General features: G+C 48.3%; 1 protein-coding gene across 3 annotated transcripts; it reads right to left on the reverse strand.

The window, feature by feature from the left end:
- LOC8067996 (mediator of RNA polymerase II transcription subunit 14) lies at positions 21,120 to 54,704 on the reverse strand. 3 transcript variants are annotated; one of them, XM_021465029.1, is made up of 9 exons: positions 54,056 to 54,704; positions 51,661 to 52,734; positions 50,668 to 50,762; positions 46,577 to 46,751; positions 36,736 to 37,069; positions 36,277 to 36,633; positions 35,186 to 36,147; positions 26,539 to 27,593; positions 21,120 to 22,522 (listed from the first exon to the last, which is right to left on the reverse strand). In XM_021465029.1, the coding sequence occupies exons 1-9, from the start codon at positions 54,302 to 54,304 to the stop codon at positions 21,742 to 21,744; spliced, it is 5,082 nt and encodes a 1,693-aa protein (XP_021320704.1). In that variant the 5' UTR covers positions 54,305 to 54,704; the 3' UTR covers positions 21,120 to 21,741. The 3 variants fall into 3 exon arrangements, with proteins under 3 accessions (XP_021320704.1, XP_002445363.2, XP_021320705.1); XM_002445318.2 differs by having other exon boundaries at positions 36,277 to 37,069; XM_021465030.1 differs by lacking the exons at positions 36,736 to 37,069; positions 46,577 to 46,751 and having other exon boundaries at positions 36,277 to 36,416.

A 72,089-nucleotide genomic window follows, 5' to 3' on the forward strand; every position in this document is an offset into this window, starting at 1 on the left:
TTCAAAGTGAATGAGTATATATATGTTATATATGTATTGTTGCATTAAGAATAGGAGTTGGATGAAACCCTTGCTGCATATATATACCCTTCCTTGTCCAGTATATATATAACCTGAATCCTAATTAGTTAGGATCACGTCTATGCTTAGCCTTGCTTAGCTCGGTAGAAGCCAGATGATTTCCTGCCACCTGCAGGATATAGGTGGATTCCAGATCACGGCTGGCTATATTTGCTATCGTGGAAAAGAACCATGTGTTAATAATATGAAAGGAGACCGGGCGGGATGATGATAGTGAAGCAACAAGGCATGGAGGTCTTGGGTGTGGATCTATCCCCGTCTGTGTCGATTAAGGACCGACCGTTGTACGTCCTCTTGTCATGTTGAACGCATGCCTATCACTTAGTTAGCCGGATAACTCGTTCCGACCGCGAAGCCTAGTAATATGACTCAGGACGGAAGGCCGGTAAGTATAAAGTGCGCACTACCGGAGGAAGTGCGGTGTGCGGGGGACCATTGGCGTAAGTCCAAAGGCAGGTGAGTTAAAATTCCTGACCTCCCTGGCAGAGTGGTAGCCCTGGGAGTGCGGCGCTGATCGGAACCGCGATTCCTGAGTCGTACCAAAGGTGACCCGTTGGCTCTCCGACGGGGGATGCTTGGGTGAGTGCTAGGAATACCCCTCTAGCTGGATAGGAATCGATTCGAATCGCCGTCTCTCCCGGATAGTGAGAACTTCACAGAGCAGCAGCAAACGTAGCATTCACTAAATAACTTAATGGTTCTATGATGATGATGATGATCACGGCCTTGATAAACCTGATATGGTTATTATTGATTGATATTAATCAAGTGATTGCTTAGTACAGGTGCTAATCTAGTTAATAGGCTAATGAGAATTAAATGGATGCTAAATAAGAAAGGTTTAACTATTTATACTTAAGCTTTTTATGCAAAATGTTGTCCAACAAGCTCACTTATATATCAGCCTTGCATACTCCTTGGTGTCATTTATTTCTGGTTTATGACGGGTAAATCTAGCTGAGTACATTCTTGTACTCAGGGTTTATTCCCACGTGTGACTTGTTATGTTGAATCACTACGATCTTGGCTTGTATGTTAGTTGGTTTGAAATCCCTTGTGATTTTATTGGACTACCGGAGTTATATGGGCTCAAGTATGATAAATTGATCGCTTTGGTGATTGTTTTTGTACTTGTGCTCTTATAATTTGGACGGTTCTGTGACAGCTGGTATCGGAGCAAGGTTCAACAGTAAACATGTCACATGTGTATTTGAAACAAAGCTTTTCTTTATAAAAATCAGTTTTGGCAACTTATAGCTATATATAGGTGTGTTCAAATCTAAACTTTTAATCTAAGTATGCCAGTGGTCATCCCTCTATGCCCAACTAAGGACCTTTAGGTGGCTTAGTTAAATACTAACTATGGGGGGATTTTCTTACTGCAATTTTTATTTCTTCGTCCATACGGCGTGCTATTGTATGGATGCCATTCACTTGAGTGGTAATGTATGGATCAATTTACATCTACGCCCAGGTGAAGGTATGTATGTATAATGACCGCACTATGCTACCCTGTGGTCAAATGGTAGAGGTAGCCCTCATATATGAATTAGCCATATATGTTGATAGATTCAAATTTTGCAACATTGCACCTACGCTCAGGTAAGTGTGAGTTGTGAGAGCATGATCGTCCAACCGTCGGTCTAGGGGAGAGCTAGTTTTGGTTACTGGAATATTTACATGTTACACACATGTATATATGAAGGTACTTAATTGTGGGTTAGTGGTACGGCCATATATACATGTCGCTATGTATGTATAGGCGTATCTCATTTCGGGTAGTTTGATGCTGAAATATATATATTGGAATATATATATGGGAGAATTTAGCTTTCAACCTAGAGTCTAGTATTTCATTTCATGCACTTATATCATTGTTGGGTTGGGCTGAAATGAAATTTTCTGCAGGTACGCTAACCATGAATGCGTAGATTGTTTGTAGCTAACGACTAGCTATATGTCGAGTGTGTGCGTATTACACCACCGATATAGAACGTGATTACCACCTTAGGCTGGTAATTTTGTGAGGACGAATAGGACGAAGCATGCATCATCATGATTGATTGCCCTATGCATAACTTTGCTCTTGTCACCCTTGTTCTAACGATGATAACTTGTGAATTAATATGATGTCACTTTGCTTGTGTAAAGTTAGATAAAATGCCTTGCTCTATGTTGCTTGAGTAGCTATGCTTGGTGTTAGATTCTTCCTTTTTAGTTACCTACACAGTAGTTCTTTTTATGTGTGGTTGCCTTGCTTTCTAGGTGTGGTTGTAGCACAAGTTGTCTAACCTCTTGTCCGCAGTGAGTCCATGAGTTGTCATCAAGCCTTATCATTGTGCTTATCTCATAAGTTGCCTCAAGAACACCTTCTCGCTTAGAACACATGAGCTTTTGCGTGTGTACCTAACCAAACCTCGTTGGGTTCTCTTGAATATCAACTTTTGCCCATGATATGTCCTGGTTTGAGCTTTGCCCAAATTCTTTTGAACCCTTTGCTACTAAAAAAAATCATCCTGTTCCTAAAGACATGATCATATCTACCTACTTTATGGTACAATGTCATATCATGATCCTTGTCCTAAGAACCAGATGTTGGGTTGCATAATGCTTATCTGTCAAATCATGAATCTCATATCATGATGCAAATCATTCTTAATCATGCAACGTACTACATTGGTTATGCATCAATGTCATTATTCCCTAAAGCCTTGAACCACATGCACACGTGCATGTAGAAGGAGGTATGCTCACAGTTAGTGGGGTACACCATATTCATCTTGTATCCTAACTGCAATTATCTTAGTGAGTATCTTTCTAAAGATCATTCTTTAGCTCTTGTACTTGATACCAATTTAACTAGGTTACCCTTTGATCTATCTCAATGGCTTGCTTATGTATTGGTCAATCTGTGCCATCCGTCAACATGATGCACATGTTTGAGATGGCTAGCCTTTTTGGACATAAGTGAGATTTATCTTCTCGACTGAAGAAGAGTATGCACCTACTCAATAAAGGATAACAACACATTCCCATCATGTTCTGTTTACTATCTACCACCTTTGCTTATAGTAATGGTTGCTGGAGATAATTTCATCTTTGTTCTCACATGCTTGCTTATGTCTTGGGTGTCTTCCTTCAATGCGCAAAAAACATACCCCAAGAATCCTCTCAGACCACTTGGTTCATTGTCCTATAGTGGATCTAGTGCAATGCTTATCTGTTGTTGCATGAGCCTCATAATCTTTTCATGACAGATCATGTTGCTGCTGTGTTGATGAAGCCCTAATCTAAGTATCAGCTTGGTCTCTTGAATCTCGTTTATTGAACCTCCAATTCTCCCTAATCTTAAATGTTATCAGTCATGATCTCATGTTAATCATTTATCTGGTAACTATCTTGGTTAACACAGTGATTTTGTGGAAATTAAAGCAAGATCCATGATCAGTTGTCTTCGACAAGTAAGATATGTTCTCCTGTGTTGTGTTTTGGATCTTCAAGTCACTTCAATGTTGACTCCAAACCTTGTGACTACCTTTGCTTTGCTATCCCTCCTTTGCACAATGCTTGTTCATCCAACCAACTTTTGTGTCACATGAAATTTTTCATTGAGTGTATGAACAATAATGGTGTCATGAGCAGTAGCTAACGGTGCCACGACGAAACCGAGGGCCTCTTGTGGGCGGCCGACACAAGGATGTGCTGCTTGGCACGCGCTGGTATCGAGGTTTCTAGTCATGATCCATTATGGAATTATACCAATGAAATGTTTTCTTGTGATCTTTCCCTTGATAATCTTTCCATATCATATCGAAATTTCCCTATGTCCAACCAGATGTCATAGGACATTCTTCTAAAGTCAACTAGAGGTTAACCTTTGAAGAACAAGTCACTGACATAAAAACTAACAGACTGCAAGAGATGGTAGACAAGTGAAAGTATTTCGCTATCCTTGCAATGATAATGATCATTTAGGGAACAACATAGGTCATCCTCATCGAACCAAAAGGACACCCAACACTTAATGTTGGATAAGTTATCTATTAAACAAGCATCGATCATCACCATTGTGCTTATGACCAAGTTTTCGTAAGTCTTTATCTTTATGTGCATCATGGTGACAACTAAAGTCAACCATCTTTGGCATGAATCCTTATCTCCTAGCTTTGGAGGTTACCAATTGTTGAGCATCAGCCGTAATTGTTGTGGTTAAGTGTGAAGCTTTGGAAAATATTGGGCGGAGAGGCAATTGTATGGTTGCTAGTAGCAAGGCTAATCTCAAGGAAAGTAATGATGGAGTGACAGCCACGAGAGATATGTTTTATCAATTAGTGAATTAAACATGGAGTTGAGAGATGTCTTGACAGTCCAGAACACTGCCATTGCAGCATCGAACAAGTTTAGTATGTACACGTTCTGCTTATGCAAATGTTGCCTGTTTGAGCTGAATTTTGGTCAGAGGTTACAAGACTCATGGATCAGAATTTTTATCAAGTTTCATGCAGAATTGAGTGGTAATTGGTTGAATACTTGCAACTGTTGGAGACCTCTGGGTCACACAATCATCCTTCTTCAGTAGTGGTTATCCAATTCCTACATGCCTTGGATACCTTCTATGTGTTACCCAAGAAGTTGCACCTATTTCAACACAAATAACTTTTGTTGTTTGCATACGAGGATTCCCTTGAAGTAAATGATCATGGAAGGTGTTGAACCAACAAAGTCAGTTATCACATTCACTGTTCTCTTAACCAGGTTGGTAAGTACAATTTTGTTATCAGAGAAAGAGAACTGCATGCTTGGAAAGTTGTACTCCAACCATTTTGGTAGAAGACTACTTTTCAAATGTTGTGAATGAGCCTGGAACCCCTATAATGAGCAACCCTTAGAAGCTTGTGACTGGTGCAAGGTTCTTATGGCTTGCATTAGTTTCACTAAAGATACTGATGATACAGGTAGCTCCTTATGCTCTGAACCACCCTTCATACTTTGAAAACAAAGTGCATAGGACAAGTACTTTCTTGGATTCCTCCGAAAGTAACAATGCTTCCTCTTCAGACCAAAGTTTACTATGAAAAGTAAGTATCAGAAAAAATTTTGGTCCAACTTAGCTTCTCTGATGTTCAAATGCTATCGTTGAAGTTGGGAAATGCATGACATTGTTTCTCTTCCCTTGAAAGTCTTTCGCACCGAATCTCGGGACGAGATTCTTTTTAAAGGGGGAGGGCTGTAACACCCTAGGTGTTTGTCTTGCGTTTTGGCACTTACATTTCATGAGCATAAGCATCATTTGTTCATATTTGATAGTATGAAACATACTTTGATGTTGTGACAAGTGAATGCTTGATGATCCTGCATAATAGAGCTTGTGGGTGTTGATGGTGCTTCTTTCACGTGTATCACCTCCATCTCTACCTAGGTTGATCACTCAAAAAGTTTCATGAAGTTTGGATTCAAAAGGTCAAATGAAAGGATAAGTTACATGCTTGTTGGAATGACCTTATTCAGTGAATGGAACCTTGGATTACTAACCTAATCTTGCAATCTTGACCAAGTGACTCTATATGAACTCTACAACAAAGGTCATGAAGGGTTCATGTTGAGCTTGTGCCTAGAAAATGCTTCAATTGGCCTAAAACCTTAATTCAAGCTTTATCAAGTTGCTACTTTGACCAAAGTGAAAGTTTGACTTTGGTACCAGTTATGAGGTTGGACCTTAAATAAAAGTTGTAGTTTTGCTTCTGTAGAACAAACTTTATTAAAAGGTCAAGAGCTACTTTGGTACCTATCCTAGTCAAATTAAGCTCACAAGATTCAATGCAGTGCTGTTTTGGAACCCCAGAAATTTGGCAAAGTCCTCAAGGTGCTCAGTTTCGGGTACCCTAGTTGGGAGCCTTGTATCTTACTAACCAGGTAGAAACAGTATAAGGTCCTTTAATAAAAGTTGTAACATAGTTTGTATGCTACAAACTTCATTAAAGTTCCCAAGTCTGAATCATCTTCTAAGCCTGTCAAATAATAGTCACAACATCGAATCTGCTGTAAATTCCAGCATTTCGAATTTCTAAGTCTGGAATTTTAGTTCGTCATGTTGGCATCCCGTGTTCTCCTAATTCTTATGAACAACTTGCTTGGGTCCCAAAATAAAAGTTGGAGTACATATTGTGGGCTAGAGCATGCCAAAAGATGACACCAGTTTGAGTTTGTTTTGGTCATCAATTTCGAGTTTTGCTAATCACTATCAATTCATTGACACTCATAGGTTGGCATCAAATTATCTACTAATCTGCAACTCTAATGACCATGGAACCTTAATCAAATTTGGAGAGTGTCAAGAGTAGAGCAAACTCGTTTTTGGCCGAAGGTCTAATTCGGCCTGCAAGGAGCCCAAAATCGCGTTCCACTCTATCCAAACCGTCACTCGACACGTGTTCGACAGAATGCCCCAACGGAAGACACCTGGTCTGTGCGTGGCGACCATGCAGCAGGGCGCTCCCACCACGGCTGCCAGCTCCACCTTGCCTTGTCCTCTCTCTGTACCATTGTGGACGAGCACCAGAGAGCCCTCCGTGTCCCCCTCCACTCCCGAGCAGTTGCCCACGGTCTCCTCCACCTCTCTTCCTCTTTCACTCTCTATCTCTCTGTCCACTCTCTGTTTCCATCGCCATGGCAGAGCTGAGCTCAAGCTGCTGCACTGCTGCTGCTCATGGCCGTACGGATGCAGCGGCCTAGCATGGCCAAGGCTGGGTGTGGCCAAACCCTAGGGCGTTCTTGGCTCCAGTGTGGACCGGCCGACCTCCATTGCTTCCGTCCCTAGGGATCTCGGGTTAGAATAAGAAACAACTCAGGGTTCCAGATGCGAAGCCAAGACTCGGTGTTTGTGGGCTGTGGAGTGATTCTTGGAAAAGCTAGGGTTCCCGGTGCAAGATCTGTTTTCTTTTCTTTTGTTTTTGCAGATTTCATGGATAAACTTTGGAAGTGCATAGTAATTCGTAGAAAAGTCGTAAAATAGCAAATGTAGACTTTTTGGAATCCTTATGAAATTCTCTATGCAGTAGATCTATATTATTGCATGTTTTAGTTTGAAGTTTTAACGGTAAAAATAGATTTGTGCAGTTCGATTTTAATTCCTTCCTATATTTGTCTTTTCCATAACCACTGTATTATTGCTCACATAAATTTGAAAATATTGTGACAAGCTTTTAATATGATATTTGATATCTGGTAAAAGTTTCATGAATTTAGGAATGATAGATTAAGACTTATAAAAATAACAAATGCCCTGTGTTGCTTTGCTCATATTCTGAGTAGTTCTGCATGTTTATATTGTTTGGCTTAGTTAGGTTGTGAATCATGCCTGGATGAAAATATATGAGTTGTAGTACTTTTTATAAGCTTTCCAAAAAGATAAATAGCACAATTTTTGGTTAAGAACATGTTTAGTTATAGTGGTTTAAACTACTGTTCCAGTTTCTGTCTAAACCCAGACTGGATTGCATTGTTTGTAATGTAAGACCTTGTTAGTTGTAGATTTAGCTCTAGATGTTTATAACAAAGTTGTTAACAATTTAGTAAGCTTTCTAGAAAGTATATAACCATAATTTATGGACATATGAAACTCAAGTTATGGCTGTTTAATGTGGCATGATAGATTCCATCCATGTTTTGGACAGAGATGTCTTTATGGGGCTTGATAAATGTTTTATAATTATAAATAAAATCTAAAAATGGAAAATGTTGTTCCAGTACAATTCTGTGATATTGTTGTATCATGTTGATATATATTACGGTCATGTGTTTGAAGAAAATGTGAGTTTTAGATTTATCTTGCTCTCACATGGTTAATTGCAATAGCAATTTGTCTTTTTCATAGAGACTGCTATGTTTGTTAAAATATAATGAAATTTATATAATAGTCTATTTATAGTATGTAGAGGCTACTGTAATTTTGGTGCAATTTACTGTGTAATTTTGGTATATGTTCTTTAATTCACCTTATTATCCAAATAAATTAAGAAATGCATTAAATAAATAAATTTATTTGGTAGTGACCACTATGTTTTCTGGTGTTCTTTAACTATGTGTAAACTGTTGCTAACAATGGTTTTGCTCAAATGCATGTTTGAAACATAAGTTAAATAATTAATTGTTGCAATTGTTATTTCTGGACAGTTTCTGGAACTGTTTGATTTACAATATGTAAATGATGTTTTCTAGGAATCTTGTTTGTAGAAAAGTTGTAGATAATTCATTTATCTAGCTTCTGTTAAAATTTGGTAGTATTTGGCCTGGTGGTTTGTGAGTTATGTCTGTTCAAAGTTGGATTCCAGAAATGGCTGCTCTCTGTTTGTCAGGGACAGATTCTGGAACTTTATAATTTCGACCAACTTAAGTTGAGAATCATGCTTTGATATCTAAATGTCAAATGTATATAATTTCTTAAGCTTTCTAGAATGTCTTCTTTCATGTCTTTTGGAGTTGTGAAACTCCATTTATGATTTATTTTCTCAGCTGCTGTTAACAGTCCTAAAAATGGCAGATTCCTTGTATAGCTGTTGCTTGGTATATTACTATGTATGACTCATGTCTTTGGTAATGGCTAAGTTAATATACCTGAGACCTAGTGAAACATGTATACCATGTCTGATATGTTTAGTGTTACATTCCTTGTTGGCTTAGCATGTTGGTTGTGTAATCATTAAGTTGAGCAGCAAGATGTGCTTAAGTGTGTTTAGTGTAACCATGCTCTTGCCATGCTTCTTGTGTGTAATGCTTTGTCTATTGCACTTCCATGTGTTCATGCACTTGCATCTTGCATGTCATATAGGTACGCTAGATGAACCACGTGAAGGACGTGATGGTGGATCATCCCGGAGATGGAATGATTAAGCAAGTGTTATGATCTTAGATGTCACCAAGACGGAGCAAGCTAACTAATCTGACTCGGTGTCACATTCCAGGCAAGCCTCGGAGCATTATAAGCCTCCTACTTTCTAAAAGTGAATGAGTATATATATGTTATATATGTATTGTTGCATTAAGTATAGGAGTTGGATGAAACCCTTGCTGCATATATATACCCTTCCTTGTCCAGTATATATATAACCTGAATCCTAATTAGTTAGGATCACGTCTATGCTTAGCCAAGCTTAGCTCGGTAGAAGCCAGGTGAGTTCCTGTCACCTGCAGGATATAGGTGGATTCCAGATCATGGTTGGCTATATTTGCTATCGTGGAAAAGAACCATGTGTTAATAATATGAAAGGAGACCGGGCGGGATGATGATAGTGAAGCAACAAGGCATGGAGGTCTTGGGTGTGGATCTATCCCCGTCTGTGTCGATTAAGGACCGACCGTTGTACGTCCTCTTGTCATGTTGAATGTATGCCTAACACTTAGTTGGCCGGATAACTCGTTCCGACCGTGAAGCCTAGTAATATGACTCAGGCCGGAAGGCCGGTAAGTATAAAGTGCGCACTACCAGAGGAAGTGCGGTGTGCGGGGGACCATTGGCGTAAGTCCAAAGGCAGGTGAGTTAAAATTCCTGACCTCCCTGGCAGAGTGGTAGCCCTGGGAGTGCGGCGCTGATCGGAACCGCGATTCCTGAGTCGTACCAAAGGTGACCCGTTGGCTCTCCAACGGGGGATGCTTGGGTGAGTGCTAGGAATACCCCTCCAGCTGGATAGGAATCGATTCGAATCGCCGTCTCTCCCGGATAGTGAGAACTTGACAGAGCAGCGGCAAACGTAGCATTCACTAAATAACTTAATGGTTCTATGATGATGATGATGATCACGACCTTGATAAACCTGATATGGTTATTATTGATTGATATTAATCAAGTGGTTGCTTAGTACAGGTGCTAATCTAGTTAATAGGTTAATGAGAATTAAATGGATGCTAAATAAGAAAGGTTTAACTATTTATACTTAAGCTTTTTATGCAAAATGTTGTCCAACAAGCTCCACTTATATATCAGCCTTGCATACTCCTTGGTGTCATTTATTTCTGGTTTATGACGGGTAAGTCTAGCTGAGTACATTCTCGTACTCAGGGTTTATTCCCACTTGTTGCAGGTTGTGATGTATCATAGCTACGGCAAGATTTGGATGACTCCTGCTATAGGGAAGGAGTAAGATCATGGGCATGAACCTTCCTACTTACCTCATCTATGATGCTTTTGTTGGAATGGACCATGGTACTGGCATGTATTTGAAATAAAAGTGATATTGGTTTCAAATTACTTTGCTTCCGCTATTTGTAAACTTGAGTTGTAATAACCTTATCGAACTCCAATGTATTTGAACTACTTGTGAAATGTATGTAACGTGTGACTTGTTATGTTGAATCACTACGATCTTGGCTTGTATGTTAGTTGGTTTGAAATCCCTTGTGATTTTATTGGACTACCGGAGTTATATGGGCTCAAGTATGATAAATTGATCGCTTTGGTGATTGTTTTTGTACTTGTGCTCTTATAATTTGGACGGTTCCGTGACAAATGCTACATCTACAAGAAGCGCCAACACTTGGGAAAGTTCCAAAGAAGATGTGACATTGGCTACTTGGTTGGCTATTCATCAAAGTCCAAGGCATATAGGGTCTTTAACCATGCCACAAACATGGTTGAAGAAACATTGGATGTTGAATTTGATGAAAATAATGGCTCCCAAGGAGCAAGTGATAATCTTGATGATGTAGGTGGTGAACCATTGAGGGATGCTATGAAGAACATGCCGGTGGGAGACATCAAGCCAAAAGAAGATGATGATGATGTGCAAATAATTGAGCCACCATCCACCTCACATGTTCCACAAGATGAAGACAAGGATGTGAGAGATGCTCATGAAGACACTCAAGTCACTCATGAACAAGCGGTGGCACAAGCACAAGATGTTGATGCTCCCCAACCAATCCCTCAAGTGGCGCCAAGAAGAACATCACATCTCCTCCAAGATCACTCTCAAGATCTCATCATCGGGAGTCCATCACGTGGTGTAACTACTCGTTCTAGACATGCTCTATTTATTGAACATCACGCTTTTGTGTCTCTTGAAGATGAACCAAAAGACCATAGCGGAAGCTCTTCGTGATGCGGATTGGATCATGGCCATGCAAGAGGAGTTGAACAACTTCTCTCGCAACCAAGTGTGGACACTTGAAGAGCGACCCAAAGATGCAAGAGTGATTGGAACAAAGTGGGTCTTCCGGAACAAGAAGGATGATCAAGGCAAAGTGGTGCGCAACAAGGCAAGGCTCGTGGCAAAAGGCTTTTCACAAGTGGAAGGTCTTGACTTCGGTGAAACTTTTGCACCGGTGGCAAGACTTGAAGCAATCCGTATCCTACTTGCATATGCATCTAGTCATGATATCAAGTTATTTCAAATGGATGTGAAAAGTGCCTTTTTGAATGGATATATTAATGAGCTTGTCTATGTTGAGCAACCCCCGGTTTTGAAGACCCTAGGTACCCCAAGCATGTCTACCGGTTGTCCAAGGCTCTCTATGGTCTCAAGCAAGCTCCTAGAGCTTGGTATGAGAGGCTTAGGGACTTCCTCATTGAGAAGGGCTTCAAGATTGGGAAAGTTGACACAACACTCTTCACCAAGAAAATGAATGGGGAAATCTTCATTTGCCAAGTTTATGTTGATGATATTATTTTTGGCTCTACTAATGAAGATTTTTGCAAGGAATTTGGTGATTTGATGTCCAAGGAGTTTGAGATGTCCATGATTGGCGAGCTGTCCTTCTTCCTAGGATTTCAAGTCAAGCAAATGAAGGAAGCAGTCTTCATCTCTCAAGAGAAGTACACTCAAGATCTTCTCAAGAGGTTCAAGATGATGGATTGCAAGCCAATCAAAACTCTCATGGCATCAAATGGGCATCTCGACTTGGATGAGGGAGGTAACCCTATTGACAAGACTCTATCGCTCCATGATAGGAAGTCTACTCTACCTCACCGCATCTAGGCCCGATATCATGTTTAGTGTGTGTATGTGCACTAGATATCAAGCAATGCCTATGGAATCTCACTTGATTGCGGTCAAGAGAATTCTTAGGTATCTAAAATACACACCTTGCCTAGGTTTGTGGTATCCCAAAGGTGCAAGATTCCAACTTGTAGGCTATTCCGATTCGGATTATGCCGGGTGCCGGATTGATAGAAAAAGCACATCCGGAGGGTGCCACTTCCGAGGTAGATCACTTGTCTCTTGGATGTCAAAGAAACAAAATAGTGTTGCCTTGTCAACGGCCGGGGCAGAATACAGTGCCGCCGGTGCTTGTTGTGCACAAATACTCTATATGAAACAAACTTTGCTAGACTATGAAGTAGTACTAGACAAAGTACCTTTGTTGTGTGACAACGAAAGTGCCGTAAAACTTGCAAACAACCCGGTTCAACACACCCGCACAAAACATATTAACATCCGCCACCACTTCCTTAGGGATCATGTTGCTAAAGGTGACATATCTCTAGAGAATGTGGGAACGGAAAATCAATTGGCGGATATCTTCACAAAAACCCTAGATGAAGCTAGGTTTTGTATGTTGAGAAATGAACTTAATGTGCTTGACCTCTCTAACTTCACTAAAAGATAAAGTTGTGTGTTGAAACTTGTAAATAACTTTTGCTTTGCATATCATGTATACTAAAACTAAAATACAAAATTTGCATGTAGGGCTTGCCTAACATGGTTAAGATAACCCCCTTGTGTGTGTGAAAAAGCTTAACCTTGGATCAAACTTGACAAGCATTAGTTTACTTTCAAGTATTGCATCAAAACACATATCATATGCATGCTTGTTGATTGACCGTTTCTTTTTGGTTCTTCCTTGAGCATCCGCTGTGTTCGTCCATAGATAGGGGGAGCATTCAAAGCTCTTTGTGATTCAAACCCCTAGCTTTATGGCCATATGATGTTCCTTGGTGAATTTCTTGAACTATTTTCATAAAAACTACTAAGCCTATGGCTAAATATTTGTGAAATTTTGAGGGTTTGAGAGAGGTCACTCATACCAGTTCCATTTAGTGTTTGTTTGTGTGCTGTTGAAGATGGAACTTGGATGGGTCAAAGTCGGTCGAAGTGCTAAGTTGAAAAAGTGCTCAGAGGAGCACCGGACGATGCACCGGACGCTGCCTCCGTGCGTCCGGTGCGGTGAGTGTGCCAGACTGCACTCACCGAACGTAGGAACAGTGTCCCTGCAGCGTCCGGTGATGTGCGTCCGGTGCTCACCTGGAGTACCCTAGGGCACCGGACGCTAAAGCCAGCGTCCGGTGGCCATCGTCCGTTGAGATGCAATTTTTGCAATCCTCTCTGCGCATGAGTCCGGTGGTCATCGGACGCATCCGGTGCCACATTAAGAGCGTCCAGTGACCCCGCGGCGGGCGCATAAAGCCCGCGCCCAGGGGATTTCGCGGACGGTTTCTGTTTTCCTTCGCCGATCTCGCCCGATCCCGAGCTGTGCCCTAGCCCCGTCGCCGTTTCGCCGCCGCCGCCGTTCCCTTCGAACTCCGACGACCTCGGCCTTTCCCCCCGTGCGCAGATCCTTTCCCCAGCCTCCTCTCTTCCCTCTCCTTGCGCAGGGACTTCTCTCCTGCAGAGTGGTTAGGGTTTGGGTAAGTTATAAGTTTCATGCCCATAAGGTGTTTGAGGTTTTGTTTCAACGGATTAGATTAAGGTTTTGACCTCGATCATCTCTGTTCCCTATGTGCAGCACCTTGAGGATTGGATTCACGTTCTCCGGCAGATCTCGATCGCGATATTGAATCCAGAACGCGTCTCTTCCTCAGATCGTAAGCCGTTCTCGACCGTTTCTTATCTATTCTTGCAATCTATAGGGTTTTCTCACCTCTAGTCGTTATGTGTGCTTATGTATACCCTATCTTGTCTATTCTCTGCAGTGCGTTGATCTTCTTTGTCAGTTGATTGTTTGTCGGCCATTCGATCAGTCAGTAGTTCTTGCAATGGCACGTTGCAAGAATGTCAGTGGTCCGGCAGCTGGCACCGGAGGTTCCTCCGGCGGTGATGGTGGAGGTGATCCTCCCCGTCGCCTATCAACGGCAGAAAAAGGCAAGGGCCAGAAGCTAGCCACCAAGAAGCGCAAGGCTAGTGACAGAGAAGCTGAGGTCGCAGAGGCAGTTGCAGCAGTGACTGAGGCAGCTGAGAGAGGGGGACGCTCAGGTGCTCTGAGGATTGGGGATGACCTCACGCCACAGCAGCAGCGTGCAGTTCTTGAGACAGAGGCACTACATGGATCCCCTCCAGGCACCGTTATGATTGGAGGTCAGCGAGTCAGGCTTGTGGTCAGAGATCCAGCTCAGGAGGATCCAGATACAGAGGCAGAGGCCCAGGCAGAGGATCCAGCAGAGGCACAGGAGCAGCCCCTCAGGAGGTCGACTCGTGCACGTACCCAGGCCACTCCTCGGACTGGTACGCCGGGCCAGTCTACCTCCACTGCTCGTGCCACACCAGCTAGAGGCACACCAGCTTCTCGTCAGAGACCAGTCAGGATTCACAGGGATCTCACCCTTGTGTCAGCCAGAGAGATTCAGCAGCTGTGGTTTGTTCCCTTTCCCACTTGGTTTCCAGCCGCTAGGGATCCCCGAGCCGGTGCCCGGTTCTACACAGTGGTCCAGGAGGACATCTACGAGGCACTGGTTCGCTCTCAGTCTCAGTTCAGGGAGCATAGAGTGATTGACCTTGAGATATTGGGAACGTGGTTGGGGCAGATATCCATCAGTACTTCACTTACCTCCCCGGTCTCCCAGAGTTGCTAGCTCTCCCAGGTACTTACTGTGAGCAGTGGATCAGAGAGTTCTACGCGTCAGTGTGGGTTTCTCCAGATCATAGCTATATCCACTACGCACTGGCAGGGACTGACTATAGTGTTACAGCTCAGAGGGCCAGAGAGGTGCTTGGGTTGAGACCCTACTCCACCAGGATTCACCAGCTGTGCTACGAGAACTTCGAGCCCCCTCGTCGTCCTCATGGTGGTGAGATACCACCGGTTGACTTCGTGGCTCCTTGTTTCCGTCCGCCGTTTGGAGAGGGCTCCAGCAGGACAGTGGGAGACTTGACACGCCCAGCTAGGATCCTCGACTTTGTGTTGAGCAAGACTCTTCTCCCCAGGACAGGTTACAGAGATGGATTCTCCCCAGGACTTGGCTCGTTGCTCACCTCATCTCCCAGACGCAGTTTGACTTGTGGGATCTGATCGTCTCAAAGATCGAGGACACCATCTCAGAGAGCTTCAGGGGACGGTGTCAGTTGTCGTACGCACATTGGATCACCTTGCTTATTCTCTCTGCCAGGCCACTACCCCTGCCAGCTCACTTGCAGAGGGAGTTGACGGAGTCAGACACCGTCTTCCCCCACTACGACCCCAGGCAGATGTTGAGAGCGCACCATGACCTCCGAGCTACTCCACATACTCGTGCACCACGTGGACCGGTGCCCCCTCCTTCTCCTCGGGGCACTCGCAGTACAGTAGCAGTTCCAGAGACTGAGGAGCAGCAGGACATCACCATTGGGCTTTCACAGATGCAGAGGCAGAGGGAGAGTTTGACTTCGCCTCAGACAGCTCGGATGATGACTATCAGCCGCCAGTGTCAGACCTCCCTCCTAGAGCACAAGACCACGAGGCAGGGGGCTCTTCTAGTGCTTCAGACCCAGCTTTGCTTGCTATCTTAGAGGGTATGAGGGTAGATCAGCGCCGAGCTACTGAGGAGCAAGCGAGGAGAGACAGGGACCAGGCTGCCATTAATGCAGCCGTGCAGGCTAGGCAGGATGAGCTCCAGTGACAGTTTCTCACCTTTCAGGAGCAGCAGCTTGCGTTCTAGGCCCAGCAGACAGCGAGGATGGCCGCTATCATGGCCGCCTCAGGGATTCAGATTCCACAGATTCAGCTTCCAAGCACCTCGATTGTCAGGCGACCCACTCCAGCGCCTCAGACTCAGACTCAGACTCAGTCACAGCAGCCCCTACAGCTCCCAGCTCAGAGTCAGCCATTCTCGACGCCCCAGCACCAGGTCTCTCAGGGTGCTATCTCCTCTGGCTTTGAGCAGGTACCTCAGTTTACGCCTCTCCGCTCTGGTTTTACACCGCAGTCAGCGTCAGCGTCACAGCTAGTGTTGGACTCGTCGACAGACCCGCACCTCAGCTTCACTTACAGTGCTCTGACTGGTGACCCTACGCCTCCACCTCTGCAGGCTCCAGCAGCTTTTACAGTGCCAGTCACCACTACAGAGCGTCTGTCGTCGTCTGTAGCGTCGTCCGAGCAGCTTGCACCGTCTTCCACCGTGCCAGAGACGTCAGCTACAGCGACCGAGTCCGTGCCAGCTTTGTCAGCAGGACTCGAGCAGTCAGCACAGCCAGTGACAGCTCTAGCACCTACAGAGCAGACCCGGACTGCTTCGCCAGCTCGTGCAGCTTCAGAGGGTCACTCCACCTCCTCCGCCTCGACGGCCGACGGTTTAGACGATGCAGCTCGCTTCGAGGCCGTGCTGAGGGACTCCACTGCTCCACCGCCTCCTCCGTCTTCTTAGGTTTTTTGCGCTTGATGCCAAAGGGGGAGAGAGTATGAGTATGAGAGTTAGGAGTTAGGAGTTAGGGGGAGCTAGAGAGCTAGAGAGTGCTTTTATTCTTTTGAGATACTTTTATGGGTGCTACTCCATTATGCATCACGTCTACTTTTATGCATTGCACTTGTGTGGATACACCTTGGTTGTGAGACATGACTTGTCATGTATTTGGCTCATATTACCTTTGCTTCCGCGTTTTTACTCCGATGTACTTATGAGCCTTGTGTTTATATCCTGTTGTATACAACTCACATATTTGGATGCAGGATGTTGGACGTGGTTGATATAAGCATGACTAATTCCTCTTATTATATAACATGCTTATTGAAACCAAGTCATTTGAAAACCTCAACTCTTTTCATACTCGAGGTTGTCATCAATCACCAAAATGGGGGAGATTGAAAGAGCATCTAGGCCCCTAGTGATTTCGGTGATTAATGACAATGTTCATTACTATGACAAACGTGTGTTTTGCAGAGGCAAAGTCATAGGTAAGGTCATGGTAAATAGGTACTCGATGGACAGGGACGTACATGCCTACTTAATAGTGGAAATCGGTTCGGTTTTCAAAGGATGGATGGACATCGTCAAGACTAGACTAGGTCTAAGTGCCATATGGTGAAGAAGGGCACTTAGAGTAGTTTAGGACTTTGTTTTCCTTTGACCGTACTATTAAGAGGGGCTTTGATCTAGTAGCTTGACTTAGGCAAGGCTTTAGGTTTAGGTGTGGTGCACACTTGGTAAACCTAGCACTAGGCAGCTCAGAGATAGTCCTTAGATCGAGAGGAACCAACTTCGTTTTGGAGCGATCATGTTTCGACGAAGTTAGGGTGCCCAAGGGGGCACCGGACGCTCTGTGAGTGCGTCCGGTGAGGTCCTTAGCCGTTGGCTCAGTGCGGTGCTTAGGGTTAGGCACCGGACGCTGGCACCGGACTCACCGGGCAGCGTCCGGTCCCATACCTAGGGAGGTTGTAAACCCTCCCCGAGCACCGGACGCTAGCACCAGACGCACCGGATAGCGTCCGGTCCCATGCCGCAGGGAGCATGTAAAACTTCCCAGAGCACCGGACGGTGCACCGGACGCTAGAAGATAGCGTCCGGTGATCTGTCAGAAGCAAGTACAGTTAGCCGTTATGGAGCACCAGACGCTCGGTGCAGTGCGTCCGGTACAACATAATGTGCGTCCGGTGACCCCGTTTTCAGTGGAAAACGGTTGGTCGACCTTTGGACTTTGTGGATAGTATTTATACTCCTCCACCTCGTCCATGAGAGGTCTCTTGCCCATTTGAACTTCAGAGAAACTTGTTGTGGAGCAAGAGAGTAGCAAGAGCCTAGAGAGGATTGAGATTTGAGTGATTTCTTGAGAGAATCCTTCTCTAGTGAGTTCCAAGAGTCAAGTGTGCATCCACCAAACTCTAGAGCCTTGTTTGGGTCAAGTGAGAGTTCTTTGCTTGTTACTCTTGGTGATCGCCATCACCTAGACGGTTCGGTGGTGATTGGAGACACGAAGACCGCCCGGAGTTCTTGTGGGTGGCTCGTGTCAAGCTTGTGAGCGATTTTGCGCGATTCACCGCGACGGAGTGTCAAAGAATCAGCCCATAGAGAGCACTTGGTCCTTGCGCGGATCAAGGGGGAGCAAGACCCTTGCACGGGTGCTCCAACAAGGACTAGTGGAGAGTGGCGACTCTCTGATACCTCGGCAAAACATCGCCGAGCACTTTCTTCCACTACTCCTTTACATTCTAGCATTTACTTTGTGTTTTTACATTCTTAGAATTGCCTTGCTAGAATAGAATTGGAACTAGGTTGCAAAACTAGGTTGCGGTAGTTCTCTAGGTCACACTAGGCACAAGGGGTGAAATTGGAGCTTATAGGTTGCTTAAATTTTTAGAGAAGCCCAATTCACCCCCCCTCTTGGGCATCTTGATCCTTTCACCCAGGGCTAGCCCCTCATGAAGATGTCCTATTCGGTCACCCTAAGGGCTGATATATTCTGAGAAGCGGTTTGTAGGAAGCCTTACACCCCACTCGCTTTTATGGGAAGGAGACAGATGTACGACCAGCTAGGACGGTGCCACTACTACTAGGTTGTTGGTAGATAGTGTAGGGAGGTATGGGCATGAGGACCCACACCCTCCTAGGATAGCGTAGTGACCTTTGGGGCCTTGGTACTATATCTCACAGTCTCAACATGCCAGTATGGCTCTAGTTCTGAGTGGTAAGGTGGCATCGTGTTAGTTGGATGGTAGCCTGACATCAGCCTAGACGAGCCGGATCGTCGATGATGGTGATCTTGTTGTTAGTGTAAACCTCTATAGAGTTTCTGGTTGATTGATCGATACATATGCCATCTTTTCAGCTATGGACCTTTCCTATGTTTCTGCTTCGCTTGACTAGTGAGAGGAGTCCTTTCTATCTCCCCCTAGGTTGGTGTTGGTTTTGGCATTGGCCATTGAGGCAAGGCATGAGCGGGAGTCGTCCTTGTCGCCTAGAGAGTGGGAGTGTGGTGAGATTTGTGTGATGGAATGGATGGATATGTGGATGAGATGGATTAAAACTTGATGGTTTATTATATTAATAAAATATTGATAAATATGCATAGGAAAACTACAACCATATATAGGCCTTTAGTCTACCCTTGCATTCCACTTACCACAAAGCAACGCTAAAGCTAGGGTAGGAGCCAGTGGCCAGTAGAAATTGTACTATACTTTAGATAACAAGTTGTGAATCTAAGTACAACTTTAAGGAGTTGAGAAGCATTAGGTAATGTGATGGTAACAACTAATATACGATAATGTGATGGTTTAATTTTGGGATTATCACATTATATAATTCGAATATGTGGATTTTCCTTTTGGTGGAAAAATCGAGATTGTTTCACATAAGAGGTGAGAATCCTCACAAGTTATGGCTTACTATAGTACTCCCTTGGTTCAAAATTATAAGTTATTCTAATTTTTTTGAAAAGTCAAAGCATCTCATGTTTGACCAAAATTATCCAAATTACTCCCTCTATCCACGAAAGAATCAATTACTTTTTTAAAATTTGACTAACTTTATAGAAAAAAGTAACAGCATCTATAACATAAGCTACATATCATATGAAAATATATTATATGATGAATCTATGATACTAATTTGATACCACAAATCATAGCATTTTTTTCTAGAAATTCGGTCAAAGTTTAAAAAGTTTAACTTAGGACAACTCTAGAAATTGATTCTTTTGTGGACAGAGGGAGTATAAATTATTATAATTTTCTTGAAAAGTCAAAGCATGCCATGTTTGACAAAAATTATAGAAAGAATTATAAAGATTTATGACATCAAATATGCATACTATAAAAATATAATTAATAAGAATCTAATAGTACTTATTTAATATTATAAATTTTATTATTTATTATATAAATTTAGTTAAACTTAACATGCTTTAACTTATGGTTTGTGCCATCTAGTTCTGCCTGGTCCATTTGTCACAAAGTATTATAGATCAATCTCATTTCCTGATGCAATGACCGTCATTCAGATGCAAAGCTATGTTGATCTACAATATAAGTCAGATGAAATATTCAGTAATATCAATTCTTAGGTTCGCTCGTGTTAAAGAGGCGAGCTGCTGTTGTTACCAGTACAGTAGTTACTGAACGATTGATTACTTTGCCGTGCAAGCAGGGCTTTATGTACATCTCCTCTGTGGCCGATGAGAACACTCCGGGAGTGGCCTCGACCCGATCGGGGCTGCTGGCACTCTACGCCGTGGGCGTCGGGGCTCCAGAGTCCTCGTCATCTCACGGTTGGGGTGCGACAAGGTGCTCCCCTGGGCCGTCTCGACCACGGGCGACATCCGGTCCTCTAACACCGTGTCGCTCAGCCAGCTGCTGCCGCTGCGCCGTCACCATCGGCTTCCTCATGTGGGAGGACCTCAGCGTCGCCTCGCTCCTCGGGAGCGCAGGTGCCAGCGGGCCTTCGGCAGCGGCTGTCATGCAGGCTGCGAGATGGCTGACAACTACGAGGCATCATTATGGCGATGGGCCCGAGATCGTGCTCCGCAAGGATTCCAACGACTGCTCATTCAGGTTCCAGCACATCGGACTCCCGCACAGGCGCACAGCTGGCTGTGAGCATGTTATCTTCTTTGGAGCTCGATCCTCTTTGGATAACCCAATGCCAATGTTACCTCGTGTGCGCAAGGTTATTTTTTTATTCTCAACGCTAGTCATCATAACTCGAACAATGATCATATACTATTTCATTATCTAAGAAGAATTATTTATCTATCAGACAAATCATTTTGTATCTTTTTGGAAAATCAGTCTGACTTTTCTATTTTGAATAAACGAACACTATATGTTAAGACAATAGTATTGCATCTAATTTACATTCCCCCCGCATCAAACCTGTCCGACCATCCTGTAATAAAGACCATACTGTAATAAAGACAATACTCTAATAAAGCACACTGTAATAAAGCTGTATAAAATGTGCCAGGGGCAACAATAGCAAAATTACCAAGCACAAACATTATGCTTCATGGTCTCAGGTACACAATAGGCCCAGAGCCATATCAGATTTGAGTTTCTAGGGACTCAGCTTCGTGCTCTTAAAATCACTTTAAAATGAATATAGTCTCAAAGTCCTGCAAATTCCTCAACAACTGCTCAAAACTTTCACTGACCCAACAGAGACACTAGTTGGAATATCACTAAAAATGGGGCAGAGCCATATTCTAAACTCTAATGTACAACCCAAGTCTCAGTTGCCCCATCCTGTATATTGCAGTTTCGAGGGGGTACTGACAGTATGTCAATATCCTTTCGAGAATAGTGGCAGGTTACATTCCTATCATGCTGCCACAGCCATGCTCCACAAGCTTTGCGGGGTTCAAGAGTTGATCAGCAGCATACAGTAAGTTAATGGGGTTAACGTTATCTATGTATATTATATATATAATGCAATGCCTTCAGCAGACAACCTGTATGTTATTACCCCCACTGTGGAGCACCTTTCCTTTCTTTTCAGCAAGCATATTCTTCATCTGCCAGCAGTCATCAAGTACTAAAGATGAGATATATTCAACCCGCAGGAAGCGTTAGCTGGTGCAGAGAAAGTTGTAGTTGCTTATGGATCATCTCGGCCACCAGTCGCAATCTCCCCTTGCCTGTCTCTCCAATCGCAGGAGACTCATTTGCTGTCTCCACTGTCCTGGCAACCATTTGCTTACAATTTTCCCAGTCTTCATATCGCAACCAGAAAGATTTCCCACCATGGCTCCCTTCCACTGCGAGGCACGTGACATGACAATTGTCCCCAAAGGTGTACCTCAGTCTCACAGACACACAATAAGGCAACCAAGCAGCTCCACCAACACTGGAATTATGTTTAAGAGTATGGTCCAGTGCAAAAGTTAGGCCAAAATCTACTGAACGGTTGGCTCTGTCATGCTTAATGTTGCTCTTTGATGAAGACAAACTCTCAGCATGGTCATTTGAAACCGATCCATGGTGCGTCTCCAAACAGAGTTCGACCTGAACCCTATATGCACTCGCAATTTCCCCATGAACCTGGGACTGACTTTTCTTCCATACAAGTAGACTTATGAATTCTTGCAGAACAGGAATGGGTAATGTAAGCAAAGTGACAAAAGAAGCAACCCTAGAAGCATCATATGGTTCACAGACGACACGCGTGCTGAAATAGTCACATATTTCATTTATCTCTGATGTTGCTAGCTCTTCCTGAGCAGGGCTCTGAGCTTGCTGCTGATTTTTTTGTTGGTGGTGGTGAAATCGTTTTACATTAAGAACTTGAAGAAGCAGTTGGACTCGTTGAACACTAACTGCAAAGACATAACCACTGCAAGACAAAAAGGGCAAAAAGCATGATTAGATTCAATACAAATTTGTTTAGAAATCTGCAATCTTTCTTTAAAAATATAAAACCAGGGTGGGGGGGGGGGGGGGGGAGGCAGGACCATACAGGATCCTGCTGCACGCTGCCAGATCAACACTAGGAAACTGGTTTCAGATTTGCTTCAGAAATACCAACAAAGAAAATGGAACTTACATTGTCATTTGTACTAGGATTTAATTTCCCCAGAACATGCAGTACAACTACATGCCATTTCTATACCTAATGTTAAAAGGGGGAAATTTCTTCATCCCTTCATCCAAATTTTGGTCCATCAGTCTCTCTCCCGGTTCGTGTGTCTCTCCACTCGCCTGAGCGTGTACTGGTGCATGATAAATTAGAGATAAGAGTCCTAATTGATTTATTTTCCCGTCCGTGACCCGGAAATAACGGTATGTGCTCATACGAGTTAGAATTCAAGACATTGGAGGCAGGTTGCATGTTCCATAGCAACGTATGTTCATTTTTGCTAGTCAATAATAACAGAAGAAGAAAAAGTCTGTTATCTTACAGACCCTAACTGCCAATAAATTTTAGGATGAATTAATATTTGGGGCATAGTGTCACAAACCAACCAATTGTAGAGTCCTTCCCACAGCCTCACTCCTTGGGGCTTTTGATCCCACAAACCCACCGCATTTTGGCTCACATTGTTTCTCGTGGGTCCCACATGTCAATCAGTTCCAAAAAAGAAAGGTTGCCATACCAACACAGGTGGTCCTTCATAGAAACTAGTCTTCATCATTAGTGCCTGGCAAATTCAGAAACAAAGGAACAACTTCACCTTTGACCGTGGACGCCCATCCTTTGACTTTTGGAGGCAAAATTTCTTTGATAAAACTAGTCTAAGCCCATAGATTTTGTGATTTAAAAAGACCAGCTTTTCTTTCCTTATTGAGCCTCTTTGTCTAAGTTTGAGTTCCCTTTCTCACCCTTCTTGGGTTCTATACAGTTATTCTGTTGTCTGTTTTGTTTTCCTCAATTACTTTGTACAGTTGATCAGTTGTTTCGTTGTTTCTTATTTTAAATAGATTTCTTACAGTGGGGACTCCCCTGCTGTATTTATGGTTAAAACACAGGTGGTCCTCACTGATTATGTGGCTGGCAAGATCTGCTCCAGCCAGCAACCAGCATCGATAGTGTGGCTGGCAAGTCCTGCTCCAACCGGTTGCCACCCTTCAAGAAGCCCCCACAAAGGATGACAGTTGGAGAAGGCAAAAATATGCTCGCTTTGTCTTCATAGAATTCATCTACCAATCTTGCTTTGCCTTCATGTTTGGTGTAGATCTGGTCTCCTGAAACAAGCTTGCCAATGAAATTCTTCCTCTTGCGGTAGCGGGCATGGAGTTAGAAAAGCTTTGTGTTGGTGTCCCCATCACGTACCCAATCAATTCTTGAGCAAAGACAAGCAATTGTCCGCCTGAGGGATGCAAGAGCAATGTTGTGCTTCTTAAGATTGTTTTTCAGCCAATCTTCCCCTAGTGAGAGGGTGCGACGCAATCTCAGATTGATTCAGGATTTCACGGGCAAAGGCTAGCTGTAAATACATGACCAACTGTTCTATCAATCCGACTCTGTCATGAGGCTCTATATAGCCCATCTACTATGAGACTATATATAGTTATCTCCATTTACTGGAGAGTGTATTCATCCTCTCAGATCCCCAAGATTAGTGACATGGTACCAAAGACATGGATTAGGGTTAGGATTAGACTCCTCTAATTCACCCACAATCCAGCTTTTTTTCCCTTGGGATCCATCCTGTTCGCGCACGACCCATCACTGTCTCGTCCGCCTCTGTCCGTGCAGCCCATCGCCACGATTCACCCGCACCATCCGTGCGTTCCTTTCCATACCATCAACACGGCTCCTTCCGTGCAGTTCGCGTGACTCTTCCCCACGCCGTCTGCGCGGTCCTCGTTGCCGTATGTGCAGCCCTTTCCCGAGCCGCGGTCCTCAGTTCTCATCGCACCATCCATGCAGCCCTTCATCGCGCCTTCGTCCACGTCCACACTCACACGGCCTTCCCTCGCATGGCCTGTTGCCGGTTGCACCTGCTTGTGCGACCCCCTCTGCGCCTGGTCATGTGAATCTCTCTTCTTCATCTGTCGAGGTGGTTCTCTGCTTTGGTCAGTGAATTTCTGTTGGTGGCCTGCTCTGTTCTTGTTAGCTACAAAGGAAGTATTCCTCTCTGTCTATCTCCTGAGGAAGAACTCTGCTCGTTTGCTCTACGCTTGGATTCTACACAGTGCTGCTACTTGGGACTCTGTTCTGTGGAGTCGTGCTTGCTCTGTTTGCTGCTACTTGGTACAGCCGAGTGGTGCTGATGCTCTATTCCTACTTGGACACTCCTCCTGATAAGCGAGCAAAGGAACTGCATAGTCTGCTCTGTTTGGAATTCAGAATAATGGGAATAATGGCTGCCAATATCTCAGGATCTATCTCCATAGCCGCTGCCTCTCAAAACATTGCTCCTCAGTCTTGGGTTTTGGATTCAGGAGCTCCTTTCCATGTACCATCAAACAAGACTCAATTGATTGACTGCAAGCAAATTGTTGATGGTACTACTATTCACACAGCTGATGGTACTTCTCATGTTACTCACGAGGGCACCTTTTCCACTCCTCATTTTTATGTACCTGATATTACCTTTGGTCCCTCAATTATCTATGAATTTGTTATCCGTTGGTCAAACAGCTGATATGAACTGCTTTGTTGGGTTTGATGATTCATCATGTTTTATTCAGGACCATAGCAGTGGGATTGTGATTGGGACTGATCATCGGAGTAGAGATTCTTCTAGCCTCTATGTTTTGGACACTTTGTCTTCCTTCTTCAGCTACTTCTGATCGTGTGTCATCAGCTGTGTCATCACCAACTTCATCTTTTGTCAAATGGCATCATCGTCTTGGACATCTATGTGGATCTCGTTTGTCCTCTCTTGTTCATCAAGGATGTTTGGGGCATGGTTTTGTTGACTCTACCTTTCATTGTAAGGGTTGCAAGCTTGGAAAACAGATACAACTTCCATATTCATCTAGTGCGTCTCATTCTGTTCGACCATTTGACCTTATTCATTCAAATGTATGGGGTCCTACACCTTTTTCTACTAAGAGTGGTCACAAGTATTATGTTATTTATTGATGGCCATTCTCGCTATACATGGATTTATTTCATGTTGTGTTCCATTTGCCAATCCTTTGTTCAAATGGTTCACACACAATTTTCTACTGCTATTAGAGTTTTTTGCTCCGACTCTGGTGGTGAGTACTTGAATGATGCTTTTCACCAATTTTTTGTCCTCAGAAGGTCTCACGCTCAAAACGGTGTTGCTGAACGTCGCTGGTGGTAGAGGAGAGGGGTGATTCGGTTCCCATGGGAAGGGGAGGAGAAGGTCGGCGCCCAGAAGGAGATCGAGATTAGAACGAGATCAAGGCCTGAACTCGTGATACCATGTAGAAGATTAGGATTGGGGCAATTGGCCACACCTCAATTGGAGGGGGCGCCTTCTATTATATAGGGCCGATTGGCCTTTACAAGGCAAGGGTGATTCCCTTGATTTACATCTGATTTACATCTCCTAATTATAGTAACTAAATCAGTGATTTGCATCTGCTAATTATAGTAACTAAATCAGCTATCCCTGATTGATTTACATCTGCTAAATATGGCAATGATATGCCGCAGCATATGGTAAGGGGCTGCGGCATATTCTATTGCCTAACAATTACTTTTTTTTGTCATGGCTTGGTTTATTAATAAAAATTCTTCAAGAATGACTTAAATTTGACTATGTATAAATTTTTTGAATAAGATGAGTGGTCAAACTTGGGGTCAAAAAAGTCAAACGTCTTATAATTTAGGATGGAGGGAGTAGCATATTGAAAAGGTTGGGTATTTTAGCTATGTGTACTACGACTCAGAAGGTGAAACTACCATATGTTATCAATAAATTGACTCACCCCACAAAAAATCGCAGTGCTGGCTGCTCCTGATCCAAATTTAAAAGTGCACCTTCATTCTCATTCAAAACTGACCCTAGTATCTCTTTCAGAAGCTCAGGAAACTGGGAGAACAACCATAGAACTCCGAGGTACTTAAGGATGCCTCGCAACACCTTTTTAAGAGCAGCAAGAGGAACCCATGCACCACCATAGCCACCATCATCCCCAACTGCAGTCAAAGTTGAGCTCAACTCACTTCTCATATGAACAGGAAGGTTTATTCCAGGAGAAAGGTGTGGAGGGGCTCCAGCATTTCCTGAAGCATATTTTGAAGATGCCACAACAGTACTGTCTGCTCGAATGAAAGTAGGTGCCACCTGGTTACCAACATTTGTAGTTGGTCCAGAAGTAGCTATACCGTGAGCACCATGAAAGCGGTTCAGAGCAAGAGCTGATTGCTGACCTCCAGAAGCTTTGTTGATGCTAGCCTTCAATTGTACACTACTATGTCTAGCACTCATAACGCTGGGTTCAAAAGTATTTAAACCCTGAGCGACATGCTCCAATATGAAAGGTCGAAATTGTGGGCAAGGTAAAGATCCCCCAATTGAAGGCCCGCCCTTTGGAGGGGTTGCTGGCTGCAGCCATACCTGATCTCCGCTAAAGCAGCGTATGTCGAAAGAGAAAATCTTGCGATATATAACACGTATCCAATATGGTCCACGAAGCACAACAGTAACATCAAAAGGCAATGATGGACTAGGAACTAATCCAGGCCCACCCCGCCCTGCAATAGTAAGCACAGAACTCTGAAGATTATGCTTGTTAGAATGGGCTACTGCAGGGTTCAGTGGGGCAGATGTATTTTGCACAGTAGTTGATGAGCCATTTGCTGAAGCCCCTTCTGACCGATAGCTATTTTGCTTTGGTACAGAACTGTAACCAGCAGGAAGTGTCACAGGCATTTTTGCAGGGCGAATTGCACTACTAAAGGCAAGTAATGGTCCAGCTGTAAGCCTGATGCTGTCCAAGAATGATGCTACCTCACCCACATTCACGAAATCCTCCAAAAACTGCATTATGTAAACTCAGTTATAAAAACAACAAAATCACATGGAAGATTAGTTCACAGGCAATAGAATAAGAGGTTGTGCTACTGGATTTACAATATATCAAGCTAACTGGTAAACAAAATTCCTTTTTGCCAGCCAGCTTCTGCTAGTGAAACAAGTTTTCTATGGACAACATTTTGGCCAACAAATAAATTGAGTATGGCTGGTGAGCAGTGAAATGCATCTGTCCTGCTTGTCTGACAAATGCAAGGCAAACATATTGATCAACACCACACAGCACTTATATAACAATAGAAATATGAAACATACATAACATAATTCTCATGTCAACTAAACATCTGTTAGCACACAATCAGGTGCAGACCATCACCCTCAGCCTCTCACAGACACACACACACTTCGGGGATAGTGGAGAAGTGAGAACAGAACACAAACACAAGCAGGAGTGCTGCTGCACTACTCAGGAATGCTGCTGCACTAGAGTGCTGCTGCTGCTGCTTAACTGCTCTATTGCATTACACCATGGTTGCACTACTCAGGAATGCTGCTGCACTAGTGTTCTCACCACAGCTTGGCTGCAGACTTGACTGAAAGTTGGTCTGCAGTTGTAGACAGCAGACTATTCAACAGCATCATTTAATCCAAATTAAGTCAATTACAAAAACAATTAAATCAGTGATTATCACAATTTTGATTTTGATGAAACAAGTTATGGTTCAGTAAGAGGCTATTCTCATCTGCCAAATGCTAGCCAAATGCAAGAAAATAAATGTTGAACAACACCATACATTTCTAGACACAGAAGATTTGAAATGTAACATCATTCCCATGTCAGCCTATCATCAGTTTGTCCAAATTGATTCAAACTCGAATCCAATTATATCTTTTTTTCCCTCAAATACACAGGAGAGCTGTGTAGCATTTTCACTAAAGAAAAAGAAAGATTAAAAACAGACAATGCCAATCCCCAAATTAATTTACTGCAAATTGAAACTCGATTATTTCATTAATTTACCACAAATTTAATTGAATGAAATAAGGTGTGATTCAGTAAGATGCAGCAAAATGCATTAAAAATAAGATGTGGTAACAGAATAAATAGCACTTATCAGGACTGCATTACTACCTACAAAGACAGCCTTATTTATAAATGAACCAGCAATCTTCACACAGTGAAAGTGAAAGTCTGGCATTGTCTACTGGTTCTTCACTGAAAGTTTCATGATATATCAGTTTACAACAGCGCAACTAACATACAGTGAAAGTCCAGAGAAAAAGCATGGCTTGAAAGAGACTAGGGTTTTTAAGCAGGAAAAGGCATATATTGGGATGAGAAATATTGAAGAGACTAACTGTTTCTTCCATAATGGATACATGGCATTCCTCCTATGGGAAGAACTTGACATGGCCCTAAGAAACAGTATTTATGAAAAAAAAAAACTCAACTAAACAAAAGCTAATTATTCTCAGTTATAATTTCCATGTGATGTTCATAGTGAACTGCTGTAACATGTACTGAACAGAATTCCTGCAGTAATTCGCAGTGCTGTAAGCAAAGAAGCATATTAAATAACTAAATAAAATTTTCAAAATGCACCATTGCATATTGTACACATATCATGTAGGCTGTAGCATTAAGTGCATATGAGAAATGGAATGTTGGCCCCTGGGATCCCTGCACAGGTAAGCAACATGCTTACCAGCACACCCACACACTCAATTTAGCTAGATGTAGAAGAAGCGGTTGAGCACAACACACAGACACACACTGTAGGAGCTGCAGCAGCAGCTCTGAACTCTGAATGTGGCAACTGAACTGCCCTTTTGCATTGCATAGAGGTAGTACATATACGAGCTACTGGTACCTTCTAAGGTACACTAGTACACCTACTACAATGTCCTCTAGGACATGGCTGATATCAGCCTTAACAACCTAGATATGTCTGAGCCAAGCCACTACTACCTAGAGTACAGCCTGGTACAAGTGATGACCTATTGCCATACTTGAACAGAAAGACAGCAATGAGGTGACAACATTGCCAACTCTGCTGCAGAGAAAGGGAGAGAGATCAGCAGCAGATTATGTCTTACAATTCTACCCCTAATCCTGCTGCTAATCCTGAGCCTTGACCTTATCCATGCCAATCATCTTCCTCAGCTCCATGAACCGCACCGCCTGAGTGACTTAGTAAGGATGTCAGCAAGTTGTCTGTCAGTCTCGACAGACTCGATGACGATCTGCCCTCCATCGACGCAGTCCCGGAGGAAGTGAAACTTGATGTTAATGTGCTTGCGCCGGCCGTGGAGGTCAGGGTTCTTGGCAGGCTGATTGTCCACCATCAGAGCTGACGGGTGAGCTTCCATGCTGGTCAGCACCACGATCTTTTGCTTCAGGGTTCCAGCAGCCTGGCACGCCACCGTGGCCGCTGCGACATACACTGCCTCACATGTCGACAGCACCACGATCTTTTGCTTCAGCGACTGCCAGGCAATGAGGGGCGCTCTGGTGAAGACTGAGCACACCAGAGGTGCTCCGTGCCTGTCGATGTCACCCGCCATGTCTGCATCACTGAAGACGGTGAGCTCCGGCTCACCTTCCTCAGCCTTGGGGGTGCCTCACTGAAGACCGTGAGGCGTAGCCCACCCTTGCCACCGTTCTTGGGGAAGATGATCGCGTGATCAAGCGTCCCCTTGACATAGCGCAGTGATCCACACGCAGGTCCTCCATGAACCGGCTGGCGTACCCAACCGCAAACGTGATGTCCGGCCGAGTAAGCGTGAGGTAGCCCAGCCCACCGATGATGCTCTGGTAGCGCATCGTGTCCACTGTTGCCGCGGTGTTGTGCCGTGACAGCTTGAGCCGCTCCTCAATTGGAGTCACGCACGGCTTGCACTCCGCCGAGCCGCCGCGGTCCAGCAACTTCTCTACATAGGCGCGCTGGCCCTGGGAGATACACTCCTTCCCATGCCTCACCTCAATGTCGAGGTAGTAGGAGAGCACGCCAAGATCGCTCATCTAGAAGCAAGCCGTCATCTCACGCTTAAAGCCATCGACGTCCTCTACAAGCGCTCCAGTGACGATCAACTCGTCCACGTAAACGCCGCCGACGAGCTCCTCCTTCCCCGTCTCCACGTGTAAAGCGTGTGCTCCATGGCGCAATGGGTGAACACGACTTCGCCCAAAGTGGCATCGAGCTTGGCGTTCCACGCCCACGGAGCCTGCCCGAGCCCATAAGAGCGCCATGCGCAGTCTGAGCACCTTGTGTTCTACCATCCTGACAAGGTGGCTCCTCGGCCGCCACAGTTACCTCAGCTGTCACAGTTACCGGACTTGGCACGTCTGCAGCTGACTCCTCAGCTCCCGCATCTCCTCCTTGGATCACCAGGTGCTCGATGGCAAACGTGTTGCTAACACCTTGTACTTCCCCGTGCCCGAATCCTCCCAATCCCAGGTTGCCATCTTGTCGAACACAACATCCCTGACACCGCGTACTTCCCTGTGCTCGGATCCTCCCAATCCCAGATTGCTATCTCATCAAACACCACGTCCCTGGAGATCACAACCTTACCTCCCTTGGGACGTAGAGCTGATAGGCTGGGCTCCCTTCTTCATATCCCAAGAGCACCATGAGTGTGCTCCTGACCTCCAGCTTGCCAAGGGAGTGCTTCGTGTTCTTCACATGGCCGACGCAGCCAAATATTCTAAGGAAAGGTACGTTCGGCTTGCGTCTGTGCCAAGCCTCAAACGGCATCTTGCCCTTTAGGGCCTTGTTAGGCGCACGGTTCAAGATGAACACCCAGGCCCGGCCCTGGGGCAGCGCGAGTAGGGTAGCCGTTCCAGGCCAATGTTTTCAAGACGTCCGATTAATCACGATTAATCGCGACTAATCGTCCTGGACGGTTGGAGGTACTCGACCAGGACCTCCGACTTGGCCAGAACGACCAGGAAACTGGTCGTCCGATTAGTCGTCGTCCAGTCGCGATTAATCGTCCGTCCAGGTTGTCTGGTGTCCAGTCAGGAGATGGTCCAGTCAGTAGATGGGCTGCATCTCAGAGTTGGGTCTAGCTAGCTGCCTTATATTTTGGCCCAAGCCTATTAGGGTTTATGTTGTCTACCCCTCACTCATTTCAGCACAATACATTCACTCCTCTCCTCTCCCCCTGTCGAGCAGCAGCAGCCACCTCCATTGCTGCCCTCGTCTCCTCTCCTCTCCTCTCCTCCCTTCTGTCTCCCAGCTGCTCCTCCTCTCCTCTCCTCCCTTCCGTCTCCCAGCTTCTCCTCCCTCCCTTCCAGCTGCCCTCCCTCTCTTCCTTGCGGCGGCGGCTGCAAGCGTGCAGCTGTGCAAGGGAGGAAAGGGCTCTGCAGCTTTATTTTTCTATAATTTCAGTTTGGCAGCAGCAGCCAGCAAGACAAGAAAGGGCTCTGCAGCAGCCAAGTAAGTGGCCAGCTGACCTATCTAGACTCTAGAGCCTAGAACATGTATATACATATATGGTATAATGTGCATTGTATATAGCTACATAATATATATGGTATATATCAGTCCCCATATGTAGGGGACGACCAGGACGACCAGGGGACTCGTCCAGGGTCGATTAATCGTCCTGGACGACGACTAATCGTCCTGGACGACCTGGACGGTCCCTGGCGTCCAGACACGACCAGCCGTCTTGAAAACATTGTTCCAGGCACTCCGACACCAAGGGGCCCTGGCCAGCGACTATGTGTGTACACGTACTGACATATGTATTACGTAGAGCTGTATAGTTTTGAGCATATTGTAGGTTTTGTGGCTTGAGCTGCCCCAGAGGTACATGAGGAGCAGCCACAAGTAGAAGCTGAAATTGATGTATTATTTCTATCCGCTGGGGCTGTACGCCTGCACAACGACTATCACACTAGAGAAATTTGTCATCGGTATAATTTATCTTCTCATCTTCAGAATTGAGATCCACTACTCACGGTTCAAGTGATTATTGTCTTACATGAAACGTCTCTTCAAGTATATCTATAGAAAATGCACAAATATCTGCAACACCAAACAAGATTCTTTAAATATACCGTATAAATATAATATATTTAGACAACACATTTTTTTGATATTGTAGGTTTTAATACCTTTACTTTAAATATGATGAAGACTAGAGAAGTTTGATTACGACAATTTCAATAATCTACACTTTTGATTTAAGGGAGCATGCATTATTTCGTAAAATGTCTTTTTTATATATTTCAAGTATTTATTGGTAGTATTGTATACATAAATATATTGTGCATTATACTATTATTATTGCTATGATGTTAAAATTAAGGGGCCCTAATCACCAGTTTCGCTCTAGGCCCTAGAAAACATAGGACCGGCACTGTGAATAACACCGTGGTCACCGCCTCAGCCCAGAACTCCGCCGGCATCTTCTTGGTCCCTCATCATCAATTGAGCCATGCCGACCACCATCTGGTCCACAGCTCCACCACGCCATTTTGCTGCGGCGAGTACGGCGCGGTGTGGTAGCACACCACCCTTGATCCATGCAGTACCAGCGAACTCAAATGGCCAAGCATCGTGCTCGATGTGAGGCAATCCACGCACCATACTCTCCAGCCGACCAAGAGCGTCGAAGCTCAAATGGCCAAACCGAGCGTGCCACAACCACGGCTCCTCCATGCGCTGCGCCGCTAGGCATATGGGCTGGACCTTCAAATCAAGCAAATACAGCCGGTGACAGGACCTCTTCACCTTAGCTAGCAGCTCTCGGTCCCTAATCTTGAGGAGGCCGTCATTAATCAACACCTCGCTCTCACTCTCGTTCGGCTGCCCGATGTTGATGGTCCTCGAGTGCAGCTACGGGATCTAGTACACATCCGTCAGTGAGCATGTTCTGGCACCCAAAGATGATGATGCCCCCTCGGATCATCACCCTGTCACCAAACTTCACATGCCGATCACGTTCCCATCGAGCTCGGAGAAGGCCACCTTGGAGCCCGTCAAGTGGTTGCTAGTGCCGGAGTCCAGGTACCACCTCTACTCTTGCTCACCACCCAGACGTCCAAGGTGGACTTGGGCGCGCGTCTCGTCGAGGTCAATAGTCTTCTGCGCCTTCCCGTGCTCCGCCACCGTCATCACCTCTGCTTTCTCCTCTGCCTTGACATCGTGCAGCGCACAGAACGTCACCATCAAGAGACTGGCCTCATCGTCAGTCTGCGCCAGGTAAGCCTCGGCCTTCTTATCCTGCTTAAGGTTTGGGCACTCGTTTGCCTAATGGCCTATCTTCCCACAGCACCGGCAAGAATTGTGGTCGACCTTCTTCTCTAAATAAGCCTTTCTGCGGCGCTTGCCATCGCCGCCGCCCTTGGAGGAGCCTTCCCAGGACTTCTCCTTCATCCGAACAGCCCACTCCTCTATCAGCAATAGCTTGCCACTATCCGCCGTTGCCATGGTCTGCTCCGTGCTCGTCCACCACCTGTAGACGGTCGGTCACATCCTCAATGGTGAGGATGGAAAGGTCTACCATCGTCTCTATGGAGAGAGTGATCTGGATGTACTTCACCAGCACGGAGTGCAGGTACTTGGAGACCACGTCCTCTTCGCCAATGGCGATACCATGGCACCCCAGCTGGCTAATGAGCGACTGCAGTCGGAGGGAGAAGTACTCCACTGCCTCACTGTCACGGAACTTGAGGTTGGCATACTCCTGCTTCAAGAACTAGGCCTTAGCCTTCTTTGCACGATCGGAGCCGATGCACATGGCCGCGATGGCCTCCCAAGCCTCCTTAGCAGACTTCTTCGCCCCCAGCGGCTCCCAGTACTCCTCTGGGACAGCAGCGAGGCCAGCCTCCATTGCCAACATGTCATCTTCTTCACTGTTGCTACCTTTGTCAATGGCATTCTAGAGTCGTCGGGCTCTGAGCTTGACCTTCATGGTCACGCTCACTGGCCATAGTTGGCGCGAGTCAGTGTTGACCAACTGGTGCCGCTAACCTCCCGCACCGTGCGCATAGCGACCTCCTATCGTGGCTGGACAGCCCTGGCAGCACCGCTGCAGCCACCCGTCTCCGAGCCGGAGTCACCCGCCATCACTAGTGATTAGTCCGGCGAAGCAGCAGCTGTACAGCTTTGATACCACTTGTTGGCACCTGGGATCCCTACGCAGGTAAGCAACTTGCTTACCAGCACACCCACACACTCACTTTGGCTACAGGTAGAAGGGGTTGAGCACAACACACACACTGTACGAGCTGCAGCAGCAGCTCTGAACCCTGAATGTGGCAACTGAACTGCCCTTTTGCATTGCATAGAGGTAGTATATATACAAGCTACTAGTACCTTCTAAGGTACATGAGTACAACTACTACAATGTCCTCTAGGACATGGCTGATATCAGCCTCAACAACTAAGATATGGCTGAGCTAAGCCAGTGCTACCTAGAGTACAGCCTGGTAAAAGTGATGGCCTATTGCCATACTTGAACAGGGCAAAAGACAGCAATGAGCTGACTACATTGCCAACTCTGCTGCAGAGAAAGGGAGAGATCAGCAGCAGATTATGTCTTACAAGGAAAACATGGGATCATAATATTAAGCATAGACAAACCTTTGTATGTGGCCAAAGTTGATCTGGAGAAACATGAACAAAGCAGCCTCCATCACCAGCCTTCCACTCAACAACAAAGTGAACCATAGGCACAACAACATAACTGAACCATAAGCTCATCAAACCAATAGCTTCAATCCTGAAAGTTTTCCTCATCTGTTCAGAAAGCCTGTGTCTGCTACCTTTTCTTGCATTTATCTCCACAGATGTCGCTTTTTCATCTCGCTTGTCATCCACTTTTACACCAATCAATCTCCGCATTTGACAACAAAATGCACGCGCATTTGAAAGCCGTCGTAAATCTGAGACAAGCCTGCGTATACTATCAGCCTCAACAGTGTGATAAGTCAAAACAACCCCATCGTCATCAAAAGTGATATGTGAATCTATTTCAGAAGTTTTTGCTATGCAAACACCAATACCCCATTCAGTAGTAGCACTTCCTCCATGGACTTTCCAGAGTGAACCATAATATGGATCATTGATCCTAACATCCCAAGACATACATCCACTTTTACCTAGGCGTAAGCATACATGTTTCCATGAATCCTCTTTAAGAAAGGGTAACCGCAAACAAAGATTAGAAGATGGCGTCCACAGCACTACTTCTTCTGCATATGAGATGCCAAGAGAATCCATCTGGGTAGTGAGTTGAGCATATTTGATCAAATGTGAACAGTGCTTTATGACACGACAAAGTAAAGAAGCATAAAAGGCTGATGTAATACAACACTTTTCTTCTGTAAATATATTTCCATATGTGACGGTTTTTCCAGATTGTGCACTGGACGAATATTCCTTAAAAAGAATACCATCCTTCATATGTTCTGGTGCTTTTCTTCGCTTTCTTGGCCCTTCACTGATTCTGGATTGTTGTAATGATGGGATACTCAATAAAAACTCCGAAAGAGATCGTTTCCTAGAAGACCCTCCAAATTGCATAGTGGAGGTATTTCCCAAAACTGCAAAGTGTCAAAGAGCATCACAACAAGAGCGATAGCTTATTATATATCAGCATAGACAGAAGGCTGCTTGGCTATCAGAGTCAGAGAGACAAAAATCCCAAGCTAAAAAAGAAAATGTAAAAGTACCTCCTTGGCCATCTGAAGAAACAGGTTGAAGTGATTCACCTCCATGCACAATATTATGGCCTCCTGAAGATCTCAACGAGGTAAGATCATGACCAGACTTGCAGTTTGACGACATCAATGAAATGTGGGCGGTGCCTGAACTGGAAATAGCATTTGTACATTTAAAGTGGTTCAGATTACTCAGCAGATCACTGTTCAAACTTACACCAGGTTTAACTTCTGAAAAATTAATGTCGGAATGCATAAAGTTTCCATCCAGCTCAGGTGGGCAAACTGTGCCACTGACTCCAACAGCACCAACTTGGTAAGAATTTAAATGATTAGAGGCCAAACTATGAGGTGGCAGAAGCTGATTCTCTGTGGTTGAAGAACTTAGATTATGCTCAAATACTTCATCAACAAGAGAAGAAAAAGAAGGCGACAATGAAGGTGTTAAGGGTAGAAGCTTGACATTTCTACCTTCAATACATTGGTTGTAGTTAACCATATGTTCTAGTGGCTTCTCAGAATCAAATAGGTTGAGACTATATTTTTCTTCACCTATTTGCATATGGCTAATGTTAATCCTATTAAACCTCACGGCCTGATTAGCATCAGTCGTAGAATCAGTACTAGACTTGTTACTTTCATCAGTCTGTGTCTCAAGCAAATGAAAAACAGGTGTAAGGTCATTATCAAGTTGTATCATCAGATAATAGGCATTTGTGCATTGAGGAAACCCCATGACCGTAAAATCTGAACCATATAACACTGACTTTGGAATTTTTAGAGGAACCTGGGACTGGGAGTAAACCTGAAACAGCAATAAAATTAAGAATTATAGCATTTGAATGTATTAAGATATCAAAGAAAATTCTGACATGTCTAATAAGGTGGTTAATGTTCATCAAAGACACAATTGGATCGCAACATGCAAGGTTCAAATTGTTGGAGTCTACCTGATAAATATAGTGCTAAAGTCATTCCCTGTTTTCAAACTGTCCCAAAAGTTAGATAAGCAAAATGTTGGTATTGGAATATTCTGTATGTGTATGAGATATGCAACAAGAAATCATCAAAGTTTAAATACTGATGTTCAAGTTGTTAAGTGTATGAAGGCTCTTATATTATAGGCCTATATGGCCTGGCCCATGAGGCTCTCTAGCCCTCTATATATACTCATCTCAACTTCTGGAGTGGCTATTCTCTCAGATCCCCAAGATTCGTAACATGGAATCATAGTCATGGATTAGGGTTAGGATTAGCCTGATCTAATATTTCCCCTTGGGAACTTCCTCTGTTTCGCGCGATCTTTCGTCATGCGTATCTCTGCTCCACACGGCCCATCATCGCATCGGTTTTTCATTTCGTGCAGCCTGTTGTCGTGCCGTTCCTTCCTCTTCATGTGGCCTGTCGCCACACATCCAATATCTTCATCCCCGTGCGAGCTGTTCCATCGCCCACAATCTTTGTCTCGCGGGCAGTAGCAAACCCATGTGGCATGGCTTCGCACGCGGGCCAGCCCGACTCAACTTCACGGCTTTGTTACATGTATGATATCTATAGGCCTATCTATAGGCTCAGGCCCACTCTATATTTAGCTATGTGGCTCTCTATATATGGCTCCCTCCACCTCTGGAGTGTCTGTACTTTGTGATCCCAATGGTTCATAACATGGTACCTAAGCTTCTTAGGCTTAGGAGGATTGGTCTGGAGCAGATCAACCAACATTAGGCTTAGGGGGAGAATGTTAGTTAAGCCTAATTGCTATGTATGTTACTTTATGCATTAGTAGTTGCATTGCCTTGGCATCCAAGTTAGGAGCAGGCATCTTTACTTTTTGCTTTAGCATATTCTGGAGTTGGTGGCTGACCACATTGCTATATAAGTGGCAGACCCCCTCCCTCAAAAAAAAGTCCTATAATCCTTTTGGAATTCAATCCAACCGGCCAAGGGCCAAGCTGCCCTCTGGGCTTTCCCCAGATCTCAATTCTAAATGAACTGGGCAACAACATATATGGCTCTAACCCACGATCCATTTTTTCTTTGGGATCCTCCTTTGCACGGCCTATCGCCATGCCCCCTCATCGCCCGTCCACCCGCGTGGGCGGTCTGTTCGCCGTCTCATCGCCCGTCTTCACGCGCCTCGTCGCTGTGCCCCTCTTTGCCTGACGACCCATTGGCCCGAGGCTTCTTCACGCACGGACAATCCCATCCACCTGAGTCTTCTTCACTCGTGATTTGGATCGTGCCTCGTCGGTCGCATTGTGGGACACGTCACTCACGACTCGTCCGTCATGGGGTCTCGTCCGTCGCGGGCGGTCACATCGCAGGTATCGCGACTCGCGGGGATCGTCGCGGGGCTCGCGACTCGTCCGTCGCAGCACAGGGATGATCACGTGAGCATTGTCGTCTGCTGCTGCTCGTCACTGCTCATCACCTCTTCAATCCCCGACTCCCATGCTCTGTCTGTCTATTGTTGGAACAGAGCAGACTCCCCTGCTCTGTCCGCCTGTTGTTGAAACAGAGCAGAGGAGGTCCTGCACGTTCAGCAAACAGAGGGGGTCGTCTGCTGCTTATACCACTGTGGTAACAGATCGTTGCCTTCCTCCTTTTTGGTCAGCTATTAGCACTTGTTTCAATCATGTCTCAGTCTCAGGTTCTCAGCTCAATGCAATTGTCATCCATATAACTTTAGAGGGTCCAAATTATCCTGAATGGGCTTTCTGTGTGGAGACCGCATTAAGGGGTCATGGTTTACTACATCATCTAACTGATAATGTCCCTAAGCCTAAGGAGGATGGTAGTAATGCTACTACACTAAAATATTGGGGTATCAATGATGGCAAAGTGATGGCTGCTATGGTCAATAGTACTAAACAATCCTTGATTATGAGTCTAAGTTCAAAACTGCTAAGGCCATATGGGAAAATCTAAAGCAGCGCTATGCACAGGACAGTGAGGCTCTTTTACAGTCTTAAGCAAACTCATGTCATTCAGCAGAATGATATGTCCATTGATGAGTACAATTATGCTTATGGATTCCACTTGGGTGAGTGACTCAACACATCAATATTCGATCATTTGATATTGCATCCTTCTTGGCTCTTCTCATATTGCATGGAACTCCAAGAAGCAAGCAGTTGTATCTCGCTCTAGTACAGAGGCTGAAATTCGAGCCCTTGCCACTACTACTACAGAGATTGTATGGCTTCGTTGGTTGTTGGCTGATTTAGGTATCTCTTGTGATGTAGCCACACCTCTTCTATGTGATAATACAGGAGCCATACAAATTGCTAATGATCCTATGAAGCATGAACTTACAAAGCATATCGGTGTGGATGCTTTCTTTACTCGGTCTCATTGTCACCAAAAGACCATTTCTCTCAAGTATGTGCCTTCAGAGTTGCAATTGGCTGACTTTTTCACCAAAGCACAAACTCAGAGCAGCATCGGCTTCTCTTGATCAAACTCAATGTTGGTCAACTGATTTTCCATACCAAGGCCAACCCTAACCAGGGTGGCCATATTGTTGCATACATGGGCCTCATGGGCCAAGACACATGGGCCTAAATCACTCATACTCTAACACCCCCCCGCAGTCTGAACTACCGGCGCAGCGGAGTTTGCAGACTAGACACGAAAAGAAGTACAACACATGAGCCCCCCCACAGACGCAACTAGCCACTAGTGATGTTGAGGCTGGAGCGGAACTCAGTGAAGGTCGAGGACGGGAGACCCTTGGTGAAGATGTCGGCGAACTGGGAGGTGGTCGGGACGTGGAGGACCCGAACATCGCCGATGGCGACCCGATCACGGACGAAGTGTAGATCGATCTCCACATGCTTGGTCCTCTGGTGCTGTACCGGGTTGGTGGAGAGGTACACCGCACTGACGTTGTCGCAGTAGATGAGCGTGCTCCGGGAGAGAGGGCTGTGGAGCTCAGCGAGGAGCTGTCGGAGCCAGGAAGCCTCAGCCACGCCGTTGGCAACAGCGCGGTACTCCGCCTCGACACTGGAGCGAGAGACGACCGGCTGGCGCTTGGACGACCAGGACACCAGGTTGCCGCCTAGGAAGACGGCGTAGCCGGAGGTGGAGCGACGAGTGTCCGGACACCCGGCCCAGTCGGCGTCAGTGTAGACGACGAGCTCGGTGGAGGACGACCGTCGGTGAAGGAGGAGACCGAAGTCGACGGAGCCGCGGAGGTAGCGAAGGATCCGCTTGAGAGCGGTGAGGTGTGGCTCCCGGGGATCATGCATATGGAGACAGATCTGTTGAACTGCATATGTGATGTCCGGCCGGGTGAAGGTGAGGTACTGAAGTGCACCGGAAAGACTCCGATATGCAGTGGGATCTGTCACTGGGGTACCCTCAGCGTCTGATAGCTTGCCCTGTGTGTCAACCGGAGTGGAGCAGGGCTTGCAGTCAGTCATCCCAGCGCGCTCCAGGATATCAAGAGTGTACTGCCGCTGGTGAAGGAGTAATCCGGCAGGATGAGGCTCAACAGTGACCCCGAGGAAGTGGTGGAGCCGACTCAGATCCTTCATAGCAAACTCCTGCTGAAGTGATGCTATGATCCGTCAAAGGAGGGACTCACTGGAGGCCGTGAGGACAATGTCAACAACATAGAGCAGCAGGTATGCAATCTCAGCGCCAAGGTGGTAGATGAACAAAGAAGTGTCTGACTTGGCCTCCACAAACCCCACTGTCAGTAGAAAAGCGGCAAACCGATGGTTCCACGCCCGTGGGGCCTGCTTGAGGCCGTAGAGAGACTTGTTGAGCCGACACACCATGTCGGGACGAGAAGAGTCAACAAACCCCACCGGCGTAGACTGTCTCAGTAAGAACGCCATGCAGAAAGGCAATCTTGACGTCCAGCTGATGCACGGGCCAGTCGCGAGTGAGGGCCAGCGAGAGGACCGTGCGGACGGTAGCTGGCTTGACCACGGGGCTGAAAGTCTCATCGTAGTCGACACCGGGGCGCTGAGTGAAGCCCCGGAGAACCCAGCGAGCCTTGTACCGCTCGAGAGTGCCGTCAGCCCGGCGCTTGTGAGTCCAGATCCACTTGCCGGTGACGATGTTGGAGCCCGGCGGTCGTGGCACCAGATCCCATGTCTGGTTGGCGAGGAGCGCCGCGTACTCCTCTTCCATCGCGCGGCGCCAGTGAGGGTCCAGCAAGGCCTCGCGGACAAAAGAGGGTACCGGGGAGACCTGCGAGTCCCCGGGCATCGCCGCAAGAGCCCGGGGCTGCAGTGTACCAGCCGCGTGTCGCGTCACCATAGGATGAACATGACGCGGGTGTCGGTGAAGAAGCGGTGGGTGGTACACCGGCGTCACGACACGGGTAGCTGGGGCCGCGGCAGCGGTGTCGGTGTCGCTGGCGGCGGTGTCGGTGTCGCTGGCGGCGGTGTCGGTGTCGATGGCGGGGAAGACGCCGCAGGTGGCGTAGGTGACCCCGGCGAAGAGGAGGCCACCGGTGCCGACGGAGGCAGCGGGGCCAGTCGGGCACGTCGCTGGTAGACACGCACCGGCTGGGCGAAGCGTGCTGGTGGGGCTGGAGTCATCTGGCCGGGACCAGCATCATGGGCACCCGTGTCGTGCGCAGGGACCGGTCCGGAAGGTGGCCCCTCGAGGCCCGGGCAGGGTACTGGCCCCGGGGTGTCACGGGCGACCGGCGGCGTAGCAGTACCTGCAGGAAACACCGGCAAAGGTGGCTCAACCACTGGGTCAGTGGGAAACACAGAGAAGAGGTCAAGCTCTGAGGTGGAAGCAGAGGCGGTGGTAGTGGTGGAAAAGGGAAAGACAGACTCATCGAACACCACATGACGAGAGGTAAGATCGTAGCATCGGTACCCCTTGTGATCCGGGGAGTACCCAAGAAAGACACAGAGAGTCGAATGGGGAGCCAGCTTGTGAGGAGCGGTAGCAGTGGTGTTCGGGTAACACGCACACCCAAAGACACGAAGGTGATCATAGCGAGGAGGGGTACCGAAGAGAGCGTGGTGTGGCGTAGGAGCTGGGCAGGCAGCGGAAGGAAGGCGGTTAAGGAGGTAAGTGGAGGTGTGCAAGCTCTCAGCCCAGAAGCGAGCAGGAAGCGAGGCCTGAAGCAGAAGGGTGCGCACGGTGTCGTTGGTGGTGCGAATCATGCGCTCAGCCTTGCCGTTTTGAGAGGAGGTATACGGACAAGACATGCGCAACTGGACACCATGAGAGAGAAAGAAGGTACGGGAGGTGGAGTTATCGAACTCCCGACCATTGTCACACTGAACAGCCTTGATGGTAAGACCGAACTGAGTAGACACCCAGGCGAAGAAGTGCAGAAGGGTGGGGAAAGCCTCAGACTTCACACGCAAGGGAAAAGTCCACGAATAGTGAGAGAAATCATCGACCACCACAAGATAGTATTTGTAGCCAAAAATGCTGAGGACAGGAGAGGTCCAAAGGTCGCAGTGAATCAGATCAAACACACGAGTGGTACAGGAAGAAGAAGAATAAAAGGGAAGACGAACATGACGGCCCAGTTGGCACGCATGACACAGGTGCTCATCGTGAGACCGAGGGCACCGAATGTCGGAACTACGACTCAGCTGCGTCAAAGCGTCACGACCAGGATGGCCGAGACGACGATGCCAAGTAGTGGAGGAAGGTGTGGTGGCAAAGGCAGCTGACAGAACAGGAGGCGAGGAAGAGGACGCAGAGGGCGGAAACTGAAGGGTGTAAAGGGGTGCTGTCGCAACGAAGAAGAGGCCGCCGGGAAGCCAAATCCCTCACAGTAAGACCAGAAGAGTCAAACTCAACAGAACAAGAATTGTCAACTGTAAACCGACGAATAGAAAGAAGGTTGTGAACCATAGAAGGGGCAACAAGGACGTCAGGAAGGCGACAGGAGACATGAGCACCAGCAGTACCCACAGATGTGACAGGAAGACACGAGCCATTGGCGACCATGATGGACGAAGGATGAGAGGAAGAAGGCGGTTGAACGGGGGAGGAGAGGATACCCCGGTCGGGAGTGGTGTGGTAAGTAGCTCCCGAGTCGGCGACCCAGTGTGGCCCGACAAGAGGTGTCGGAGTCATGGCGCTGAAAGAGGTGGCCAAGGCCGTCGGGTCCCAACCGACAGGCCCGAGTGAGACGCCGGTAGGTGGAGCCCCCGGAGACGCGGAGAGAGACCCCGGAGGGGCACAAGCGAGCATGGCCGCCGCCGGGCGAAGAAGCGCACCTCCGGGAGCCTGGAGAGGCCACATGGTCCACGACCATGGGGTGTGGAAAGATGCCCAGGCCGCCAGGTCCCAACCGACAGGCCCAGGCAAGGTGCCGGGAGGTGGAGGCCACACGGGTGCGGAGGGAAACACCGGAGGAGCACCTCCGAGCATGGCCTCCGGCTGGCGAAGCTCACCGCTTCTACTTTGGCGGCGATGGCGGCCACCACGGCCCCCCCAACTCCCACTCGGCTCGGAGGGAGGAGGGCGAAGAGGAGAAGCCCGGGCGGTGATGTGGGCGGCGGCGAGGGCGGAGGCCGCGCCAGGGAGGGGCACGCCGGTGCCCAGGCACGCGTCAGGAGGCCCCCCCAACCCTCGCTCAGCCCGGGCGGCGATGAGGGCGGTGGCGAGGGCGAAGGCAGCATCGCCAGGGAGGGGCGCGCCAGTGCCAGCTGCGTGTAGTCGAGAATCAAGCGGCACAGGGGGCGATGCGACGTTCGCGCCGTGGCGCAGATGCCACTGGGCTGGAGCACCCGCACCTATGCCTGGATGGCGCGCTGGGCCCGCGCTCGCGCCAGGACTGGCTGCGCCGGGGGCCGTGCCTGCGCGCAGCGAGGGAGGAGGGAGAACGGCAGCCGCGGCGGCGGCGCTGGGTGGAGCAGCCCCCTGCGGACGGGCGGGTGCGCCCCATGGCGGGCGAGCGCCTGGCGCGTACGCGTCGTGCAGACTACCGGGCGGACGAACGGCTCCTGGCGCGGGCGCGGTTGGCAGGGCGCCTGACGGGCGCGCGGCTCCCAGACCGGCTGCAACCTCCTCATTCCCGGCATCAGCGCCGGCGCCAGGCGCGGCGGGCGTCCCCGCGGCCATGAGCAGGGGCACGTGCGCGGCCTGGCCGGCGGGCGCGGGCGCGGCCTGGCCTACGGGCACGTGCGCGACCTGGCCTGCGGGCGGCGTCGCGGGTGGCCTGGCGCGCGTCGCGGCGTGGTCGGCGGACGCGGACGCTGCATGGCCGGCGGCACGGGCCAGCGCGTCCGGGCGGACTGTGGAGGGAGCAGCCGCGATCTGCGCCCAGGAGGAGCTGGACAGGGGAGGGAAGAAATGAAAATAGGGTGGGGAGGAAGGAGGGGAGGAGCAGCCATGGCCGGCGGCGGCTTGCCTGCCGGCGGCGGCGGGTGGTGGCTGGGCTGGGAGAGAGGGAAGGAGAGAACCCTAGCTGGATACCATGTTGGTCAACTGATTTTCCATACCAAGGCCAACCCTAACCAGGGTGGCCATATTGTTGCATACATGGGCCTCGTGGGCCAAGACACATGGGCCTAAATCACTCATACTCTAACACTCAATGCTTCAGATCCTCCACTTCCACCTTGAGTTTGAAGGGGGGTGTTACGTGTATGATATCAATAGGCCCAGACCCACTCTATATTTAGCCATGTGGCTCCCTATATATGGCTCTCTCCACCTCTGGAGTGTCTGTACTTTGTGATCCCAAAGGTTCGTAACAGGCTTCACGCGCAGACGCACGGACGCCACGGACGCGATCCGACTCGCGTTGTCTTCATGTGCGGACGCGATCCGACTTCAAGCGTGCAGTCTTGACGTGCAGACGCGTGGTTCACGCGGCCGCGATCCGACTCCATGCACGGTCCTCATGTGCGCGCCATTCCCGCGGCAGCGGCTGTGAACTTCTTCACATGCGGTGTTACACATGGAATTGATGGCTTTTTATATCTGTGATAAGGCCCCTTGTGCTTAGCATAAGCGTTTTGTGATATGGGCTGCTGGTTTTTCACCCGCTTCTTCTATATGTCGATGATATGTTGATTACGGGAGATAATGAGGATCACATTTCTTATGTGAAGCAACAGCTTAGTGCTGAATTTCATATGTCTGATTTGGGGCCTCTCAATTATTTCTTAGGCATTGAGGTCAAGCAATCCACCAAGGGATATCATCTTTCTCAGTCTAAGTACATATAAGATCTTATTGCTCGTTCAGGCATCACTGATAAACGAATTGCTGCTACACCTATGGATCTTCACTTGCAGCTTCGTCTCACTGATGGGGTACATCTTGAGGATCCCTCTCAATATCGACATATTGTGGGCAGCCTATAAAATGAAATGAAACTTGGATGAAACACCCAGACTGGTTCACATTAGTTAGGTGTCAGGTGTGAGAATGGTCAGTCAATGTAATAGGAAAGATCAATGCTAGACACTATTATCACAAACTATTATTACTTTTAGTTGCATGCCATTTAATCAGTACAATGTTTTCTGATCGTCCGATTAATCGCGATTAATCATCCTTATTAGTACTTAGCACTCGATTAGGCCCTCCGATTAGATTAGAGCGATCTGATTAATCATCGATTACTCGTGATTAATCGTCCAATTAGGTCTCTAGGTTGATTAGAATTAAATAGACAGATGGGCTGCTTTATTGGGCTATATTTATTTGGGCCAGGCCCATTAGGGTTTTCTTATAAACCCCACCCCCACTCTTTCTCTCCTCACTTCCTCAGTCCTCACTCCCACTTCCACTCGAGCTATACATATGGAGACTGGGACAAGAATATGGAGTCCGATCTCACAGGTAAGTAACCAACTAAGTAGAAATATAGTCTTGATGCTCGATGTCTACTATATAAATATATAGTATATGGTATATATACCATACATATATGATATATAGTCCTGCTATATGCTGGACGATTAGACTGATCAGAGGTCAATTAATCGTTCTAATCGTCCTAATCGGTACCAGATCAATTAGGAACAATAAGCCGATCAGAAAACATTGATCAGTATAGAATACAAAACTTGGAAGATTTTCCACAGTAAAGATCACAAGATACAAATGAAGTTCCACAAAATTTCATACAATTTGTCAAACATGGAATACCAAAATAAGTATGGCTTTTAGCTCTGGCCAGGCAGTTTATGTCAAGATAAAAGATGATTCAGATGAGGATAACAAGACTGTAATTCACTGATTCTTTACAAGAACATTGCAACAAAATGCTAAGGCTAATAACTAAAAACAAGAAAACAGGTTCAGAATATAAAAGAAAAATATATATATATATATATATGCAGTATATTATGATGAAAACAACCTTATGACCCAGGAACCTTCCAATTGCAGCAAATAAGTGGAGGATGCTCCTGGTCTTCAAGCTCACAAAAACCTCACTTGCTGTTAGACTCCCTTTGTTTAGAGCTTCTTCAGATTCTAATAGCGCGGAAGGTAGCAAGATATTTTTGGATGATTGAAGGAGGAGGCGACCACTCCTATTGCAGAGAGAAATAAGCACCAGAACAGTAAGTAAAGTGACTGACCCAGAATCCTATGCACACATAAATAAGTTCTGAAACAAAAGAAGGTGGCGGAATTCTCTTCAGGCTTCTCTAAGAGTACAAGTAGTGCCTGAGCAGCCAGCCTGGAAACCTTGATAACCATTCTTACAGCAGCATAGCAGAGATCATTAAAGTATTACCTGGATAGTTCTCTTTCTTTGGTTTTCAGAAAAATTCCAGATGGCAACATGCACAAAGCTTACTCCATCCAGTTCGGCACAGAAATACTAGTTTTTTTTTTCTGAAACACAGAAATACTAGTTTGTGACGTCTAATTAGCATAGCCTACAATGGATAAGAGATAGGTCTATCACTAGCAGAGTGTTTGGTTTGAGGAGTGGGATGAGTGATGGACCATCTCACTCCTAATCTCCTACAACTAAAAAGAACAAAAGTAAGACCACCAAATGGTGCGACATTTTTCTTGGGATCGCTTCTGGCTCTGGACTCCTGCGACCCCACCTCCCCTACGCCGGTGCCAAGTAGTGGAAGTAGTGGTGGCGAAGGCAGCTGACAAAACCGGCGAAGGAGGCGAGGCAGATGCCGGAAAGCTTAGAGTGTAAAGGGGCCCCGTGCTGTCACATCGAAGCAGAGGACGCCGAGAAGCCAAATCCTTCACAGTAAGACCAGAAGAGTCAAACTCCACAGAACAAGAATTGTCAGCTATAAAACAACGAGTTGAAAGAAGGTTGTGAACCATAAAAGGAGCAACAAGAACGTCAGGAAGACAAAAGGAACCATGGGGGCCAGCGGCACCCACAGATGTGACAAGAAGACACGACCCATTGGCGACCATAATGGACAAAGGAAGAGAGGAAGATGGAGGGTGAACAGAAGAAAGTATACCAGGGTTAGGAGTGGTGTGGTAAGTAGCCCCAGAGTCGGCGACCCACTCCGGCCCAACTGGTGGTGTCAGGGCAATGGTGCTGAAGGAGTGGGCCAAGGCCGCCTGGTCCAAGCCGGCAGGCCCGGGCCACGTAGACACAGGGGGTACCGTCCACGGGGTCGCGGAGGGAAACCCCGGGGAAGCACCAGCGAGCATGGCCGCCGGCGGGCGAGGCTCACCACCGGGAGCCTGGAACGGCCACATGGAGATGCGCCCTGACCATGGGTTGTGGAAGGATGGCCAGGGTGCACCCCGTGGGGGCGGCGGCATCGTGTTGCCCCCACGACCTCCTCCACGTCCCCCGCCACGGCGACGGCGGCCGCCATGCCCCCCCCCCCCCCCACCTCCGCTCGGTCCGGGGGGAGAGGACCAAGAAGTGATGACTGGTGGCGGGGCAGGACGGGGCGGAGGAGTGGCAGTGAGAGCAGTCGAGGAGGACGAGGACCCCGGGGCGGAGGTGGACCCAGGCTGGAGGCCCTGAGTAAGCTCCTCCATGACAAGGTCGTCACGGACCTGCAGGAAGGTGGGGAAGGGCCGCTGCCGGGTGATCCACGTTCGGAGGTAGGAGTAGCGGTCACTGAGCCCGGGGAGAACGTTGAGGACCAAGATCCGGTTCTCCACAGGCCAGCCGAGGTCGCCGAGAGAGTCCGCCATGCCCTTCATCTGGCGGCAGAACTCGCTGACGGAGAGGTCGCCCTGGACGAAGATACGGAAGCTCGCGTCGAGTCGCAGAGCCCGGGGCTCGGCGTTGCCCAGAAACTGGCCCTCGAGCGCCAGCCATGCCCCGCGAGCGTGCGGAGTGTTGCGGACGAGGTCGTGGAGGTCGAGGGAGATCATCCTGAGGATCTAGGAGAGGACGATGTTGTCGAGGCGCAGCCACGCGGGGGTCTGGACCGCGACCGAAATGTCGGCGAGGACGTGGTCGTCGAGGGCATAGCGGCGGAGCGTGAGGACCAGGTCCCGCCACCGGGCGTAGGAAGGCGACTCCGGCTCGAGGACAACCGGGACCAGGAGACGGATGTTCTGGACACCCCCGGCCTGGTAGTGGAGCTGCGTCACGAGCGGGTCGGCCGGATCATGCCAGAGGACCGCTGCGGGAGACACGTGGGGACCGGCCAATCCAGCGGATGTGGTCCCGACCTCGGCTGAGGCACGGAGGCCAAGGCATCGGCCGCCTCTCGCTCGCGCTCCCAGGCGACGGCGGCCTCACGTGGCCCGGGCAGCGACGAGGGCGGCAGCAAGGTCGAGGTTGTGCGCCGCTGCGCGGTGTGAAGCGGACGGCGGAGGCGGGGCGGGGAAGATCGAGGTGCGCAGGAGACCGTCGTTGCCGACGCCCGGCATCCCCAGCCCGGCTGCCATGGCGGCAGCGGCTCCTGCAGCCATGGCTGCGGCATCGACACCAAACAGGGCACCTGCGACGTCCGCAGCAGCGACTTCTACCGCAGGCAGGGCACCAGTTTCGTTGCCCGCACCCACGGCCATGGTGGCGACGGCAGCAGGCGGCCCCTGCAGACCGAGCTGACTGCCGGTGGGCACGGTTGCGTGCTGCTGCTGGCCAGGCGGGTGAGCCCCAGGCATGGCGCCCTGCGGACGCGCAGGCGCAGCCACCCACGCGAGCTCGGCGCCAGACGCGAGCGTCCCCTGCACGAGTGCGCCCCGCGCGAGCACCACCGGCGCGAGCGCGCCCCGCGCGAGTGCAGCTTCAGGCGCGGGCGGATGGGCGGTGGCAAAGAGGTGGGAAGGGGAGGGAAAGAATGGAGATAAGCGGAGGAGGGAGGGGGATGAGGAGGGCAGCCAGCCATGGCTGGCGGCGCGCCGGCCAACCAGCTAGAGGCAGGCAGCGGCTGGGGCTGGAGGAGGGATAAGAGCCCTAGCTGATACCATGTTAGAATTAGGGTTTCATTACTTGGGCCAACCCTAACCAGGGTGGCAATATAGTTAGGGATACATGGGCCTCATGGGCCTAGCCACATGGGCCTGCATTACACATACTCTTAACACTAATCTTTGATGTTTGAGTGTATAACAAGTCCCTTGGGGACATCAGGTCATCAACGATATATAGAGAACTCTTTATGGGCCATATAGACATAAAATATATGAGCCTTGACATACTTAGCACCCCCTCCCCCGCAGAAACTCAATGTGGAGTGGAGGACCTAAAGCATTTAGTTTGAGCAAGTGAAGCCGATGGTGCTCTCAAGTTTGTGCTTTAGTGAAAAAGTCTGCCATTTGCAGTTCAGAGGGTACATACTGAAGAGAAATTATTTTTTTTACAGTGAGATCAAATAAAAGAGGCATCAATACCAATATGCTTTGTGAGTTCATGCTTCATGGATCATTGGCAGTCTGTAGGTGTAGGAGCATCACAAGAAATGCCAAAGTCAGCTAGCAACCATTGAAGTCATACAATCTCTGAAGTGGTGGTAGCAAGATCTCGAAGTTCTACCTCTGTACTAGAGCATGATAAGAACCACGAAGAATGCAATAGCCTGTGACAGAACCATGATCTGTGGGATCACTAGCCCAAGTGGAGTCCGAGTAAGCATAAAGATTAAGTGTTGGGGCAGCAACAACAGAGACAGGTTGAGGTCGTTGGAGATGGGAAAAGCAGATTGGAGCGTGAACAGAAAAATCGAGGGCGGGGGCAGGATAAAATACTCGATTGACAAATAGCAATCCTGTATTTCAATTATTTGTTACATTAATATACCACTTCAAAACTGTTGGTCACAGTCTTGCATTACATATTGATAACTGCATCTATGCAATTAGTTTTTCATATACAAAATCATAACATATATCATATGGAACATAAGGTAAGAAAACTGCCTTCAAAAAAAAAGGTAAGAAAACTAACACTGCAACAAAAAATAACAGACCTCATATATATCCCAAGGTGAACATACAATTTTTAACATATGGAATGTAAGGTAAGAAAATTAACAATGTAGCATAACACACCTGATATTTATCCCAAGGTGAATATACAATTGTCCATATGCTCTAACCTGGAGAACTTCATTCGTACAATTACCAAAGTTGCTTCCATCCACTTTCTGCGTGATTTATGGAATTGATAAGGCACCAAAAGTTATAGTGAAAATCTGGGAAGCAAGATACTCAGAAGCAAAACTATATCCCAACCCAATGTTTTTAAGGCGGTAAGGCGAGGCATGGCGAGTGACTACCGCCTTACGCTTAGGCAACTAAGGCGTGAGGCGAGGCGACGCCTTACGAATTTAGGAAAAACTTAAAACAATAGCTTAGAGTAGTAGATGATGAAGAAAAAAGAAAAGGAAAAAAGAAAAGGAGATGAGGAGTAAGAAGTGGGCTGGCCCAGCCCACCAGGTGGCCCATGTGCCCCTCCCCCTCCTGGCGTGGCTTATCCCAATGGGAATCTCCTCCAGCGGTGCTCCTCGTTCTCCACCACTCATCCACCTCCGCTCGTCTCTCCGCCACTCCACTTCCCTCTGCGGCTCCGCTTCTGTCCGCGGCTCCTCCCCTCTCTCCGGATGCCTGCTCTACTCCCCTCCCTCGCTGCTCCCCTTCCAGATCTACAGCCGCCGCCGTGCCCTTCCAGATCGAGCAGCCGGTGGCGGGGAGAAGGCGGAATCAAGCCGACGGCGGCGAGGAGACAGCGGAATATTGAGGACCGGCATCAGAATTGATGAGGAAACGGCAGAATCGAGGGGGCATGAGCATGTGCATAAGGTGACAAGGTGCCGCCTTACCCCTAAGGCGAGCCTGGAGCGCCCCGACGCCTAAGCGTCACTTAAGCGACGCCTTCAAAACACTCCCAACCAATGAATCTAGAAGTCCAGCTAAACAAATGCAAGATAAAAAGTAGGGATTTCCTCAGATAGGCTGATCGCATAACAGACCTTCATGGCCATCCCTTTGCTTTATGTGTAAAATAAACCGCAACAGAAGGTACTTGAATTCAAAGACACATACCTTCCCTAAGCTGTCTACGTGAATGACTTCTCTTTTCAGGACAACATCAGCAGGTGATTGTGAAATTTGAACATTTTTGCTCAATTCCCTTTGAATTTCCAGAAGACGGGTGTGTCTATTGCAAGCAATTGCTTTCAAAATAAGTGCTTCAACATCAATGCAACTAAGATCAATAGAAAGATCAACCTCTTTATCAGTAAGTGGATCCAGTATAAATGAGCTGTGAAGACAATTTATCCGCATATCCTTCCCTGCCTCAATGCTGATAAATGGGGATACATCAGGTTCTGTTGAGCCACTGATGTTTTCGTCTAGCCAGTAATTCACCTTCAAACCAGGTATCCTGAAACCACTCTGATCAAGTTCCCCATCTTGCCCAAGCTGCACCGGAGCATTATTCCCAACTTGTGCTGCACTATTATCTGAAATAAGTTCAGATTTTATTGCATCTTTCCATCTACCCTGCCGCAGAATGTTGGCCTGCCTAATTAAAGTATCCATAACAAGAGAGATGCATAATTCATGCAATACAGTATACAAAATCATCAAGGGATTGTCAGTGTTAGCCATTCTCCGCTCAATATCATCACCCAAAGCATATCTTCTCGTCTCTTCAAGCGTAATGGGTCCAGTCTTATCACCAACAAGTAACTCCATGTGCAATAACCTCCAAAGCGAGAAATGGCCACGGTAACCCAATGTAAGAAGAACTTTAAACTCTCCATGTACACAAAGATTGGCTATCCCATCAGTCACTGAAACCTCTGAAATTTCCTTAGGAAGCGAGGTTTCAAGTAATTTTGCCCGTACAAGGGTGTTTAATATCTTCAAAGTAGGCCTTCGTTCATCTTGAAAAAGTGTATTCTGGGTACCTATTTCCTCTATACATTTTGGCAATCTCCTATAACTCCCTGTACGAAGGACTTCTGTAGCAAATGGAACATCAAAAATGGGAGCACGGGCCTGCTGCAGTCCATCATGCATAAAGAACAGCGAGTCTGCTGTTTGGGTGAAACATGTTTCATGGCTAGAGAGCGTTGATGCCAGTTGCTGGCAGTAATTAACCAGAGGAACCTGAAAAAGATCCAAATCAAATATCTCAATCACAGGAAAAATTAAAATAGTACCATCTCTGGCAAAAGAACAAAGGATATAAGTTCTGAAGAACTAAACATAGTTCTGTAACTTTTTTTTCTCAAACGGCGCAGGAGAACTACGTGTCACTTCATTAAGTAGAGGAAAAAAAGAACCAAAGGAGAGGCAGAGCCAACTCCCCTAGACAACCTAGTATAAGACTAACAGTGCCATATGCGGGAAGGAAAACATGACCAAAAACCAATCAGGAGCCTACAAGCCAATGCCAAGGACCTACATAGTCTCTGTGTTTTCTCTAATCATGCAAGAGAAAACAGGTTTTCAGAAAAAAAAAAACAGGTGGCATGGTCGAATCACAGCCCCAAGGCCATGGACCTGAGCCCTGTGTGCTTTGTTGCAAGCTTGGTTTATCGTTGGTGGTAGTCCGTTAGTCATATTAACACTGTGATTCTGTTGCTTGTTTGAGTAATGAAATTCAGGGATACCTCATTGTATTAAAAAAGTAACAGCAAAAGCTTAAAACTTGGACAGAACAACCTACATGATAATAGTGCTTTATTTAGGAAACGAAACCTGCAACCAAATCTATTTAAAAAAAACTACAATGACCTTCCAAAATTTATAGCTTCCCCCATATCTGCTTATACAAGGTAAAATATTTTATAATCTTTTCAAACACACATGGATGAATAAATAAACATACAAAATGAAAAGGCAATGCACACTTGAACAGTTAAACTTCAGGCAGCACCAAAAGTGAGGCTGGAGATGAGTTTTTTTTTCGTTTTAATGGGGACCTGCACCAGTGTACAAAGGATGGTACTAACCATCTAGATATAAAACATGTCACTAATATCCCCCCAGTTCGAAATAAGACTAGGGTATTTTACATGGAGCCTTCAGGATCCAAAATGAAACATTGATTAACTTTAAATGATAATGAACTGCCAATGAAGTTACAATGTTGTGACCACACATGAATCAAGTTGCATGCTCCAGGGAGCGAGGTAGTTCGCAGAAGATTAGGGTCAGTATGTCATGCTGACTCCTGTTAATGCAAACACTTCTTTGTTGATCCAACTATATCCTAGTGTCATATTGCCTTCATCCTAATAATGCATACAGCATACAGCAGAGTGTAATGTCAGGAGGACCTAGCAAGCCTAATCAATCCGAAATAGTTATTGAGCTAATGAACAAACAAAAAAAAACATGGTTCACTTCTACAAAATTACATCTGTAATTGAGCATACAAGGCCTAATTAAATTTTGGGGAGGTGAGATAATCGGCTAGGCTAACCTGCTGACACCACTTGGCGAGGACATGGAGCCGGAGCATGCGCTGCCGCGTGCGGTCGACGAACTTGAGCAGGTCGATCTTCTTCTCGGTGTCCGACCTTAGCCGCACGCCCTCCTTCCCCTGCGCCTCCGCTTCCGCCTCGGTCCGCGACATCTCCACGAGGTCCCGCAGCGCCAGGTACGACTCCTCGGCCGCGAGCCGGACCATCGCGCCCAGCTCCACCATCTGCTGCCCCAACTCCACCGCCATGGCCTCGGCCCCTTAGCTGAACCTTCCTGCCGCTACCAGGACGCCACCACTACCAGCTAGGCGGATTGAGATGTCTTTATCACAGAGGGAGATTCGTGTTCCTCGGGACGGAGGGATCAACCCATCCAGGCAGACCAAGCTACCTCACCGACGAGGAAGGGAACAATCAGTCCAAGTTCGGGTCATCAGGTTGATCTCCGTTCCTGGCGGTGAAGGGTGGAGACGAGGACGCCGGCGACGGCAAAAGGAGGGTAGTTGAAGCAGCGGCGGAAAGAATGGTGTCTTGGAGGCGGCGAGGGCGGCGGAGAGCTCGCAGGTGCAGCGAGAGTTTGAGAGCCGCAGCCAGCTTATTCCGTTGGTCGTCTCCGCTTTTGGTTTGGGGATTTTTTTGACGAACCCTACTATTTCGTGTTTATTTTTTATTCTGTCGTTAGCAACAAACAGCACACGGGTGTTCTGTACCTCCAAAACACACAAATTCCAGGTCCCAATTGCATGCCAGCACACGCTTTTTGGCTACCCTAAAAATCACACGAAATTAAGGAATTCCATGTGTTTTTTCCCCTAATTTAGCACACACATGCACTTGTAATTTGATGCACTTGTAATTTGTGTGCAAGTCAGCCTAATAACTATGTACATAAGAAAAAGCCACATTTTAACATGTCCTAGGCCCATGAGCCTAACAACTAACGAATATAACACCTAAGGCCTTGTTTAGATCCAAAAAATTTTTGGATTTCAATACTGTAGCACTTTCGTTTTTATTTGACAAACATTGTCCAATCATAGAGTAACTAGGCTTAAAAAGATTCATTTCACGATTTATAGACAAACTGTGCAATTAGTTTTTATTTTCATTTATATTTAATGCTCCATGCATGTGTCGTAAGATTCTATGTGACGGAAAATCTTGAAAAGTTTTTGGTTTTCGGGGTGAACTAAACAAGGCCTAAGACTTGAAAAATGAAAAAAAAACAAATAGAACCAATTTGTCCATCTGACTGCATGAGGATTAGGGAAAACTCTGCTCTACTCACGCAGAGCAAGGGAAAGGACGAAGAAGCAACCGGTCGGAGAGGAAGGACTCACCTCAACATTCAAGGTTAATGTCACACCCGGATGTAAAAGAGCATTCGGGTGCCAAATCATATGTGCGCCAGGATCTCAAATTCGCCAACTCTCCACGGCGACGGCGAGGGTAGTAGCGGCGTGCGTCCTGGCTGATCTCCTCGAAGAAGTGATCACGGTATGCGTAGAAAGCCTGACGAGTAGCATCATTAATGCCCGCCATCTGAGTAGACCTCTCTGCCACAGCTTCATGTATAGACATGATCCTCAGTGCTCTCAGCGTCGGGTTAGGCCTGCCGACGTGTGCCCAGACCTTCTAGTACGCCGGGTAGTCCGGGTGACTCCAGTGCTCACTGCGGTACTCCACTGCGAACATGCCATGTCCTAGCTATTGGTCAAGGAGACGCTTTAGCTCGCTGTGGAAGAAACACTCTCCACCATCCCTTGTGCAGACTGTCACAATCCACCCATCATCAGCAGCGAAAAGTCCATCTTGACCTCCAGGTCCTCCAGGTCCACCAGGTCCTCCAGGTGCATCCTCATCATCATCCATGTCATCGTCATCACCGAAGGGATCATCTCCTCCAGCGACCCAGCAAGGCGCCCTTCCATGCACCATCAGAGCTTGAGGTGGTTGTTGTCCTTCATAGGGTTTCGCGTCTTGGAGGTTAGCACCGTCATCAAGATGCTGGTTAGGCTGGAACTCGATGTTATCCACGCGACCAGTCAACGAGAACTCCACAGCTTGAACGGGACAGAAACGAATGACGCTCTTGCGGCAGGTCAAATGGCGAGTCATCTACTTATGCATAAGATCATATACATGTAGGAAACGGTTAATAGATCATGACAATGATGGATATATGAATAACATAAATGAAGGTAATAGTGTATGTGTAATGAAGATGAACCAAAATTATACTATGGATGGACAATATGAACTTTGGTGGTATTTATGGTAAGATATAAAAGCAAGTAATGAAGGTATAAAGTAAAAACAAGGTAATGAAATTTATTGTCAAGGCAGAAATAAAACATAATTCAAGTAATAAATGAAAAACAAGGAGCAAGAAGGTAATATGAGTAGAATGATAATAAAAGACAAGGTATAAAAGAAAGGTTCAAATAATAAGTAATAAAACTTGAAACAAGAATATAAATGCAATATGGGGAAGCAAGAAGCAATAAATGATAACAAGGTAATAAATGCAGGAAGTAAGTGAATAATACTGAACTGTTAGTAAATGTAAGTAGATAAGGCTAATAGATAAAGTCTAATGAGACAGGTTAATAAGGTAGTTAATAGATCCAATGGTGTATTCCACCCAAAAGGGACATTCTAAATGGCTGTTTCTAACTAGGCTGCGTGATCCTACGGTCAACCTGGCTTTGATACCACTTCTGTCACACCCGGATGTAAAAGAGCATTCGGGTGTCAAACTACATGTGCGCCAGGATCTCAAATTCACACATATGGACCGACATCATCAATGGTACAAAACACAGTGTTCAAACGAATTACATAAATGAGAGTAAAAGTATCATTATTACAAGTCAAATGTTTATCAAAGTGCGAAGGGGAAACATAAGGTAAACTGTTCCATAATAAAAGGGAAAAACTAGACGCCGACGTAGCAGGACCACCTTGCCACAGGAAGGTCGACGACAGAACCACACGAGCCTAACAACCAGGAGACTCAGGGTAGTCCTCAGGGAAATCGCAATTGTACTCCTAATCGTCCGAGCAACCTTTAATGATTATAGCAAGGGTGAGCTCATGTCGAACTCAGCAAGCACAGACGGAAAGTAATGACATGCAAGGCTTAAAACAAGGTAAAGCTGACTTGGTTTGACTGCGGTAGCATTTTAGTTGATCACTTTTAATTATGACTATTATTAGAACAACCTATTACTAATTATGAGTAGCATAAACCCAACCCTTAATTAGTGTAAGTAGTAATTAGCATCTTTTAAATGACTATCCTAATAATTATAGTAGTCCAGGGATTAACCCCAATTATTAACACAGGATCGCAATCCTGCCAACATGGAATAGTCATTCCGCCAAAACACAAGGTAGCAACCTCGCCAAGGTCCATCTCCAAGTATCCAGTGAATCCAATTTGCTCATCAAGTGAGGGTCTGGGCCGCTCGTGACCGTGAGCACGGCTGATATATCAGTTTTACACTCTGCTGCACGTTCACTCCAAGTCGTGATTCCCATTTGCCCAGAGTCGCGACTCCCCAAAACACTACCAAGGTGAGCAGGCAGGGTCTCGCTACGAGACCTTTCACAGGGTCCAACTAATAGGATGCCACTCGCAAGTTTTTGCCGGGGCGCTCGGCAGTCGATACCCATAGCCATGGCGTATCGATCAACCGACAACTTAATATTCATTACCCAAGTTACTTCCTCACGCCTACCCGGAAAGTAACACCCTACTAGTGGAGGTCTTGCTAATTAGTCAAGCCAGAGCCATATAGCTTGGAGCTGCACTGTAAGTCCCAGGGGGCCGCTCCCTGACTAAGTCCTTACGGAGAGCAGAGACGGGTACGCCCGGCAAACCGGACCACCAACGGTACCCGCTCCCCCTGTCACCACCATCATCACGATGCTCGTAAGCATCCAACATCGCCATCACCGCAGTGACCAAAGATTCAGCACAGTTTAAGCATCAAGTTGAGTAGAGATTATTACTTATTTAGGCATGTGTATAAGATGAGTAGAGCAGCTAAGCAAACCTAGTATAGCCTAGACTACCCATATACATAACCCCAGGTGAACAAGGAATGGTAAGTAAAGCTAGTCATGTCCTTAGGGTTTGCATTCATTGGACACATGCATATAAAGTAAATGACATTAATGAGTAGGTTCAAAATGATCAAACGGTGTCTGCACTTGCCTTGATCGTTGTCGGGTTGCTCAAACTCAGCGGGATCCTGATCCTCTTCCTTCACGAACGTCTCGTTGGCTATACGCGACAATCATCACACAAACGAAGCAATACATGCAAGCAAACAAGCTTAATCAGAAACAGTACACCAAAGCATGCGAAAACAGAAAGCAACTGTACTACTGTATTCTACTCAACGAAACAAAACTATAGCGACCAGAATCACCTAAATCGGAGTTACGATGCAAAAGTTATGGCTAAAACAAGTTGGATGGCAATTCTATAGATAAACTGAACTATTTTTCTTAATTGAAACTAATTAAAACTAAATTAAAAAGAGATTTGGATTAAATATATAAAAACCAACGGCTACGGGGGCTATTCTTCCAAAACCAGGGGCATATTTCTATTTATTTTAAACTGACCAGAACCGCGGGTTAGTTTTAGAAAAGTACAGGGGCCTTTTTGCAAAACAGCAGGGGCGTGCAGGGGCCGTGGCTGGTCCGGCCACATGGCGGCTCATGGCTGGCGGGTCCACGACGCTGTGCTGTGGACCGGGGGGGTGCGTCTGGTCCACCGGTCCAAGGTGGATCGGGGAAGGCACGGGGCGGCGTGGGCCGGGTCCACGGTGGACCGGCCGTGCGGGGGCAGCAGGCCGCGGTCCACGGTGGACCGCGCGCCGGAGCGGGCGAGGTGGCCGGGCGGCGCGGTGAGCGGCGGTGGTGCCATGGGCGCGGCGGCGGAGCTCGCCGGTGCGGCGATGCGGGGCACGAGAAGGCACGCCAAGGGCACGGGCGTGCGTGGCTTGACACGACGAGCGCGATGGCGGGCTCACCTCCGCGAAACGACCAAGGCAAAGAGAAGCTCGACGGCGGCGGCGCGGATTCAACGAAGACGGCGGCGGCGCTGCGGAATACGGCGAGTTCGGCTAGGGTTTGGGGGCTCGGGACTGCGCTAGGGTTTTAGGGGGGGCGTGCGGGCGGCTGAGGGACGCTATTTGTAGGCGTGGGCGAACCTCGGGGTGCGCGCAAGGCGGGGGGGCAGCGCGGGGCGCGGCTGGGCCGCTGCCGCGGTTTGGGCCGTGCGCGGTTGCGGGCCGAAAGGGGAGAGAGAGAAGGGAGGCCGGCCCAAGCGAGGGCGCGGCCCCTTTCTTTTCTTTTTTTTATTTTTTTAAACAGATTTCTCTTATTTATTTCTTTCTTCCAAACAAAACAAGCACCAACAAATAAATAAAATCAAGCAAAAATTATGCAGCAGCATGAATGCAAAAAAACATGTTTTCTACCTTATATTGCATTTTATTTAATTTTGTAAATTATTTAATAATCCCCAAAAATTCAAACTAAGCCAAAATTAAATCAAATTCAAACTAAATTTTGAAATTCAAAAATTTGTAGTGTTATAGTTAACTCTCCTATCATTTGGATCCAATTGGTTGATTCTATATGTTAGATCCCTACAATTTACGTTCATCATAGAGCAAAAAGATGGTCTCAGCACTTCTAATCCATAGATTGCATTCTTGATCCAATAAGAGTCTTGGCCTTGGGTTCCAAACTGTGAACATGGAGAGGATCCAACATGCATTATTTGAGATAGGAGCATTATTTAGATAGCACAATCAGTCACATACAATTCATGTACCAGACTAATTAGTATTTGTCGGTGTTTTGACCCCCGGGGTAACACCAACGAGTGAATTTGTGTGTGTTCTCCCTTCCGGATGGTGATACAAGATTGACACAAAGATTTATCCTGGTTCGGGCAAAGGAAGGCCCTACGTCCAGTGAGGGAGGGAGAGTTTGTATTATCTTGCACCTAAGTGCTTGTAAAGGGGTGAATGCAAGAGAGTGCTGCCGAAATTTCTAAGTCCTAACGGGATGCAGGGGTGTATGGGTGGTGCTCTATGTATCGTGTGTCTTTGTTTGTTGTTCGTCCTCAGCGTCCCCTTTTATAGTTCAAAGGGAGGCTTAGGGTTACAAGGTATAGGCGCTAGAGTAGGTCTCGATAGGGGTATGGTGCTGACCTACTCGAAGCCTCCGTACCGGCATGGCCTCGAGCCGTCTTGTTACGGTGTACTTTGGCGATGATGGCGCGTGCGTCTTCTGAGCTTATCCCATGTACACCATCTGGTATTGGTTCACATATATACATGCTTGTACGTCGCGACAGTCATCGTATTGGGAGTGGTTGGAGCGCTGACTTCTGTTGCTCTACTCTTCTCTGGGAAGGAGCACGTGGGCTCGAGGGCCTGACGGCTTAGGCGGCGTCCGCGTGCGAGAGCGCTGACTATCTTATCTTGAGGGTCTCCTTGATGGGATATCACACCTGTCGTACCTGTAACTACACGTACTTTTCTCCAACTTTGAGGATAAAGCTGAGAAAAGGTGGGACTTGACGGGCGCATGATCCCTTATCATGTTTCTCGTGCCTGTAGGGTTAGGTGGGAGCCTGTCAGTCGCATTAAATGCCCTGACTCTTGTACCTGCGACAGGCGGCGGGAGAGCGCTCTTGCGCTCGAGGCTGGTCGATTCGCTCGACACCTATTTCTGTAATCAAGGGTCATCCGCTATCGAGCCCTTAACCGTTCACTCGACTGCCTTTACGTATTGGAGGCCAGGGTCGACTTAATGAAGGGATATGACAATTCTAAATTTAAACAAACGACTTTATTGAGGTTAAGAAGTCTCTTTAGGTTCATCCAAAAGCTGGGGACTGTACCGACCACCGAGCATCTTATGTTCGGGGACTGGTCGACCAGTCTGTTCAATGAAGACGGGGACTGTACTGACCATCGAGCATAGTATGCTCGGGGACTGATCGACCAGTCTGCCCAACGAAGTCGGGGACTGCACCAACCACCGAGCATTGTATGCTCGGGGACTGATCGACCAGTCTGCCCAACGAAGCCGGGGACTGCACCGACCACCGAGCATTGTATGCTCGGGGACGTGGGGGTATAAACCCCTATAGCCTCATGGGTTGACATGGGCCGCACCATCAGAGGTGGCTCGGCCCACAAGATGAAGACGCGCGGCACACGATGCTGGTCGGCGTGCACCGCAAGGCTACAAGGTTTGTACCAAATAGGATACTTTGCTTGTAACTCTGTCCCTTCAGGATATATAAGGAGGGGCAGAGGTCCCCTACAAGATTAGACCTTATGAATGAATGCATGAATGAACAAGATCCTTCCCTCGAGCAATTTACTTTCATTGGTCGAAATTTCAAATGTTAGGGAGTACCAACTATGACCCATCATAGTCGATACCCCCTCGGGGGCTAGCTGGGGGTGCCCCCCAAGCGTCGAAAAAACCAAGTAATTCTTTCGTTCCTATCAGTAAACCTCGCACGGTCGAGTAGTAGAGGCACCTCGAGCCCCTTAAGGACCGAGGTACAACAAGCCTGAGAACTCCTACGCCCCCGGGCTATGGTAACTCTACTCGCTTCCTCACCCTTGAGGCAATCGAGGTCACCTTAACAAAAGACCAAACGAGAAATACAGACACATGCAGAAAAGGAAACAAAGGAGCCTTGAGCGAAAAGACAAGCAAATAACTCACAGATCTTACAAACCATTTAAAGACACAGTATTACTTAAGACAGATTAACAAGTACTGTATAAGGGGCCTTAGCACCCAGAGCAGGCTCGCAGGCCTCAGTCTGCATCTCGGCCCTCGCCACCCTCGTCCGCACCCGAGCTAGTCTCGGGAGGAAGCACTTCCGGCTCGAACAGCTTGGCCAACCTCTCCCCAGGGACCTCCGCATCGTCAATCAAGGCGTGGAGCCTCTCCTCGTTCTCCGCATCAGTCTTGGAGATGTTGGTGACGAAACTGTGGGACACCACCTCCATGTCGTAAGAAAAGCCTGAGCAGACTACCACCATCGCCCGCTTCACTCCGATATGAAGAGCATCCCGCACTCGATCCCTCAGCGTTGCGCCTAGGTAGCACAGCTGATCGACCAGTGCGTCGCCTCGAGCCTCCTCCCTCGACTCGTCCACAGGCTCGAGCTCCCAGGAGGCCGAGAGGTCGCTTATTGCAGTCCGTAGCCGACCGTTCAAAGCAACCTCCCCCTCGAGCTGAACCTTGGTAGAGCGGGCTTTGACTTGGGCAGCGAGCAGCTCGTCCTTAAGCCCTATGAAGACCAACGCAGTGAAATTAGACAACACAAGTCATGCCCTGGAAAGGAAACTTGATAATAGAAACATACCGTGAATCCTCTCCTCCAGAGCCGTATTCTCACCGACCAAGTGGGTGTTGGCCCTCTCGATCTCCTTGTTGGAGCGCACCAGCTCGGTGTTGGTGACGCGCAGGTCCTCGATCACCTTGCCGGCCTGCGTGATGGCTCCTTCCTTCTCCAGCAGCACTCTCTTCAGACGATCGACGTCGTCAGAGAGGCTGCGAGATCGAGTCTGCTCCACCTCGAGATCCTTAAGAGCCTTCTTTTTGGCCTCCTCCGCAGCGCTCCGGGCAATCTCGCCATTCACGCACTCCACCTTCATCCTTTGGAAGGTTTCTCGGGCGGAGGCAAGTTCAGTCTTGAGGAGGCCCTTCTCCTTATCCAGGTCAGCAGCCACATTCTTGTAAGACAAGGCCTCGTCCCGGGCCTTAGACGTGGCCTCCTCGACCATCATGGTCCGCTCCCTAGGCAGCGCAGCCTCTTCCACCGCTTTCCTCGAGGCCTCTCGAGCCTCAGCTAGAGCAGCCTCCCTCTCCTTCTTCTCCTCCTCCAGTGCCAAAAGCTCCTTGTAGGCCTTGAGGAGCTTCTCCTGCGACTCCAGGAGTTTGTCCTTGAGAATGGGGAGTTGCTCCCAGCCACCTCTCGTGGCGTGGATGAAGCTTGACTTGATACGAGAGGTCTCTTTCAGGTCCTGCGAGCCAGCAGTTGGATAGTTAGAATTCAAAACCAAACATCCAGCAAGAGTTAAGGTCCAAAGATACTTACAAAGTGGGCCGGACCAAGTCCGTTGTGGACGACGTCGGACAGGAGCCCCACCACATGCTTCATCCAGAGGCAAAGCTCCTCGAGATGCTCCCACTTCTCGGCCTCCTTCCGATCATCCAAAAAGATATTAGGTTCGGACGGGTCGGTGGAGGCCCGAATGCGGATCCAGTCGGGGCACCAGTTCTCCATCTCCTGGTCGGCGCATGCCTTGACGCCCTGGATGAGCTCCTCGATGGTCTCGAGCGACCCCCCGTGGCGCAGGAATAGGTCGACGAGGGAGGGGAACCGCCCGTCGTCATCCACCGTCTTCCACGTCTCGGTCTCGCTGGCACCTCCACCGCCTGACGTCCCGGCCTCATCTTCCTCGGCGGGAATGTGGTCCTGCCAGGACCGACGCTCTCGGAGAAATCCCGGAGCAATCCCGTCCATGCCGTAAATCGTACCCCTAATCTCGGACTGAGGGTCGACCGGGGTGCGCATCATACAAGCGAGCGCCACCACGCCGTCCGCCCGCCCCGACGCAGCGGGGATCGAAGCGGGCGCTCCCGGACGGAGCCACGCCGGGGTCGTTGGACCATAAACCGGCAGACTCTCCTCCCCGTTTCCTGGCTCTTGCGGCGCTGGTGGCACTAGCTGGGGCGGACTGTGAGATGGCGGCTCGAGCAGTTCCTCTAACTGCTGGCCCCTCTGCTGCTGCTGTTCTTGGAGCTCCCGTAGCTCCCGTTGCCGGTCCTGCTCCAGCAACTCCTCGAGCTGGAGACTTTCTAGCTGCTGCCCCTCCTCTCCTTCTTTCTGCTGCGGCTGTTGCTCCTCCTGCAGCTATTGCCACGTCTCCCGCTCGCGCTCCTTTTCCTCCTTCTTCCTCTACTCCTCGACAGAGTGGAGCCTGATGGGCCAAGGTGTCCGCCTCGCGATGGGAGAGGCCTCGACCTCCTCGTCCAAAGGGCGGGCGTCCTTCGGAGGCCCGTCACAGCCAGACACGTCACTTATAGTGATAGGATCTGCCTCGACCCCCGATCGAGGAGGCTCGGGTGCTCCCTCCTGCTCTTGGAGACGAGTCGCCTCAACCCGCTTTGGCGACGGCGGGGTGGACTCCCCCACCGATGGGCGAGGCAGAGCGCCCTCGATACCAGTTGACGGTCGAGGATCGGAGGAGCCTGCAAGCACTCGATAGCAAAAATCAGTCGCCATAATAACCAACACAAAGCTAACATGAAGTTAGGAATGAACCGCTAACCTGAATCCTTGGAGACCGCTCCCACCTTGAGCCTTTTAGCCATCGAGGGCTGAGCCTGCTCGAGTGTCCGCTTCAACCTGAGAAAGAGGAACAGGCGTAAGAGAAGCTAGGAAAGTGCAGAGACATCGAAGGACAGGAATCATGACATTGAAACCTTACCCCATAGGAAGAGCAACCCGCTTGCCAGTACCTCGACCAGCAGGCCTCGAGCCACCCCGTGTCAAGGCTCCAGGCCCCTCGTGGGGGGGGCGCGGGCCTCGGCTCGGCGTCTCTCGCCTGGCGAGCGCCAGGGCTGGCACTCCTACGGCTTGCTTCCCCTTTGCTAGAAGTCGCGGCACGGCCGCAGGTTAATGGCCCCGTCGCCAGGGACGTAGCCTGATGGCCCGCCTTAGGAGCAAGAGGAGGTTGAGGATGGGGGATGTCGGCGTGGGAGCGACGTGGAGAGGACGCCCTCTATTGACTCTCACGAGGTCCGCTAGGCGCCCCCTTTGGAACTCCCATCCGCGAGATGTCAACGCCGGTCTGAGGTGGACCCTCGAGGATCCGGTCGAGGCGAGACACCATCCCCTCGGAGTCGTCGCTGTCGTCATCGCCATCGCCGCCATCATCCTCATCGGGGGATTCTTCCTCAGGCTCCCCCCTCTGTCTGGACTTTGCTCTGCGTGTCTCCAGCGCTTGGCGCTCGAGATTCTTTTTCTTCTCCTTCTTCTTTTTTAAGTCCATCGTGGACTTCTGCTTTTTCCCGGACTCTCGCCGCTTGTCACGGTCGACCTCATCCTCCTTCACTGGAGGCCTCGAGGATCGAACGTCAATCGATCCCTGCACGACCAAAGACAAGCTTTAACAAGGATCGAAGAAAATCCGGAATCGAAGCCATAAGTGGAAGGGGAACTCACCAAGTCAATCGATCCCTCATCAGGCCTCATAGGGAAGCCATTGACATGCTCCGGCTGGAAGTCACCAGCGACAGCCGCCCTGACCCGGGCCGCGAACTCATCGTCCGTCGGAGCCTCGTTGGACATCCGGCACGCCTCGAGATCCCGAGATGAAACGCCGGGACCCATCTCGTCCATCCTCAACGGCCAAGACATCAACGGGAGAACCCTCCGATGATGGACGGCCGAGAGGACGAGAGCGGCGGTCAGGCCTTCCTCGCGTAATTTCTTCAAGGCGTCGAGGAGGGGGTCGAGCCGCGACTGGTGAACTTGGACGACGCCATACTTCCAGTGCTCGGGACGCTCCGAGATCAGACGCCCGGTGTAGGCCGGGAGGAGGTCGTCGTCGTTCCGCAAGTAAAACCATTGGGAGTCCCATCCAGCATGGTTCGACGTCAACCCCACCGGGATGTACTCACGCGGCCTCTCCGACTTGCCGGTCTTGAGCACCAGGTTGAGGCACCCAGCTCGAACCGGCTTCCTTACTCCTGCGCTTCCACCGGGGGCGTTAAAGAGCTCGCCCCGGTACAGATGGAGCCACAAATCCTAGTGGGGCATCATCGCCAAGTAGCCCTCACACACCACGGCAAAGACCGCCGCAGCGGTGACGGCGTTTGGAGAGAAATGCTAGAGCTCCACCCCATAGTGGTGGCAGAGCGCCCGCATGAAGCGACTCGAAGGAGCGCCCAGGCCATGGCGGTGGAATTTGGCGAAGGAGACCACATAGCCCGTGGGCGGCCTTGGCTCCCGATGGTCCGCCGCCGGCGCAATCCACTCCGGCCGCGACGACGACGTGCGGGGGCGTAGGAGTCCCTCCCTCTCAAGCTCCAACAGCCGGCGCTCCGTCATCGACGACGGGCGCCAGTCATCGGTGGCGATGAGTCTCACAGGCATTTTCGGGTGGGAGAAAGGCGAACTCGCTACTACTCGAGGGTGCGCGCGTGTGAGAGATGGCAAGGAAGTTGGGGCAAGGACAAATGCAGAAGGCGGAAGGAGCGATGGCAACGAGACCACGGGGCATTTATAGATGGTAGCCCACCAACGGACAGATCCGATAGATACGGTAACTCCTCCCATAAATGCGCCGTCTAACGGTCCTCACCTCTCTCACAAATGGGACGCTACGAATTCCACGCCGGTTCAGTACAGCAACGGCTCCTGCCTAAAAAGGCGCGCCCAACAGGCCAAAAAAGGTGAACCGCCGTGGCCGATTCCTTCCCTCGCAAGCCAAGGTACGCGTTCGTCACAGCAAAAATCTCGAGAGGTCGCGGGCTGACCCACAGAATGGGTTCGACAGCCGATCTCGAGTGCCAGAGTCCGGGATGCCCAGCGAGTGGTCAAAAATCGAGGCCCACCTCGAGAACTCGCTGGGGATGTCCAAGGTAGGGTTGAGACGGTTGAGAGAATCCCCCTGAAGGGAGGCATCGAGCCGCTGGACTCTATCGAACGAGACCAGTAACCCCGACGACGTCGACCCTACTTTATGAGGATGCCTCCGGGCTACAGCCGACCCTCGAACGGGGCACGGGTTCTCACTTGGATTACCCGCTAGGAGCTCAGTCTGGGGGAGACGACGCTCGCTCCACCGGGAGTACGTCGCGACCCTTGCGCGAAACAAATCAATCCCGGTTTTCAGCCCACCCTCATGATGGACATCGAGAGCGTTTCCACAGACCAGGTAACATAACCCTCAAAGGAGTCAAAAAACTCCTCCAAGGGCTCGGGGGCTACCCCCGCGGGGTCGCTCGCGCGCCCCCACGGAAACTCGACCACCAAAAAGAGCCTCCACTCGAGCGCAAGCGCTCGAATGGAGACTCAGGGGCTACTGTCGAGGATATCAGTAAGGTGTACCCTAACTGATATGCATACCAAGGGTATCCGTACGCAAGTCGAGGCCTCCGACTCGACGCCCTACCTAGTTATACGCACGGTCCTCGATGGCCATAGTCTCGAACACGGAAAGCGTCCTGCAAAACGACCAGGGCTCGAGCGCAGACTACCATCGAATACGGAAACAGGCTCGAGTGAATCGGAAGGCGTCGAGCGCAAGGACGCCGCCCGTCGCCTGACGCGGGCACGAGAACCAGAGCATTTAATGCGCCTGCCGTGTTCTCACCTAACCCGCCAGTCACGAGAAGCGTGATAGGGAACAGGCACCCATCCTGTCATTCTTTTTGCAGCCTTCCCCACCAAACGAGCCAGAACATGGCAGGACGCAGAAAGTGGGTCGGAACGTCTAATCAAGACCCCCCCTCGAGACGCCCAAGGTTAGCGCTCTGGCTAGCGAGGCGTTACACGACATCCGACCCTCGAGTAGGCACGTTTCCTTCCTGGGAAAGGGTCAGGTGATGAGTGACAGCACTTCAACCACTCCAATGCAGCTGCTGCCGCGACGTACAAGCGTGCAATAGATAAACCAGCCCAGGACAACGCACAAAGCGGGATACAGGGGCACGCGTAATCATCATCAAGCTACCAAGACAAGATGGCTCGAGACCACGCCGGTACGGAGGCCTCGAGAAGGTCAGCGCGCCATACCTCTATCAACCCCTACTCTGACGCCTATACATGTACCCTAGGCCTCTCCTTGGGACTATAAAAGGGGAGGCCCAGGAGCGGATAGGGGACAACGCGATACAACACAACACATACCCGTAGTAGAGCGACCTCACTCCACCTCAGTTCATATGACTCTTGTATTCACTCCTGTACAAGCACTTAGGTGCAGAATAATACAAACGCTACCCCCCGCTGGACGTAGGGCACTCTCTTGCCCGAACCAGGATAAATCCTTGTGTCTTTCTGCATCACCATTTGGAAAAGGGAGCACGCATACAAGTTTTACTCGTTGGTGTGACCCCCCGGGGGGAAAACACCGACAAGTGTACGGACCACCGAGCACGTTTACGTTCCCAACCACGCTCGGGGACTTGTCCACCAGTCCCTATGTCGTGCTCGGAGACTGTGCCGACCACCGAGCATGTTTACGTTTCCAACCATGCTCGAGGACTGGTCGACCAGTCTCTATGCCGTGCTCGGGGACTGTGCTGACCACCGAGCACGATTACATTCCCAACCGTGCTCGTAGACTCATCAATCACTCCCTGCGCTGTGCTCAGGACTTGCTTCGATTACTCTCCAACCATAGCTTGGGGATTGGATGGGATAATTTTAACTTTTTAGACCTTGCTACAAGGCTCACACTTCGCCTTCCAGCAAGCTCGGAGACTACATCGGTACGATGCATCTGGCGATGCATTTCAGTATCAGATTTTCTATGTGGTTTTTGTTTTTAGACCCTGGCACCACGTGCCTACGTCACCTACTACCAGGCTCGGGGACTAAGTGGGCACACTTCACCTTGCGGTGAATATGCTTGCTTTTTGAAAGTCTATACTTTTCAGAAAAGTAAAGTGGGCACACTTCATCAGGAAAAAAATATCTTTTGATTAAGAGCACCATGCATTCTTCGAACAACCTGCTTCTTCGATGTCAATGTTGATCAACTGTCTTTTGAGTTGGTTAAAATACCGTTGCAACTGTTCGGACGACTTTCCTGCTTATCAAAGACGTCAAGCCTCACTTGTCGAAGAAGCTCAATACGGCGTGTTACATCACAATACACGGTGCTCGGGGACTAGCTGTGGGGGTATAAACCCCTATAGCCTCATGGGTTGACATGGGCCACACCATCAGAGGTGGCTCGGCCCACAAGATGAAGACGCGCGGCGCACGATGCTGGTCGGCGTGCACCGCAAGGCTACAAGATTTGTACCAAATAGGATACTTTGCTTGTAACTCTGTCCCTTCAGGATATATAAGGAGGGGCAAAGGTCCCCTAGAGGATATATCAGACACAATTCATCTCAACACAATCCAATACAATCAGACGCAGGACGTAGGTATTACACCCACACGGCGGCCAAACGTGGATAAAAACTTTGTCCGTGTCTTGTGTCACCATCAAGTTTGTAGCTTGCACACCGTCTACCGATAAACTACTACCGTGGGTATACCCCAAGGTAGACTGCCGACTAGCTTTCGTCGACAGGGACTGGTCGACCAGTCTACTCAATGAAGCCGAGGACTGTACCGACCATCGAGCATAGTATGCTCGGTGACTGATCGACCAGTCTGCCCAATGAAGCCGGGGACTGCGTAGACTACCAAGCACGGTATGCTCGGGGACTGGTTGACTAGTCCATTTTTAAAGCAGAGGATTTATGTTGATTATCAATTACCTATGAGTTGACTTCGCATTCAATTGGATGGGATAATTTTAATTTTTTAGACCTTGCTACAAGGCTAATACTTCACCTTCCAGCAAGCTCGGGGACTACATCGGTACGATGCATCTGGCGATGCATCTTAGCATCAGAATTTCTACGAGGACTTTTCTTTTTAAGACCCTGGCACCACGTGCCTACGTCACCCACTACCACGCTCGGGGACTAAGTGGGCACACTTCACCTTGTGGTGAATATGCTTGCTTTTTGAGGTGCTACACTTTTTCAGAAAAGTAAAGTGGGCACACTTCACTAGAAAAGAAATCTTTTTTAACTAAGAGCACCATGCATTATTCGAACAACCTACTTCTTCGATTTTGAGTTGGACAAAATTCCATTGCAACTGTTCGGGCGATTTTCTTTCTGGTCGAAGACGACAAGCCTTACTGGTCTAAGAAGCTCAAGACGACGTGTTACATCATAATACATGGAGCTCGGGGACTAGCTGTGGGGGTATAAACTCCTATACCCTTACGACTAGGCTTGGGCCAGGAGATTTGGCCCATCACGAGACAGTTCAAGGCTTGATCCAACTGCTCGGAGTTTCGTGCAAGGAAACAGGACGTGGAGATCAAGCAGGATTCTAGTCGGTTACAATAGGAATTGATATCACATTATCTATGGCAATTGTAACCGACTAGAATTAGTTTCCAGATCTGTAACCCTGCCCTCTGGACTATATAAAGAGAGACAAGGGACCCCCTTAGACAACTCAACACAATTCAACTCATACCAGATCAATACTATCAGACGTAGGACGTAGGTATTACGCCCACACGACGGCTGTAGGGGTATAAACCCCTATACCCTCATGGGTCGACATGGGCCGCATCATTAGAGGTGGCTCGACCCACAAGATGAAGCCGCGCGGCGCACGACACTGGTCGGCGTGCACCGCAAGGCTACAAGATATTGTACCAAATAGGATACTTTGCTTGTAACTCTGTCCCTTCATAGTATATAAGGAGGGCAGAGGTCCCCTAGAGGACAGGTCAATATAACTTAACTCGACACTATCGAACACACAACAATACAATCAGACGCAGGACGTAGGTATTACGCCCACACGGTGGCCGAACGTGGATAAAAACCTTGTCTGTGTCTTGCGTCACCATCAAGTTCATGGCTTGTGCACCTGTCTGCCGATAAACTACTTCCGTGGGTATACCCCAAGGTAGACTGCCGACTAGCTTTCGTCGACAGTGGCGCGCCAAGTAGAGGGTGTGCGTACAACTTCCCAGACGAGCCAGATGGTTATCATCCCCGACTTCGTGGCTGTGGCGGACGGCTTCACGTTCACCGTCGGCTTCAACAGCTTCTCCACCACGACCACGGAGGAGGCGTAGATCCGATCTGCACCAATCACTTTTTCATCGACGTCGCATGCGGCTCTAACTACACTGGCTACGACTCCGACTACTCCAGCAACGTCTCTGACCACGCTGACAACGTGTCATCCGCTTCCCTGCTACAAAGGGAGGCAGATCGACGACACCGACTTGCTCGGGCTATCGACCAAGTTGTTTGGCCTACTTGCTCTAACCACCGGTCGCAATAATAATCGCCGCGAAGAACGGCGCTACAACAATCGCGACCACCGTCATGACAACAAGTCAAAAAGCTCAAGGGCCAGAAAATTTTGTCGCCACCGACCAGACTTTCGTCCAAAGATAAGTACACTTCTAATATTTTATTTATTTTTAGCATAATATTTTTAACATTATTATCTTTTAAAAAATTTTTTGGTTAGCTGACTAGTTTTTTCTCCTACACGAGTTTTCCAGAGCCGGCACTGTCTCCGACTCCTCCCAATACGTGCATGAGATTCGTCCTCTGCGTTCCGGATGGTCGGCAGTAGCTCTCTGGCGAGGCTGGCAATCCTACATGTACCTAGGTTCCGCACCTTATACTGATTGTTGGCTAGACTAGAGCTGGTACAAACTATAGGATGAATTAACTACTTGTGCTAATTTTATAAAAAAATCTAAAACTTATCTACGTGCTAATTTTTTATCTAGAATTTATTTATACATCATGTACTACCTATTCTCTATATTTATTTTTTAGGAGTTTGGCCCAGTCAACAAGCTACGCTCGGAGACTCGTCGACTATTCCCTACACTGTGCTCGGGAACTGCTCCGTCTACCGAGCACGTTTACGTTCCCAACCACGGTCAGGGACTTGTTGACTAGTCTCTACACTGTGCTCGAAGACTATGCCGACCACCGAGCACGTTTACGTTCCCAACCACGCTCGGGGACTTATCCACCAGTCCCTACGCCGTGCTAGAGGATTGTGCTGACCACCGAGCACGTTTACATTCCCAACCGTGCTCGGGGACTGGTCGACTAGTATTTATGTCGTGCTCGGAGACTGTGCTGACCACCGAGCACGATTACATTCCCAATCATGCT

Source organism: Sorghum bicolor, chromosome 7 (genome assembly GCF_000003195.3).
Source record: "Sorghum bicolor cultivar BTx623 chromosome 7, Sorghum_bicolor_NCBIv3, whole genome shotgun sequence".
NCBI lineage: Eukaryota > Viridiplantae > Streptophyta > Magnoliopsida > Poales > Poaceae > Sorghum > Sorghum bicolor.

Coding starts and splice junctions, on each gene's coding strand:
- LOC8067996 (XM_002445318.2), bottom strand. CDS start 54,304: ATGGCGGTGGAGTTGGGGCAGCAGATGGTGGAGCTGGGCGCGATGGTC. Junction 37,070..46,576: donor GAAGGTTCCTGGGTCATAAG/GTTGTTTTCATC, acceptor TTGCTGTTTCAG/GTTTACTCCCAGTCCCAGGT. Junction 36,148..36,276: donor TTCTTCAGATGGCCAAGGAG/GTACTTTTACAT, acceptor GACACTTTGCAG/TTTTGGGAAATACCTCCACT.